Raw genomic sequence first — 71,546 nt, forward strand, 5'->3', positions numbered from 1 at the left:
ATACTATTAAATATCATTGACCATCTTCTCTATGCTGTATCTTTTATTCTTGTGACTTATTCATTCCATAACTGGAAACTTGTATCTCGCACTCCCCTTCACCCATTTGGCATAACCTTCCCCCCTCCCCTGGCAACCATCAGTTTGTCTTCTGTATTTATAAGTCTGATTCTGCTTTTCATTGTGTTTATTCATTTTTTAAAAATTCTACATATGAGTGAAATCACATGGTATTTGTCTTTCTCAGTCTGACTTATTTCTTTTCTTTTCTTTTTTAAAGATTTTTTTATTTATTTATTCAACAGAGATAGAGACAGCCAGCGAGAGAAGGACACAGCAGGGGGAGTGGGAGATGAAGAAGCAGGCTCACAGCGGAGGAGCCCGACGTGGGGCTCGAACCCATAACGCCGGGATCATGCCCCGAGCAGAAGGCAGACGCTTAACTGCTGTGCCACCCAGGCGCCCTAAGTCTGACTTATTTCACTCAGCGGAATACCCTTTAGGTCTATCCATGTTGCAAATGGCACTGTCTCATCCTTTTTGATGGCTGTGTAGCACTCCATTGCATATATATACCACTTCTTTCTTACCCATTCATCTACCAATGGATACTATGTTGCTTCCATGTCTTGGCTATTGTAAATTATGCTGCAATAAACATAGGGGCACATGTATCTTTTCAGATGTGTTATCTTTTCAGATTAGTGTTTTCCCATTCTTTGGAGAAATACTCAGTAGTAGAATTATTGGATCATATAGTATTTCTATTTTTTAATTTTTTGGGAAACCTCCATAGTGTTTTCCCACAGTGGCTATACCAATTTACACTCCCACCAACAGTGTACAAAGATTCCTTTTTCTCTACATCCTCTCCAACGCTTGTAATTGTATTCATTTTTTTATGATTTTATTTATTTAGAGCTTTTCAAATATCTTTCAACAACGTCTTGTAATATTCAGAGAATAAGTTTTGCACTTCTTTTATTAAATTTATTTAAATTTATTCCTAAGTATTTTATTTTTTAATGTTACTGTAAATGAGTTTTTTGAATTTTACTTCCAGATTGTTTTTATAAATGTACAGAAATTGATTTATGTATATTGATCTTGTATCCTGCCACTTTGCTGGATTCATTTATTAACTATAACAGTGGTGTGTGTGTGTGTGTGTGTGTGTTCTTTATAGAGTTTTTTGTATGTAAGATCATGTCATCTACAAATAGAGGTAGTTTTTTACCACTTTCCAATCTGAATGTCTTTTGTTTCTGTTTCTTACCTAATTGCCTTGGCCAGAACCTCCAGCACAATGTTCAATGGTCATAATAAGAGTGGACATCCTTGCCTTGTTCTGGATCCTATGGGGAAAGTATCAGTCTTTTACCACAAACATGATGGTAGCCATGGGTGATTTTTAGATACTCTTAATTGGGTTGAGGAAGATTCTCTTTTCTTCGTTTGTTGAGTGTTTTTATCATGAAAAGATGTTGGATTTTTTTCAAATGCTCTGTCTTTCTCCATTGAAATGATCATTTGGTTTCTGTTTTATATTTCTATTGATATGGTTTATTACATTAATTGATTTTCAGATATTAAACTAATCTTACAATCCTGGAGTAAATCCCACTTGGCCATAGCGCCTGATCCCTTTTACATTTCGCTGGATTCATTTTGCTAGTATTTTGTTACCTATTTTTGCATCCACATTCATACGAAATAGTGGTCTATAGTTTTCTTGTGTTGTCTTTGATTTTGGTATCAGTGTAATGCGGGCCTCATAGATGGAGCTGGGTAGCGCTCTCTCCTCTTCTCTTTTTGGAAGCTTGTGAAGAATTAGTGTTAATTCTCCTGTAAATATGGAATAGAATTCACCAGTGAAACCATCTCTTACCAGGCTTTCGTTTATGGGTGGTTTTTGAATGACTAAGTCAGTCTCTTAAATCTGCTCGCTTGTTATAGGTCTATTCAGATTAGCTCTTTTTTCTTGAATCAGTTGCAGTAGTTTGTGTTTTTCTACAAATTTGTCCATTTCACCTAAGTTATCTAATTTACTGGCATACAATTGTTCCTAGTATTCCTTATAATCCTTCCTGTTTCTCTCAGATCAATAGTAATGGACACCACACCTTGAGAACCACGGCTTTAGGTGCTGTGCTGAGTAGGCTTGAAGGTCAGGAGTCTCTGGTCCTGGGAGGACTTGTCCAGAGGCAGGGACTGCGCCACGTGACCTGCAGGAGTTTCTAGGTCAGTGCGCCCAGGCCTTGGGCAGGGCTCAGCAACCTACTCCTGGACACCCACCGTGGCTGAAGAGCATAAGTTATACCTGGGACATCCTGTCAAAGGCTCTGTCTCCGCTGAAGTCATCTAATCCCTGCTGTCATGCCTTTCTCTTCCTGGGCGGTGGAGGGAACTGAGGCGCCAACAAACCCCAGAGTATTTGGCCCATCATGAGCCCCGTGCTATCGAGCAGAGGTGGCTCTCAAACTGAGCGTGCGTCAGAGTCACGTGGTGCAGGGGGTGCTTGGTAAAATCTAGATGGCTGGCCAAGATCCCCAGAGCTTCTGATCAGTACGTCTGGGGGGGGTGGTGGCTGAGAATGTGCGTTTCCAGCAAGTTCCCAGGTGACGCTGACCGACACCTCTTGGCCAAAGGAACAAAAAGGCTTCTGTGAACTTCTTGTGACTGAGGCAGAGAGGCCTCGGCCACGGAGAGAGACGCAGACCAAGGAGCAGCCTGAGCAGACTGGAGACTTATTCGACAGCAGATTAGAAACTCTGAGTGACTTGAGTTTCTTGAGTTAGGAGTTAGTGAGAAGAGCACCTACTTATACACACTTATTCATTCTGAGCATATTTGCAGCTAATTATCGCATGATGTTTTTAGGTTCAGCTCTTTCCACAAAGGGAAGAGGGAAGAGAACTCACATTTGTATGTTAAGATTTGCACTAAGCCCTTTACGTGTGTTACCTCATTTGCTTCTCGTGACAACCAGGTGAAAAAAATAAATAAAAAAGACATCCCCACTTTTTTCACACGAGGAAACTGAGCCTCAGAGAGCTAAAGTGACCTGTCTAAGGTCTCACAACTGATGAGAATTGGTCCCAGGTCCCAGCTCTGGCTGCGTAGCCCTTTCAGTGGCTCTGCTCATGAACGCGTGAAGGACATGTCCTTACGCAAAGAGCAGAGGCTAGGAGGGGAGAGTGTTTTCTGGGAAAGCATGACAGAAACAAAACGTTCCCCCTGGAGGGTAAATAATGAGGAAGGAGACTGAGGGGATAGGTCGGGGCTAGATCGTGGAGGACCATGAAGTCACCCAAGGAATTTGTACTTTGCCATAGTCAATGAGGAGTAATTGGAAGAGGGGTGGGATGTTAAATTGGGTGTAGCTTCAGAGAAGGAGAGGTGGTGGGAGCAGAGGGGGTGGGCTGGTGGAATCAGAGAGCCCCGGAGCTGGAAAGGACCCTAGAGCTCATCCTCACCACCCATGTGACGGATGGGAAAACTGGGGTCGGGGAGGAAGGTGGGGCACTGAAGGATGCTGTGGGCACTGCCCAGCTGCACCCTACCCTTTAGATGCCGGCCCCATTTCCCACTGTAGGGAGTGTGGGTGCCCTCAGTGCACGGCTGAGCCCCATAGCAGCGGCCCTTCAAGAGGCCCAGCATGCCCAAAGTCGTGCACCACCCACCCCAGGTGACGGGTCAGTGCAGGAGCAGGAAGCACTGGCCCCTTTAGCACAAAGGACAACTCGCGGGGCCACGCCGCCTCCAGACGGAGGCTCCCGTGGATCGGCGGAGGCCTCTGCTGTCCGCATTGCCCATCGCTTTCCTCTGTTCAGTCCTGCTTGCTTCGTTCCCTGGTGTGGGCCCCGAGAGCGCCCAGGAAACCTCCTGCCCGCAAGGCCCCGCCTCACGCCTGATTTCGGGAACATGGCCTGGGACACTGCCCCGGTCACAGGCCCATTCACTGGACTCAGGACGAGGCAGCGTGCCTTCTGACTTGACCCTTCTACCCATCTCGCTGACCTCCCACACTGATGCCTCTTAGGCTCCCTCTCCGCCACATCCATCCAGGAACTTGGGACAAGTGACCTTAGCGACTGAGTCAAAAGAGGCCAGGAGAAGCCCTGTCCCTCAGCAGCACCCACGTGGTGACAAGTGCGCGTGTGTGTCATACAAGTCGAGCTACACGTTCCAGGTGAATCAGCCAGGAGGAAATGCAAGGCGCCTTTCTGGTGCTCCCAGGGCTCCTTCATTTGCCTGGAGCCATGGCCAGGGACGCAGGCTGGACCAGGCAGAAATAAAACGGATCAAGTGGGGGCGCCTGGATGGCTCAGTGAGTTAAGCATCTCTCTGCCTTTGGCTCAGGTCATGATCCCAGGGTCCTGGATTGAGTGGCTCCTTGCTCTCCCCTGCGGGAGGCTGCTTCTCCCTCTGCCTGCCGCTCCTACTGCTTGTGCTCTCTCTCTCTCTCTCTCTGACAAGTAAGTAGAATCTTAAAAAAAAAAAAAAAAAAAAAAAAAAACAAAAGATCAAGTAGAAGTCTCAGGGCTTCAGACCCTAGGCCCTGGATCAGGGCGAGGCTGGCCCTGGATTAGGGCTCAGGGTGAGACAGACGGGGGCAGGCTGGAGGTTGTCAGAGGGCCCCGCCACAAGCTGCTCGAGCATTTCCCTACTCCTCATTTTGAGGCAAGACCCAGGGTTTCACAACCGCCAGCCGTGCTCTGCCCGCGGACAGGATCTGTCCCCTGGACTGCTCCCTCAAGATGTGCCCGCTGCTGCCACAGCCCTGCTTGCTGGGGAAGTACGTGGAGCCTCGTGCTACGGCCTTTTTACGGAGCCGCTGTGCAGCCATAGGGACGGGGTGTGTGTGGATTCATCTGTGCTTTTGTGTCGTGCTGTGCGGTGGGAGCGAGGCCCCGAGGAGGCCAAATCCTGAACTCCCGAGGCCCCTGAGGATCGTCCCTCTGTCTTGGGGAGCTGGGGAGGGGCTGAGAGGCAGCCTCTGACCCCAGCTGCCGGTCAGGAGGCCAAATTCTTGGGAGGACACAGAGGTCTTGTTTAAACAGCAAATCCCCCAAGTAGTAAACACACCAGTACTTCCGCAGCACTCCCAATGCGCAAAGCAAACGACAGATGTGGACATCAGACCTTAGATAAAAGCAGTGAGGGGCGCCTGGGTGGCTCAGTCAGTTAAGCGTCTGCCTTTGGCTCAGGGTCTCAGGTCATGAGGGGGGGGGGGGGTCCTGGGATCAAGCTTCCAGTCTGCTTCTCCCTCTGCCCCTCCACCCGGGCTTGTGCTCTCTCTCTCAGTCTCACTCACTCTCTTTCTCTCAAACAAATAAATAAAATTTAAAAAGAAGAAAGCAGTAAATGGGCATTTTTAGTAGTTCCAAGTCTCAAGTCAAGTAAAAGTGAGGTCCAAACAGGGCTTTTATAATGTTTCTGCTGTGCTGAGAGGAAGACATGGCAGTGGGTCACTCCACAAGGAAAATTCTGAATGCTCATTCCAGATTTAAGGGGTCCGGTCCAAACCTCAGTGGAATGAACATTTATTATCCCTGCCCATCTGTTCTGCCCCCCGGGGATGCTGTATTCTATTTCCGTAACTGCACTTGGGGCTCTCGGGCCCCCCTTCAACCCTGCTGCTCATTATGGCAACTGCAGCCACCTGACTTCTGAGTGTCACAGGCAGCCAAGGCTCTGTTGCGTCGGAGCTCTACAATCCGCACTGTTATGGTGAGCCCGGATCCGCAGCGGACACTCCCACTGGCAGGCCTGACCCGCCGAAAGGAGCCGGTACCGAATTTCTTAGAGGAGCTGGTGGCCCTCTCACCAGCTCCTTCTTCATCTTTGCCCCATGGTGCATGCTGCCGCTTTCTGGTGAGTTTTCCAGTCCTGATGAGTATATCCACTCAAGGACGCTCACCTCTGAATCTTTTTATCTCTTCCATGATTGCCCCAGCAATGCCGGCATTCCAACCTCACTTAGCATGGATCCTCACTTTTTCTGTCCTTCTAGGAGATACCCCAGTAGTGAGTTTGAACCATCTCTTGTGCTCCTTACAGGGTATTAGATCCTATATTCCAAGAGATTGTTCCCACATTGAGAAACTCAACTTTTATCCAACGTTACAGACTAGCTCCCTTGATCAAGCACTCGCAGAATCCAGTTCCATGTGAATTTTTCCAGCTCCTGCCAACCCATGCTGGCTAGATTTTGCGGCTTCTTGGGGGCATAGTCACTTTCCTCCCTTATCAGGCCTAGCAAGTTCAGGCTGTGCCTTAACCCTCACCATACGCCTAGTGGCCAGGAGGGAAAGTGAGGGCACACATTGTCTTGTAGAGAAGAAATTCTGCATCATCTCCAAGCAAGAGGTGAGGAGATTATCAATAGGGAAGGCAGATCAGTTCTGCAGGCAAATCTGGGGATCCAAGATTTTGGTGGCCTCAATCTAGATAGCCCCAAACCATGTGTCAGGGTCCTATTCTTTCCCAGGAAGCATTCTGATTTTGGCATTAGCAAATCTGTCTCCATTGGGAGTTTAATCTTCTTGGGAGCTCAATAACCACCGCATTCTATTGGTCTTAGAGCTACTATTTCCCCCTATTGCTCAAACAGTTGATGTATCACACCAGATCGTATGTTCCCTTCTACCGGTATACCGGTCCACCATACCAGTTCACCACCTGGTGAAGATCTTAACAATAATAGGACTGCCACCTTGTGGCAGGGGGCTATCTGTGATGTGGTCCTAACTGCCAACCGGGCAGTGAGTGACCTAGCTCCCAAATCGCATCTATGCGCCAATTTCTTGGAGAAGTCTCCGTTTCAAGTGTCATAATTTGAGTTCCCCGGGAAAAGAAATGCAAGTTAGATTGTAGCATGCTTACTTACTAAGAGGTGTTTTTTGGGGAAAAAAAAGAAAGAAAAAGAGGTGTCTTTTGGATTAGCAGCTGTGGAAGGAAGCTGGTAAGGGCAGAGGGGCAGTGGAATTGCAAGGCAGGCCCACCAGCAGCCTTAGCCAACCCCACAGAGAGGTCTGGAGTCAGAATGACCCTTTGGAATGGTCCCAAGTCAGGCTGAGCTGGTCAAGCCTTTTATAACCCCTTCTTTGGTCCGCCACTGTGGGCTGCCTCAGAAAACTTGGTGACCTCGAGTGAGGCAACTCTGTGTACCTGGGCAATCCCTGAAGGGGCTAACAGCTCGAGTGGGCTTGCCAACAGTGTTCTCAGCAGCTCAGCCAAAAAGTCCTTTATCAAAATGGGAGATGGGCCGACAGATCACAGCAGCCAGCACAGACACCAGCTCTTTGCCCTAAAAATTGTCAATGAAAAGTAAAGAATTGAGCATTGATCCTGTCCTTCCTAGGTGAATTATGTTTCAGCCACGGTGGTTGATGAGGGTAAGCTCTATACAGAGGGACCTAGTTAATACATGACCAGAACTTATGGGATTAGACAATCATTGTTTTGCAACCACAATAAAAAAATTTTTTCAGACAACGAACATCGACTGATGAGACCGTAAAGTGAAAGGCTGACGGGGAACTTTATAGCAGAATATTCAGGCTGCCTCCACCTGGACCCACTGATCAATCTGAATATCATTAAGTGTTGGATCGTATGTACTTCCTGATGTGACGCAACAGGAAGTCTATAGCACCATCTATGAGCATTCCTGGTTTCCAAAAACCTCTGCTCTAGGATCTAGTGAAGGCTTTAGAGCCTACTCATGATTTATAGTTAAGTTACACTGACTCCTCTAACAAGAGGAGCAAGCTAAATGGCGATATGAAGAAGCAAACAGACAAATGAGAATGTAGGGCATTCAACAGTACAAGGGACTGGGTTTCTCCAGCAACTCAATAGCATGAAGTAAGAGAGGGGCGACTGTTTTAAATTAAAGTAGGTTCAAGACAAATACTCTGTGCAATGCGTGCATCTTGTTTGGATCTAGGCTTAAACAAACCAAACGTAAAAAGGCGTACTTTTGAGATAATTGAGGAGATCAGAATGTGGACTGGTACTACAAGACATCAAAGAGTTGTTATGAATTTTGTTTAGTATGAAAGTGGCATCGGGGTTATGTTTTTTAGAAGAGTGTCCATATTTTTAGAGGACAACAATGAAAAAAAGAAGAAAAGAATATACAAAGCAGTTCTGGCAAAGTCTTGATAATTTTTGAATCTGAGTAATAAGTATATGGGAGTTCGTGATATCATTCTCTGTACTTCTGTGTATTTAAAAAAAACTTTTTTTAGGATTCCAAAAAAAAAAAAGGACAAATGCAAAGAACCCAATGGGAGGAAAACGATGCTCTAAGGATATAAACAGGCACTTACAGAAGAGGAGATTCAAATGTACAACAAAAATTTCAGCTTCACTGGTAGTTGGGGAAATGCAAATTAAAACAATAAGGAGATCCTTTTATTCAAAAGATCTGCAAGAAGTTAAAAGAGCAGGACCAGATATCCAGCCCTATGAGCATGGCAAAATAGCTGACTCGCTGGGAGGTCAAATTGCTTCCATCTTACAATATTTATTAAGAGTAACCCATGCACATGCTATTAGACAGCAGTATTCTGTAGAAATTATAGTACCAGAAATTAATGATCTATACATGAGGATGTCTGAGGCAGCATTTTTTTGTGTTGTCAAAAAAAAAAAAGTTGAAAACAGCCTGTTATCTTAGAAGGATGGTCAAATAAATTATGGTTCATCCATACAAAGGAATGTTATGTTTTTAAAAAATAAAAATCTTTTTTTTTCTATAATCAAACAGTGTGGGTGTAATAGCACAAAAATTAGAAAATACAAATAAAAATAAGAATCGAATTTATAGTTCCAGACCTGGAGATATCTTGGAATACATCATTTTAAGCGTTTTTCATTGTGTGTGTGTATATGCATGCATATGTATTATGTATGTGTGGATATATATGCATATATATAGATATATACACTTGTTTTTCCAATAAAAAAAGATATCACGTTACACATGTTGTAACTTCTTGGTTCTTTAATTCCTTCATGAATATTTTCCACATCAATAAATATTCATCTATGAACATGGCCTTTAAGATCTGCATAGTATTCCATTTCAAGGGTATTCCATAACTTAACCAATCCCGTATTAGGGGGCATGTAAGTGCATTCCAATGTTTTCTTTTATAAACAGCCTCCCCGTAGACTAGCAAAGCTTTGAAGATGATTTCCCAATTGCCTTCCAGAAAGTTCTGGGTGCTTCTGGAGACACTGGAGCCAGCACAGTCAGAATGCTTTCCCATCACGCGAGCCTGCTATCTTCGCAGATAGCAAAACTGTAGTCTTTCGAACTTGTAAGACTTGTCTTATCCTGCCCGTTAGTCATGCAGCCTAACTGGGACTCCGTTCCAGAAATCCCTACACCCTCTCCCTCCTCTTGCCTCATTCCCGCCCCTCCCCACGCACCCGCCCCCTCCCCCCCGCGCTTTCCCGCTCGGCGGCCTGGCCTATGGCAAGCGCCAAGAATTAATTAGGGGCGGGGATCAAGGAGCGGCTGTCAGGAGGTCGCCATATTTCTGTACGGCCCTGAGGCCGCCCCGGCAGGCAGTCGGTGGGTCGGGAGAGGTGCTGACAGGGCGGGGCTGCCGCTCGGCTCTGCCGGCCTCACCCCTCCCGCCCGGGACAGGTGGCTGGAGCGCGCCCCGCCCCCGCCAGCTGCGGGTGGGAGCGAGGGAGGGCCAGCCCCGGACGGCCGCCGCCAGCTGCGAGGGAGAGTGAGCGAGGGCCAGTCCGGGACGGCCGGGCGAGGAGTCCGGCGGCAGCAAGCGAGTATCGTGGCGGCCAAAAAAATGCTCCTGTACCGAGGGGCCCCCGCGGGCCCTGGCGCGCCTGGCAGCGGGCTGGCCCGGCCGGGCGGCGGCCCACAGGCCTTTGGGATCCGCCTGAGCACTGTAGGTCGGGGGCCCGAGGGGGCGGACGCGCGCGCGCGGGCCCCGGGGCTGCGGGGGGCGCGCGGGGAGGGCCCGGCGGGCCGAGGCCTCACGCGGGACGGGACCTTCTCTCGCCCCCAGATGAGTCCCCGCTACCTACAGAGCAACTCCAGCAGCCACACGCGACCCTTCAGTGCCATCGCGGAGCTGCTAGGTGAGTGGCGAGGGCGGGCTTGGCCGCGATCGCCCGAGGCAGTGGTGCCAACGTGGTGCCGCGGACGCGAGAGGAATGCGCGGAGCCGCGCCGGGCGGGCCGGGGCTGGGGTGGGGGCGTCGGGACCGGCCCCGGCTCCGCAGGCGGAGGAGGGGGACGGCTCTCCGGCCAGGGGGACGAGGTCCCGCGGATAAAGCTGAGGAAACAAGGTGTGTCCGAAGAGTTAGGACGCCCGTACGGTTTTTCTCTCTGGATCGTGATGTTCTGGCCACTTTAGGATAGCTTAGTTAATAATCAAAAGGAGATGCATAAAAATATCGGGCCCCGAGGCAACTGTGCTCCGCAGGGACTGGCGACCGACGGAGGGTGCCAAGCTAGCAGAGGGGCATTGTGGAGGACCCGGCGGGGTCCTGAGGAAAGGTCTGGAAAACGGACTTCTTTAACTTTTGGGACCAGAGAGTCTGGGAATGATGGGACATCTTTTAAGAGATGACACGAGTGCATTTGGCTCCCTGCGACTGCGGAGGGCTGGGTCCGTGGTCCACGAGCGCCCTCACACCGCTGGAATGAATACTGAGCACTTAACCTCTCGCTCCACCGATGTTTGCTTTTAAAGCGTTTTCAGTTGATCCCTTGAAGCCAAGTACACCAGCTTTTGCAGTAGTGTGCTAAATACTGTGTGGAAAGCAAAGAAGAAAGGCATTCCCGAACAAAATGCAGCACACAGAGCACATTGTAAATGTTTCAGGCATGGAGAGAAGGGAGAAATGGTTATGGGACGGGGTAGCACCAAACAAAATCTTGAAAACTGGTTTCCAAGCTCACCAGATGAGCCCCAAGCAATTGCTGGGGCCATGCGGTGTGAGTTGTCTTGAGCAAGAAGTCAGCGGGCAGCAGGAGGGTCAGGAGAGTTATTGGGAAGGGTGACAGAGAACTTTGATGATTAGTTCAACCATCACAAGAATGCTTACATTGTGTATGAGTGTTCTTCTGAAGGTGCAGGAAAAAAAAAGGGACTTCGACACACTTTGAATCCTAGAGAACAAGGACTGTATCTTTAAGGGTTTGCACCATGCTTTGAGCAAAACTCTGCCTGGTGGAACCAGATCTCTGTGCGTGTAACTCACAAAAAAGAAAAAAGAGAGAAAAGTAACAATTTATTTAGGGGGAAATGAGAGACCAAGGTGTGTTACTCCCTCACAGCTGCGCTGTATAGCGATGCTGTGCTGTGTACTGAACTTTAGAGGTGACTTGAGGAATGTGTTCTGTTTGCAGTTTTCAATATACTATATTATTTTTGTGCCGAGCATTAAATTAAGGAACCTAAGCCTGGCCCAAGATGTCTTCAATGAGTGCAAGTGTGTATGTGTATTATTTACATAGACACACATGCATAGGGAAACACAGATTTTAAAACCAAATCACAGCTATTTGTGGTAATATTAACAGTAGGAAGAAAAGGAGAGCAAAGGGTTAACCGGTAACCCAAAGCTTTAGGTTTTCCCTTGATTTTTTTTTTCTACTCCACTTATGCATTAATTTTCTAGTGAATCATTCATTCAGTGAATATTTATGGAGCATTCACTGTGGGCGAGGCCACCATGGTAGGAACATAAATGAATACAACATAGACTCACTTTTCTAGTAGGGGGGAGATAAAACTTGTACAGAAGGTTTGTATAACAGCAAAATGGAAAGTGATATATCAGCAAAGATCTACATATCGAGTGCTATGGGAGTTCAGAGGAAGGAGGGATGACTTCCAGCTTACCAGGAAGAGGAGGGTTAGGAAAGGCTTTGTAGAGGAGGTGACATTTGAGCTGAGATTTGAAGGATTGGGACATGTGGATACGGGTGTGGGGAGGGGAGGGCATTCCAGGCAAAAGAAACAACTGCATGAACAAAGGCATGAAGAGTACTGAGTTGCTGAGTTTCATTAGAGCATGGAGTTTACAAATAGTTACAACTGTAGGTCTTTGGAGAGTGTATAAAGCATCATCACAAGGACATTTTTAACTTTACCCTTTGAGGTATTATTATACGGCATTATTATAATTAATATTATTATTGTCATTATTATCATTATTATTTTTATCCTGCAGATCAAGATATGGAGGCTCAAAGAATTTAACTGACTTTTCCAAGGTTACATGTCTAGTAAGTGGCAGGTCCAGAACTCAAGCGCGGGGCTTTTTACTCCCAAGTACCAAGTAGGTCATGAGGTTGGAAAGGTGACCTGGGACCAGGATGTGACTGGGAGGCCCAGGTATTTGGCCTTTTAGTCTGAAGTTTTCTGAGCAGGGGAAAGTCCTGATCAGAACTGGGCTTCAGGAGAGGTATTCTTACAGCTGCATAAAAGGTGGATTGGAAAAGAGAGAGAGCCATGATTTCAGAAGGCAAGTTAGGAGGTTAACTTGTAACATGTATTAACATAATCCAGATGAGTGGGAATAAACTCTGTAAACTAAGAAAGTGGCGGGAATAGAAAAAGCTAGATGTGAGAGAGCTTAGGGATGCATAGGGTAAGAGAGTGAGGGATAAAAAATGATTTTCAAATTTCAAACTTGTGGTCATTTGAATGCTGGCCGTTTGTGTGTGTGTGTGTGTGTGTGTGTGTGTGTGTGTGTGTGTGGAACAGGGGAAGAATAGGCTTGTGTGGGAAGGTGATGACCTTAATTTTAGACAAGAATGCTTTTAGGTACATGCAGGCTGTCTGTAGGGCAGCAGCTTAGCCCTGGCGGCCTTGCAAAAATCCACACAGGCCGTCCTCCTGGAACAGGAGAAGATGGGAGGCTTGTAAGGTGCTACCTCCAAGCTACCTCCTGCTTGCATCCTGTCTGTCTGCGGAGGCTGTCACGGGACAGTTTCTCATTGCGGCCCAGGTTCTGATGAGCTCTGAGGCTTCATTCAGTTAGAATGCTTTTTTAGAAGACCAGGTCAAGGGATAAGATAGTTCCCTGGAATCTGGTTTCTCATGTTCTTGCCTAAGTGGGGAGTAAGGGGAGGCAGAGATAGGGTCCTCCTGCTCCAGGTAGCATGGGCCAAGTTAGGAGAGAGAAGACTCCTTGGGATCTGGTAGCACATGAGATTGTATGGGCCAGGTTAGGGGGATAAAGACATCCCAGGATCTGGTAGTACAACTCGGGCCTAAGTGGTGGGCAGGGGTAGAGGAGCTGGGGTTCTCAAGGGTTCTCTCGCTGTCTTACCTCTTTGTAGGCTGGGAGGGCTGGGATAGCATGTGTCACGCGTTGATTATGTTTTCAGAAAGTTAAGCAGCAAGAGAGAGGATCGAAACCAGCCACCAGATTGGGGTCTTATTATTATATGTTCATTTGTTGAGGCTGACCTTGTTATTATTATAATTTCATTTGTTGAGGCCAAGGGGAAGGCTACTTCAAACCAAAAAGACGTGTGAATCTGGGCGTGCTGCTGCCCACTGCTGTCTCGTTCCATGCTGCTCGAGCTGACCCTGGCCGCTAGGGCGCCCCCTCCCTGCTGGACTTCAGCAGCCTCTAGCCAAGGAGATAAGATGCCTAGCTGCTCCTGGCAGCTACCTTGTAACTCCTGAAGTGCCTGTGTTAAAACTCTCTGGTATGTTTCCGTAAAAAAAAAAAAAAAAGCATCTAATAACGTTTGGACAAAGTTTGCAGTAAACAAGAAAGAAAGAAAAGTGATTTTGCGAGAAGCGCACGCTGATTCATTGACTGCGCTGTTACATACACTCAGAATTGGATGGATATGTGTTACGTGCTTGAGTTGCGAATGTTCATAAAGTATTAGAAAGACTTCCTCCCATGTTCAAAGTTTTCAAAACGGAAATGATGCCCTGGCCGTTGACAAGGTAAAGGTATCAGTCTCAATGGCCCTGGTTTTCTGCGAGCGAGAGTGACTGATAGATAAGTCCTAAAACGATTCAGGGCCTGCTTGCCAAGTGGTTTCTTGAAACAACGTAGGCAGTTTCACAGTGCTGAGTCCTTCTGTCAGTTTGAGGAAAAAAAAACTGCTGCCTCTCACACAAAGTAAAACACTGTATTTCTGATAAAGCCTCTATTTGCATGTCAAGCTTATAATTCCTGCCAAAAGTTGGCCCACTTGATTTCCCACATGACACAAGGCTTTGGCCCCACCTAGTCCTTAAAGATCAACCCTCTGGAACCTCTTAACTTCCTTCTGGGGCTCTTGGAGATGGCCTACTGCAGTTAAGACTTGTTCAGCTTACAGTCAGTGATGATGATTTTATCAATGGACACGGCAACACCACTCTGGCCCTTGAAATCAGTCCGTGTCTTGTTTTCGTTGCTGGACATTCCACACTTCTAAGTGGTTGTAACTGAAACTGCTGATTATATTTTGAATATGAGTAATATTTCTCTTGCTTGTAAGGGATGTTCCCAGCGGAGAAATGCCATGATTTGAACAGCGGCCGCGGGACAAGTACACGGCCAGAACCCTCCCTGGTGCTCTCTCAGCCCAGCCCTGTGGTATCAGTAAGGTAGTCTAGGATGCCAGCGAGAGGAAAACGGGGTGGACGGGAAGGTCTCTGTCTTGATGAAAGAGCTAGTAGGGACAAGAGTGCCTAGGGAACCATCGGACACATGGTTCAAACTGCCATCCCACTCGGGCCAGCGAGTCCTGATGACACTGTTGCAGTACGTGTGTCTGTGACTGACAGTTGTGTGACCTGGAGTCTGGGGCACAAAGATGTGGCTACTAGACACTGGCACCCCCGGGGTGCCATCTGTGAACTTTGCCCAGATGTTAGAATGTGGTTCTGTCTGGTGCCTTTGGAGTCTTAAATGATGAGCCCATTATGAAGATGGGACTCAGGAATCGTGAAACTTTTTTTTTTCTGCTTTAATTCTGCCCTCTCTATTTGATGAGGTTGGGACAGCTTCACGTTTAAGACTATGCCAGAGTACTTAAGCAGAATCCCTCCCTCTCTCTAAGCACGCTTGTTAGCATTCACGGGGATCCGGGCTGGCGGGCAATTCAACGTTTCAGTTTGAACTGCTAACTCTTTCAGTGCCTCTTAGGCCGCAAACAGAGATGGTGATAATGTCCGTGGTCTTTAACAGAGGAGGTGATGTTAAAAAAAAAAATAGAAAATAAAATGTTCACGGATGCAGTGTAATGTGTGCAGTATCCACCGAAACTGCAGATTCAACTGTTCTCCACAGCCACCCTCTACTGTGTGTGTTCATGAGCAGTGAAGTGGCTGAAAGACAAGAAAGAAGTAAGAAGATGAAAACGGAGCAACGTGCTTTGTGTAGAGGAGTTATTTTTCCCACAGACCCTGAAATGTGAAGGGAGACAGTCAGATTGCAGTTCAGTCATTACATGAAATCTAGAAATCAGCTTCATAACCCCACCGGCCATCGATACCTGTTGTTCCCGATATCCCAGTAAGCTCACTACCATCAGGGCTCCCTGCCCACCTTTGGGGACATCCACCTGAAGGGAATAAAGGCTAGTTTCGTTGTCTGGGGGCACTGAACTAGAGATTTTACTGCAATACGAGAAAAAGGGGTTTAATATTACAGATTTCTACCTTTTGCAGATAATGCTGTAGATCCAGATGTATCCGCCAGGACGGTCTTTATAGATGTTGAGGAGGTCAAGAATAAACCTTGTTTGACCTTTACTGATGATGGATGTGGGATGACACCTCATAAACTACACCGAATGCTCAGGTAAAAATGTCTTCATTCTTTTTCTCTTGTCTTGAGTTCCTGAACTCTACTTAGGGCTTCCTGATTTTCTTTAATATTTCCCTTTCCGTTTACTCGTTCAGCAAATATTTACTGAGCATACATTATGTGCCAGGGCACTGGTGATGCAATAGACACTATTCTTGCCCTCATAGAACTTACAGTTTAGCTGGCAATTCAGACAACGCAGCAGTAATCATGATACAAAATGGTAAGCGTGCTAGAAAAGCATAGGATGCAGGGGGATAGGCCAGCAGGGGAAGCAAATCTGATCCAGGAAGTCAGACCAAGCGTCTTATCGGAAGTGAAGTTTAAACCGAGCTCTGAGGGTGAGTAGTAGAATTGGATGAGGTAAAGGAGTAAGGGGTAAGGGTTGAGCGTTCAAGCAGAGAATAGCAAGCGTAAAGACCTGGAGGCCTTCACTGGCCTGAGACCTCCTCCAAATTATATTAGGCTGAACGCACTCCTAGATCAGAAGTATTGCAGTTGGGATGGTTTGTGGGTTAGAACTGTGAATATGCCCGGGTATAATCAAGCCCCACGAAAGATAAATAGAAGACATTCATACACATAATCTTTGAAAGGTTTTGCAGTAGAATGGCAAAATTAGGGAATTTTCTCTTCTATCTGTTGGAGCCGGTGATTAGAGATTTCTGTTGCCACTCTCGGTTCATTTCATTACTTTCAAAGGTTTGTAGTTGAGAATGTAAGTTTGTACTTGGTTATCTTCACGTATCACTCAGGAAAAGATGAGTGTTTCCTCAACTCCTTCCTTCTCTCTTCTTTTTTTAGAGATGAGGTTAATTACTCTCCACGTGGCTTCCTGAACTAGTGTGTGAAGCCTGAGTAACAATGTAAGAGGGGTTCTGTGGAGGAGGGAAAGGGCTCTGAACTATAAAAAATGGAAAACGTTCATTTGGTTGTAGTTCTCTTTAAAGGTATCCTAATTCTATAACCCTGTTTAGAGGGAAATCCCTTTGATCCATCAAAGAAAAGAAATGACATTTGGGCATTAACCAATTAAAATGTTATGTTTTACCACTCAGCAGTCTGTGTACCTTGTGTCTCAGACCATCATAATTAGAAGAATATTCGAGGAAAACTTCTAGAAAGTAAGATAAAGATGTGGCCAGTATGTTGGTGAAGGTATGGAGTTGGCCCTATCTTTTAATTTATAGCATTACTTTTAGCTCCTCAAGTTAGTATTTTATTTTAAAAATACAATTTTAGATGGGATGGAACCAAAACATTGATATGTCCAATTATGTGTGTATTCATTTTTCCCCTAAAATCACTTATTTCTTTAGTAATTCATGGGTGTCGGATAGTGGGCCCAGCAAATCTTAGTGCCTTCCATTTTGTCTGTGGAACTACATCCATGAAAGTTGGTGCTTATAGCTAAAATGCAAGAGAAAGGAGGAGGAAGAGGATTTCAAAATAATCACAGCAAGTTTTGTTCCAGATTCATTCAACCAATTTTTACTGAGCACCTATGTGAAAGTCACTGAAGATAAAGTGGTAAACCAGATAGACATCCTTGCTCCCTAGGGGCTGCCAGTTTAGTGAGAAGGATAGCAAAGAATTGACTAGTAATACAACTAAATAGGTTATCTCATCTCGTGGTAAGTGCTATGAAGAAAGACCACAGTTTCTATGAGAGTATATGGTGGAGGGATCTAACCTAGTCTAGGGAGTCAAAAAAAGATCCCCTGAAGACGTGGGATTTGAATTGAAATATGAAGGATGAGTATCATCTGTTCCTAATTTTGTTCCCTCCCCAAGGAACAAAACAAGCAGAACAGGCAGAAACTTATTTAGCCATAGTATCTTCTGGCATTATCATACCAAATATCTTTCCCACTAATTTGAGCTGGGCAATTCTTCATACTGAAAAATTAATTTTAGAGAATTTTTAATGAGTCCTGGATTAATGTATAGTATATGTACCAGATTTTATTTGTGGTCATAGCTTAAAACAGACTTGAATGAGCTAGAAGTTCCCATTCATTTAAAAGTTCATTTAGTCCAATCCTAACTCCTGGCCATGGATCCCACTTACCACAATTTCGTTATAAATAATTGAACTTTAACGGTAGCTTTGAAAACTATTAAGTATGTTCATTTTTCTGGATTTGGTTAGGGACATACTACTTTTATATAGTAATAGAGGTAATTATGCAAAATGATTAAGCCCACTGAAATACTATTTCACAATAACATTTGTAATAATCCTATCCACATTTTCCAGCTCTTCATGTTACTCTTCCTATTTCCAGGCTAATAAAATAGTTGTCTAACTGTAGCAAGTTTCTCCCATAAACACAGAATCCCAATGAAAATCAAATTAAGAAGGAAAAGCCTATCATTAAATTCCTTTAAAGTCCACAGTGAATGCTCTTTAGCTTCTGGCGATAGGGTGAGGCATCTAGTCTAGCTGCCGAGCTGCCTTTCTCCACGAGGTAGAAAACCTCTTTCAAAGGTCAAGGATTAAAAAGAGCCACAGATCCGTGGATTAAAGGTATTTGCCACCTCTGCTCAGAAGTGCATTTCCTAGTAGGTCTGTTCTTCTAAAACAACAGCCAGAGAATAACTGTGCTTAGCAGTGTTCCATTGTTTCGCATTCCATATTACATCACCAGTATATCTAGGAAACAGCACTGCCCGCCCTCGTGTGTCCACGGATTTGCTGACGTTTGTTTCATTGGTCAGAGTCCCAGTTTAAATTGATCTCCTTAGATTCTAGAATCTTGACATTTTAAGGAACTCGGGAGCAAGCTGCTATCTCCCTGGATTCTACTCAAAAAGCTGGTATTCGGCCCCCTTCCCCCCGGTCTGTAAACACTGCTGTCTCTTACACGAAAGGCTAGAACAGGACTTAACGTAGGGAAGCCACCTGTCTAAGCCAAGAGATCTCCGGAAAATTAGTGAACTATACCAAACTATATAAAATACATCCCTACAATTCTGTTCTTCGTTGTGAGGGCTTTGATACTTGGTAGTTATTTGATCGGGATCTGACATCCGTTCCATAATTTTCAGTTAAATAGAATACCTAACACGGGAATGTAGATGGAATAAAAGAACACATGGGATGGGTTAAGTGGAACATAACAACAAAATTCAGAGCTTCCGGCTCCTCTCCTCTCGTTTTTCTTATCCTTTTCCATTTCTGGCTCTGGCCCTGAGCTATTACTTACCTTTTCAACCTAATATAGTCATCAGGGCTCTCCAAACTAAGTAACACAATGAGGATTTATACTTACAAAGGGAAAAATGGGTGTTAGATGGCAGAAGAGTCAGGAATGGTTGGGAAATTAAGGGAATTGTATAGATTCTCCCTATTTTCACCACTTTCCCTTAACCACCGAACTGAAGCTTGTGAGGCACTAGAGATGGTTTAAGTCCAAATAACCATATAGATTCATTTTGTGTGGTAGGTAAGATTACTGTGTATGAAGAGTCCTGAGTTTTAGATAGGACATTCGATCTGAAGTAGAGGTAGAGGAGAGCCCAGGACAGTTCTCAGAATGACTTCTAGAGTTAGTTTAAAATTGAGGTTTAAATATTACTTTATAATTTAAAATGTACTGTACAGACAGTATATAACTTAATCGTCCTAACCACTCCCATCTTTTCTAAGCACTTCTTACACAGGAGGATTAGGAATGCCTGAATTTCACCAGCTTTCATAAGTTTATTTCCTGGATTACTGAGGCCCATAGATGGCAGAAACTCAATGATCGTTTGGTATTTTCCAAGGAACTGCTGCCCTAGAAATTACCTTTTACTTGGTTAGATTTATCTGTAGGATATACAAAGCTCTTAGGAAGTGTCTAGAAGGACATAATGGTTTTATTGTGTAACACTTTGAAATAGAAAATTAAAAGGTGGTCCCTCTTTCTTAGGGAGTAAGCGCAAGCCACAGCCTTCAGGAAGTAGAAACCAGGCACCTCAGCCCTGCTCCGAAGAGTAAGAGCCAAGGCCAAGCCACTCAGCCGTGGCAGATAGAGTGTCTCTTTTGTCGATATTGGAGAAGCATCTAATCTGTAATATATGAAATCCTTCCTTAGACTGTAAACCATGAAGGCAAGAATCATGTCTTTTATTATTAACAGTTGTGTCTCCAGTGCTTAGTACAATGCATAGCACGTGGTAGGGACTCAGTAAACATTGATCGAATGAATGATAGCGTACAACATTGTACACTTTGGAGAGAAGCAGTCCTTAAAATTAGTTTTATTTGTGGTGAGAGAAAGACATATGAGGAAGCCAATCATCATTTTCTGGATTTCGTATCTTTCTTTCTCTTTTTCTTTTTTCTTTTCTTTTCTTTCTTTCTTTTTTTTTTTTTTTTTTTTTTTTTTTGGTTTTGAATGGGGAATCTAAGCACGGGAAAGGATCTGGCTCCAGAGATTGTTGAGGTGACACAGTGAAAGGTCCCTAATAAAACCAGAGAGCCCTCATACCGCAGCTGCCTGCTGATATTCAGCAGCAGACCTACCTATTTTTATCCCTTGGCCACATTCCAATGAACTGTCCCAGCAGATGGTGCAGAGGTTGAGAATTGGAAGGATTATCCTTTGGATAGATGGTGGAAATTGTTAAGATATATAACCTCTGGCTTTTCTGATTTCTAGAAGGGTGATCTAGATCTCGTACTTCTTTTTTTTTTTAAGATTTTATTTATTTATTCGACAGAGACAGCCAGCGAGAGAGGGAACACAGGCAAGGGGGAGTGGGAGAGGAAGAAGCAGGCTCATAGCAGAGGAGCCTGACATGGGGCTCGATCCCATAACGCCGGGATCACGCCCTGAGCCGAAGGCAGACGCTTAACCGCTGCGCCACCCAGGTGCCCCTAGATCTCGTACTTCTGACCAGTGCTGCTATCGCTTCCTTTTGTGACCCGTGCTTGGGCGCACTCTGAGATAACCACCACTTTCACCCTACCCTAACTTCGCTATTAGCAGTCAGAACCATTGTGTCTAGACAAGAAAGGCAGCTGCCCACGGCCGCCTCCAGTTCTCCCTGTTAGTCAGCGAGAAGAGGCCATCTTGACATTCGTCAAGTGCGACTCTCCTGTGGCGGAGGTGTCTGTGTACACACACCGGCCACACAGGAGAATCCGGGCCGTTACCTCATAGTAATTTCCTGTGGTTTTCACTTAATAGTTTTGCCCAGAGGTACCTAAAGGAAGAAAGAAGGAGTGACTTTTTATAAGTGTGTTTTATTCATAAGCCATTCTGCCTGTCAGCCTGTCTTATGATGCTTTTTACCTTTCTGGTTTCTTTTTTTTTTCTGATTTCTTTTTTTCTTGTGTAATTACAGCTTTGGCTTTACAGATAAAGTAATAAAGAAGAGCCAGTGTCCCATCGGGGTCTTTGGTAACGGTTTCAAGTCAGGTTCCATGCGGCTAGGAAAGGACGCTCTTGTCTTCACCAAGAATGGGGGTACTCTCACTGTTGGACTCCTGTCACAGACCTATCTGGAATGTGTCCAGGCCCAGGCAGTTATTGTACCAATTGTTCCATTCAACCAGCAAAACAATATCCTTTCTGGAAATGGTGAATGTTGGTTAAAAATGAGTCTGATCTAATTATGATAGAAAGCTCTTGTCTTAGCTCAAATCCAGCTTTCAAAAGTTGTCATATTTAAAGAGGTATTCGAGTGTCTTTAGTTTACCTGGAATTTCACTGTATGAAATACTTTTAAAAATAAATGTACCGTTGATAGAAGCTTAGAAATGTTTTTTATTGTATTGAAATATCCATTGTTTTCAGATACATACTATTTGGCAGCTTATCTGATAGCAGAATGGCTCGTTTCCCTGTACCTAAGACAGGCTGTTATTTCTGTTAGATGACAGGTTGTCTTGACCGAAGCAGCACAGCAGTAAAGTTTGAACGCATTGCTTCTAAAGAGGCTAAAAATTCAGCCTTTGACCTGTTTCTTAAATAGCCTTTGTTTACACTGTATCTTTGAAGCTGTAGTCTGCAGGGGTAACTGATTTTGGTGTTTTGTCTCTGCGACCTTTCTCCATTTTCCCCTTTTCCTTTCTTCTGTAGCAATAATGCCCATGCTTCTGACTGTATGTCTATATTTTGTCTAAACATGCAACCCAAAAGACAGATCTTCCTAATTGATAGCATCCTTTTAAGATATTAATTTTTCTTTGACTGTATTTGGTTTTACAAAAAATGATTATTACTGAGGATTCCTTGCCCAGCCTAGAAGCCATCTTGAACTATTCAGTTTTCAACAGTGAAAATGACCTGCTGTCCCAGTTTGATGCCATCCCAGGCAAAAAAGGCACTCGTGTTCTCATTTGGAACATCCGCAGGTATAGTATCTCAAGGGTGATAGATTCGAGTAAGCAAAGGTTAGTATGATGAAGGACATTTTCAGAAATCTCTTTAGAAAAGCAGAGTAGGCAAATTTTGATACATATTTATGTCTCATTGCATAGCTTTCCTTAACTTTCTTGGAATGACCGCTCCCGTTTGAGAAAGTGGTCTGTACTGGTCAAATGTGGAGCTTGATAAAGTGGAGACATGTGTATCCCGAGGCTGTTGCCACAAATAATCAAGACAGTTCAACATTATTCTAAGATCTTCAGAATCCATTATGAACATCTTATATTCGTGGACATTGTTTTGAGATAGGATAATGATAGTTATTTTATATATTTGACAATGAAAATGAAGTATGAGAAAGACAAATTAGAATAACAAAGCACAATATGATCTTTAAATGTAAGGACCTCTTAGTTGTGCTTTCAGAGTAGCTGGATTAGAAGTATGAAAATCTTGGAAGCACATAAATCTGAACAGTAACAAGGCTGGCTTCACATCATGCGTTTGGAGCTAATAAAACCATCTAGAAAAACTTTAGTATATGTCATCATTTGTTTAATCTTGTCGTGTCAAGGGCAATGCATTTAACAGTGTCCACAAAAATCTAGAGACCTTTTATATAAAATAGAGGGGATACTGGTATATTTAGTAGAACAGGGTACCAGATGTATTCACTCTTCCTTTTCTCCTTAGGTAAAGTATTTTGCCTCATTTCTTAGCTGGGTAAAACTATATAAAAACTATGCTGGTTTATACAGAGTACTTTCAATTAAAAAGAAGAATGTAAGGAGGGTTTTTTTTACACACTGGTAATTTAGATTCTCCCGTCTCCTCCTGGGAAAAATCTCAAGTAATGTAATTTTTATAATAAAGGATCATTTTCCTATGTTGTTTCCAGTGATTTAAACATATTAGGCAGACTTTTTTCTTTGTACATTGTTTCACAGTTATATGGTATTAGGCATTACGTAAATAAAAGATTCCATGGTCAAATAACTGTGGGGAAAGCTGGCTTAAACAAAATTTACCATGTTGTCTTATTGCAGGACTTCTCAGAGGCTTTCATATGCTAATGTTATTTCAGTCTGCATTGAAAATGTCTAAGAGAGCAAAATAATAGTATGTGGTATTTCCCAATTTAAAAAAAACCAGTTTCTCCAGACCCCTTTTCCTTGAATGGTGAATGGTGGAGGGGCAGGGCGGACGGGGAGTCTCCTCAGAGTATGCTTGAGAGTAGGGTGAGGTAGCAAGAATCAGGAATACCCTGGATAATTCAGAATATGCTATTATAGTGAGGTGGGCTTCATACAGACCATAATGGCTCTGGGCCAGCCCTGAAGAAGGAGCTACATTTGCAACACAGCGGCTCTGAGCTTGTGGAACCTGAGGTGGCCTTGAGGGCCAGGAATTGTTTCCCAGTTTTATTCAGTCAAACAACCCATATTAGTTATTTCTTATTTGAGTATTTGGGGGGACTATGATTCCACAGAACAAACTTTGGGAACTGTTGTTCTGATATATGTTTTCTCTATAGCCCGTCATTTGTTTTGAGTTTTTCTAGGAACAAAGATGGGTCTTGCCCTTTTACCCTGGCAGTTGTTAGTGATCTTGGAATGGATCAAAGCTAAGTGGCCCAAAAGGATTATGAGAAGAAGAAAGATCCTTATGGAAGGAATAGGAGTACTATTAGAGCTAAATGATAATTCCATAAATGATATTCCAGAGGACTCGCAGATATATGCTGTTTCTATAGCAACCTTTTTTCCCCCTTGAAGAAATAGGATTAGATCTGGGGAATCTTGGTATTTCATTAGTCCTTATACCATTGCTGAAATCAGAAGTAGGTTTTGATTCATTCCTCTATTTATTCGGTTGGAGAAGATGATGCTGAATGACCTACCCAGCAATACCCAGAAAGCTGGGATCTATTTTAAGATTGCACTGTGAGGGCAGCTGACATCCATTTGATTTATCAGATCAGACATTTCCACCTTCCCCTTTTTTTCCCTTTTCTTCTGTACCTGGCATCACCACTTCTATGAAACATAGTTGATTTGTTTAGACTGGGAATACCTCTAAATATTGTGTGATCTTCAAACCAAGTAATTTATAGAGAATTTATAGAACTATAAATTCCTTTGCACTGATAGGGAAAGAAATAGGTGTCTGAGTTTTGGCTCATGTTGTTTCTTTTCTCTTGGGTTCCTAGTGCATTTTTGTCCTTTGGAGCCAGTATTTGTTAGATTGGTACTTGTCTCTTTTACCCAGAAATAAAGATGGAAAGTCTGAGTTGGACTTTGATACAGATCAGTATGACATCCTGGTATCAGACTTTGGCACAGAAGAAAAAGAGCCTGGTGGTGTTACCTGTGAGCTGCCAGAAACCGAGTATTCTTTACGGGTGAGTAAGAGTGGTTTTCCTTTCACAATGAGAGGTAAGGTTTCTTGTAACTTGAAAATATTATAGAACAAGATCTCACTTTAGTTAGGTAAAGATGACAAACTCTTAGCCCTGTGCTAGGATTCCTTTTCACTGTCTCCACTATAGCTAATAGAATCAATAGCACTTTCATAACAAGGTGTAGAAACTAAGCCAAATCTTTGCCCAGAATAGATCTCAGTCACTAGCAGTGTTTTACGAGGATGTCAGTAGAATTGACAATGTCCTATAATAATTTTCCCTTCACTGTTCCATAGGCATTTTGTGGTATTCTGTATATGAAGCCACGAATGAAAATTTTTCTGCGTCAAAAGAAGGTGACTACCCAGATGATTGCCAAGAGCCTGGCCAATGTAGGATATGATTTATATAAACCTACCTTCACAGTATCCTTACAGCTACATGAAGTTGACCTCTTCATTTCAGGATTAGATTTCCAAGTTGGCATAGGAAAACAAAAACCTTTCTTTTTCCAATTGAAAAATGTTGTGTTATAATACAAATCCTGTTAAAGTATATATATGTGTGTGTGTGTGTGTGTGTGTGTGTGTGTGTGTGTGTATTTGTAGAGAGAGAGAAAAAGAGAGAGCAGGGAGGGGTGGAGGGGCAGAGGGAGAGGGGAAGAGAGAATCTCAAGCAGGCTCCACATGGAGCCCAACACTGGGCTCGATCTCAGGACCCCGCTGAGATCATGACCTGAGCCGAAATCAAGAGTCGGGTGCTTAACTGACTAACCCACCCAGGCATCCCTACAGTATATTCTTTGGGAAGGTATTTCTTTTCTTTCTTTTTTAAAGGTATTTCTTAAATGCTAATCGATGTATCAGTTTTTATCAGAAATCGCCTGGAAATTATTAAAATCACACAGCATCCTGAGATTTTGGAGATTCTGGTTCAATAGATTCTGAATTCTCTTTTTTAAATAGGAAATATTTATTTATTTTTAAATTGTTGGCTAATTCTAATGAGTAGCCAGGTTTGAGAATCTCTGCAATGAGGAATGATCCATGCCGTTTGGTTTGTACTGGAATTTTGTTACAGTTACATTGATTGAAATAAGCAAATATTGACTAAAACTTGTTAATCTTTTGGGCATAGTGTGATTTTTGTTGTAATAAGTCCAGACTTAAATTGATGGAAGTTAGGAGAGTGGAAATTAAAGGTTGGTTTTCTAAGGTGAGGTAAATCTTCGACAAGTTTGACATGGATTTCCTGGTACTTGTCATAATGGCAGCCACTCAAAGGAGTAATTACTGATTTTCACTTCTACCCCCCATTGCACTGGGAATGGATTTAAGATGCTTGAAAAAAATCTTAAGATGAACTATGGAAATGAGGTCCATCTCTGTTGATGGCTTTTGGGGTAGAAACAAAGTCTTCAAAAGGGTGTGAACTCCTAAGCGGTTGGGAAGAATTGCTCTTATAATTTATTTTCTAGTAATTAAACACAGCTCTTGGCCCAAGAAACATGTTCACACTTGATTTGCTTTATCAGAGGCATTATCTAGTTTGCTTTGCCTTTCTTCCCTGACCAAAAATTAGAAATCATTGTTCCCTTTTTTAAAAGCAGTGTAAGTCCTTACTCGTAAGTCAATCGATTTTCTCCTTTTTTGGGAACACATACCTTCTCTATTACAAAAGCTTTAAAAAATTTCTCCTGAGTAAATTTGAAGATCTAATTGGCTTTGTTAAGTGATTCGTGATTGGGGCAGCATCCCACTTAGCAATTAAGAGATGTTCCCAGAAGCTATACAAAATGGAAGGTATTTAGAGGGTGGGGCAAAAAGTCGTTAGCAAAAGAAAAGAAAGGATTCTTTTAGGCCGGGTCACCTTTTTTTTTTGTGGGAGGAGGGAACAGCAGGGTTTTTATCCTGTACATAGTGCTGATCAGGAAATTTCAGATTGACTGTTGAAAGGTCATACTACTAATTGGTTGAAACCATTAACTAAGTCTTGGTTTGTTGTCTTGCGGGGGCAAATGATTCCAATTTGGGCTTGGTTTTTTTTTTCTTTTTTTCTTTTAAAGATTTATTCATTTGTTAGAGAGAGAGAGAGTGAGGAAGCCTGTGGGGGGGGGTAGAGGGAGAGAGAGAGAATCTCGAGCAGAGTCCCTGCTGAGCGGGAAGCCCCATGCAGGCTCAGTCTCATGACCCCTGAGAGCATGACCTAGGCCGAAATCACAAGTCGGAGGCTTAACAGACTGAGCCACAGAAGCGCCCCATTTTTTTCTTTTTTTAACAGCAGTGCATTTGATATGTACTTCAGTCCTCCTTCCCATTAAACTACTTACCTTCCCCTATTAAAATTTGGGCTAAACAAATTCACTATAGGCATGAATGAAATGAAACTCCTGATAAAATTTCACCCAAGGTCACTGAGGGACAAGAACACTGAGGTTGACTTATTTATTCCTCAGTTATCAAAGGCCTCTTTTCTCTTCTTGTCCTTTCTCCTTATACTAATTTGGGGAACCTCCTACCCCAGTGTACTCCCACCCCATGATTTAGAATTTTAAAAACGTGCAACAGAAGAATTTGACATGTTAATTTTATGGTATAGAGTTTTGGTTGGTTTGTTTTGGGGAGTTTGTCCTGTTTTACTTTTTCACTGGAATAGGGTCTTACCTGACGTTTGATTGGAACTTCTGGAGCCCAGAACATATTTTCTGAGCCAAACATTATTGTGTTATGTACCCACTTGTATGATGCCTTTGTATCATACCTGACCCATTAGTTACATGGATTTGATGCGAGTAGCTTATTACGTAGAGGGGGCAATGGAGATCATTTTTTGAATCAGTAACAAATTTTAACTCCTTTGGACGTGAAGATTTCTTAGTATTTGTTCGAATGAAAATTTCAGTTTCTATGTCTCCCCCTTTGTCTTTCTCCCTCTCCTACCGTGGTTTTTATTTTTATTTATTTTTTTTAAAGATTTTATGTATTTATTCGACAGAGATAGAGACAGCCAGCGAGAGAGGGAACACAAGCAGGGGGAGTGGGAGAGGAAGAAGCAGGCTCATAGCAGAGGAGCCAGATGTGGGGCTCGATCCCATAACGCCGGGATCACGCCCTGAGCGGAAGGCAGACGCTTAATGACTGAGCCACCCAGGCACCCCCTACCTTGGTTTTTAAATCAAATAGAACTTGCTAAAAGCACATCATGTTCATTTTTTATGTATCATAATTCACTTTCTTTCATCTGTCCAAGCTTGTTCACTTCTTCCCATGAAACATATTGCAACAGGACTATTCATTGTCATTTTAACTTTAAAAGTGATTTTGTTCTTGGTGCTTTTGCTTTCATTGGGATTTGTATGATTAGCAGGACTTATTGCTTACACAGCTGACTCTTGAACAGTGCAGGTTAGGGGCACCTGCCCCCTGTACAGTCAAAATCTGAGTATAACTTTTGACACCCCGAAAACTTAACTACCTTTGGCGGGAGGGCCTTACTGATAACATAAACAGTTAACATACATTTTGTATGATATTATATACTGTGTTCTTAGAATAATATCTAACTTTTTCTTATTGTCTTTTGGTATTTCTGGGCTGCACAGTTTGTCTGTGAGTCTTTAAAAATTGTCACAAATCTCCAAAAATGGTTCCAGTGTATTTATGAAAAACCTCCACACACGAGTATGTCTGTGCAGTTCAAACCCATGTTCTTCAAGCATCAACTGGAGTTGTGTGGATTTGTGTTGTACTAGTTACGACTCCTGTCTTACCCAGCAGCAAACTACGCAACTTAGCAAGGGTTAAGAAATGTTTTGGGATTGTTGATGAATTTTTAAACCACTGATGGTATTTTGGTATATTTTCCTACTCTCTTTTCTATGCATGTGTTTATATATACATATTTTTAGATAATGCTTGTTGTTATATTCTGAACATTTCCTGATGTTCCCAAGTATTCTTCAAGGACATCATTTTAAGAGGTACATAATAGACCATGTGAATAGACCAACGTTTATTTAGTCATTCCCTCATTGTCAAACTTTTGAATTATTTGTTTTCCTGTCATTATAACTAATTGATAAATCTCTGTAACTCATTAACCTTTATGGGCTTTCCTGGCTGTTTCTCTAGGATAAATTCCTGGAAAGAGAATTACTTGGTCACAGATTAAGAATATTTTTAAAGCTATTGCTACAGATTTTTTAAATGTCCCCTGGAAAGGTCATACCAATTTCTATCCAATGGTATTTGATGTTTTTTGCTATAACATAGTGCAAAATGTTGTCTGCTAAATCCCCTGGCGTTTGTCTCCTTAATGATTTTCTTCTCAGAATAAGCAGGTGAAAATAACTTTTGGGTTCTCTTGCAAGAATAATAACCAGTTTGGAGTAATGATGTATCATAACAACCGACTCATAAAGTCTTTTGAGAAGGTGGGATGCCAGGTGAAGGTGAGTGGCTAATGTTTCTTTGTCATAGAAGGCTGAAAAGAGGAGGACGAGGATTTAAACTTTGCAACGAGGATAGACTCATTAATGGCTTTTACTCCCATCTTGTGATGGTTGTTAAATCCGATCCTGGAACTCCATGTTACCAGTGAGCTGTCTTTTGTTGAAAAGCTCTTTCTACTTCTCATTCTTCACAGAGGTTGGTCAATCCAAGAGCTTTACTCAAGGCATTTTCTAGGTCGCCGTTGAGAAGAGATAGTATTAGACCACCGGCAACTTTGCCATGTGTATCAGTTTATTGATGTTTGAGGGAGCTCTTTCTACTTTCTTGGGGAGACAATAAGGCACAGTGGAAGCAGCGTAAAATTTAGTGGTTGATGACCAGGATTTGAGTTCTGGCTTTTCCACGTAAAGCTGTGTAACTTCCACTAAATTGTTTAATTTCTCTGAGGCTCATTTTCCTTCCCTGTAAAATAGAAAAAAAAAACAACAACGAATAATTACACCTGCTCTGCTTACTCTACAGCTTACAAGGTTGAGAGACTTAAATGGGATAAAGTATGTGAAAATACTTTATAAACTGAACTGGACAAATATTACCATCATTTTTTAATGTTTTAATGGCAATTTAAAGTAGTAATATCCACAAGTATCCTATTCATTCCTGTTTTACAGATAAAATTGCTAAAGCACGGATAATGATAAACCACTTTGTATTACACAGTAGGACAAAGTTATATAAGATCCAGGACAGCTAGTTTATAGCCTGTGTTGCTTTTCCTTGTTATATAATCTTTATATGTACAACTCATATTTGTATGCCAGTCTGATTATACCTTGACTTTTTAAATCCAAAAATCTCTTGTATCATCTTGCCATTAATAACCACTGCAAGTCGGACTCCCTTTAGTAATTGTTTGGTAGCCTACCTATGTACAAATTACTTAATGAAATAGTGTCATGTTCCCACAGCATCCTTAAAATCGATTTTCAGATGAAGTTTGGTTTCCATTCCCTAGAACGGTAGTACGTAGCCTTGACTTTTTTTTTTTAGTATTGTTATTCTTTGTTCAAAGGAAATCTTATGGCCATCCCATAATATAAAACGGATGAAAGTGGAAGTAGTGTGTGTGAAGTAGAGATGGCAGTTAATCCCTGGAAAATCCTAGAGAACCTGTGGATCGTAGTTTGAAAATCTCTGCCTTAGAACTGGTTGGAGGCTCCAGTTCAGTTTAATACTTACAGTCTGTTCAAGTACATTCTGAGTATTTCTCTAGATATTCCTGTGCTTTCCTTGCCTTTGAATGTTATGTAACCTTTCTATTACTGCTTAAAATCAAAAGGAAATGCCTCCAGACAGTCAACAGTAATGCAAATGTTGAAATTAATGTGTTTTTTTTCAAAGCCAACTCATGGAGAAGGTGTGGGAGTAATTGGAGTCATCGAGTGCAATTTCTTAAAACCTGCCTACAACAAACAAGACTTTGAGTACACCAAAGAGTACCGGTGAGTCACACCCAACCTGGCATGTTTCTGATAGTTTCTTCAGATACAATTCTGTTCTATTCTCTGAAGCCTCTAAAATCATCGCTAAAAGCCAGCCAGATGAGTTAACTGAGAATTCCTTCAAATCACTCTTCCAAGATTAGAGATAAAACGATTTAATTTTTCCATTAAAACTTACTGATGCATGATAGAGAGAGCCCAGTTGAGATAAACCTTTAAAAAGTATGGAAAGAGCATGGGAGTCATTTCATAAAATACTTCTGGTGAAACAAAGAGTTGGGATCTTAATGAAAAGGGATGAAAGGATCTGCAGGTATCGATTATGTGGGGGGAAAAAAGCCACAGTTTGAAGTTTGTTCCAAAAGAGTTTCTTGAAGCCAGTGAACAGATTGAGAGGAAAGCAGCAGGAAAGACATGTGTGTTTTCATAGAAGCATCTAGATTTCATAGGTGAGATGAGAAAAGAATCAAAAAGGAACTTGACATTGAGGCTGAAGCAGCAAGGATATTTTTAGAAGACAAAAGAGTCAGTAAAGCCAGGATAAAATAGTTTGTTGTAAAACTTTTCGGGAGGAATGAATCATTCATTCCTCCTTCACCAAGTATGAGATATCTCCTATGTGCTAGGTACTAGGGACAGAAGAGAATGAAAGGTAAGAATCCTTGATGCCTATGAACAAATGGGATGAGATATGTGCACATAAGAAACTCACATACCTATAAAATAATTGCTTCAGTGGGGGATATATGCAAAATGGGAAGAGCCTTTAAATATGCCTGAAGGAGTCCTGCAAGGCTTCACAAAGCAGATTCTATTTGAACTTAAGCTTGAAGGAGAAATTGGAGGTCAAGGACATTCTAAACACAGGGAGGTATAGGCGCGAAGGGGCAAGCGGTGTTCGGGGAGTAGGGAGAGAGAAGGTATGAGGATATTTGGTGTCACTCTCCTTGAAGCCTCAGTAGCAAATTTTAGAGAGGGGGAAACGTATTTCGCCAAATCTCTTTTGGTATGTACACCAAAAATGTAATAAAATTAACTCTTCTACGTCAGTTTATCAGAAACCATAGGAATTTTAGGTTTCCTGCTTGAAAAAGAGACAGCTGTTTGGATGGCAACCCTAAATGAATTTCAAGGCAGTTGGTTCTTGATCACTAGGGCTACTCAGTGGGTATAGTTACTACCTGCCCTCCATTTAAGTAAAATGGCCTTTTAAATGTGAGTCTGGTCCAGAATGGAGATCTTTGATGAGGACTTGACTCTTCGGAGTGGAAGTTTAGAAACGACATCAGTTTGATAAGTCTCAGAGCCAGTCATTCTATTTCTCTTGAGTGAAAAGAACAGTGAATTTCTGGTGATTAACCAAATAGTTAAGATTTGTGAAATCCAAATATTAGATATTAAACATCACCTAACATCTTTCTTATATCATCTCTGTCACACACTCCCCCCCATCTACCTTTTAAATTTTAGAGGTATTAGACCCTGGTTTGTGATGTTTTGTTTCAGTATCATGAGTTTGAGGTGGTTGCAGGGGATTCAAATAGAGATATTCCATAGACAGTAGGTTTATTTAGTTATAAACTTCTAGGATTTTTGCCTTAAGTAGCTTAATATCTGCTACACATTTTATTAAAAACAGGAAACTAGTATACTATCCTACATACAGTGTTTTGAGGATAATAAATTTGCATTACTCTTATCCCAGTTCTGGCATCATTATCCTTTTTTACTCTATTCTATATAAATGAAAAGGTGTTTAGTTAAAAAAAAAAATAGGGGACTTTGAGACGGGGATTAGAGAAAGCTGTCTGCTATCAGAAACTCATCCTAAGAGTATTATGGACATCAAAACTACCAATGCTAAAAGAGATGCCAGCCGTCACAGTGCTGGAATGTCTACAAATAAATCATCTGTAATATCACTCTTTAATAGTTGTGGATATCGGATTTCAGCTGCAACTACCAGGGCTCAAACTGACAACATTTTTAGAATGAATTTCAGCTTAAGAAATACAATGAACATGTACCCACTGAGCACATCACTGGTGCGTGGCACAGTGGCTGGGCTTTGTGGAATTTTCCAGAGAAATTCAAGACACGGTTACTGTTTTTGAGGAGCTTACAGTCTATTTGTAATAATGAATTGTCGCATCCATGAAACAATTTGGAGAGCAATAAAATGGCTGTGTGATCAGTCAAAACCTAAGTGATACGGTACAGGAAAAAATGGCCTGATAGAGCAGATAGGGAAGGTTTTAGGTGGAAGGTATGATTTGAGATTTGTCTGAAACGATGCAGGACTTAGAAACAGGAGGGAAGGGAATTCCAGGCTGGAGCTATAGCATGATCTAAAGTATAAAGTAGTACAGGAACTCAGAATGGGGGCGAATATAGGGAGTGGAGATAAGAGGCTACGGCTAGAGTGAAGGGAAATGGAGTTGACTGGATAGAGTAGGGCCGTGTCCTAGAGCAGGAGTTAACACCCTTTTCCTGTGAAGGGCCAGAAAGTAAATGTTTTAGGTTTTGTGGGCCATGTGGTCTCTGTCACAGCCGCTCAGTTCTGCTGTCCTATAAAAGCATCCCTAGACAGGAAGTAAAGGAATGAGCTGTGTCCAGTACAGTTTTTTTTTTTTTACAAAAACAGGGAGTGGCCTGAATTTGGCCCACAGGGTGTAGTTTGCCGACCCCTGTCCTAGAGCCACAGTTCCCAAACGACGTGCCAAGCTGCACCTAACGAACTCACAGGGGAGCCATAGGGTATTTTAAATTTTCGAGGGAAACACAGTGATACTTGACTTCTGTCTGTAAATCATAGAAATTGTTTTGTCTTCCTGTTGGAACAAATTACCACAAACTTCGCGGCTTAAGACAATGCTCACTTACTGTCTTCAAGTTCTGTAGATTAGAAGTCCGATGTAAATCTCACTAGGCTAAACTTCAGGTGTTAGCAGGGCTACATTCCTTTCTGGGGGCTCGAGGGAGGAATCCATTTCCTTGCCATTTCCAACTCCTAGAGACTGCTGGCATTCCTTGGACTGTGCGTGGCCCTCTTCCTCCATCTTCAGAGCCATCAATGGTGGGTCAAGTCCTTCTCACATCGCATCACTCTGATGACCTTGCTGCTTTCTGTCATCACATCTACTTCTCTGCTTCTGACTCTTCTGCTGTCACTCTTCTCCTTTTAAGGACCCTTGTGATTACATTGGATAATTCAGGATAATCTCCTTCTCTTAAGGTCAGCTGGTAAGTAAGTAACCTTAATTCCATCCGCCACCTTAATTCTCCTTTGCCATGTAACCTGATATATTCACAGGTTCCAGGGATTAGGACACGGTCTTTGGAGGACCATTACTCCACCTACCACAACCTGCCCCCAGCCTTCGGAGATCTGTTTGTGTCTCACCTACAGAATACGTTCGCCCCATCCCAACATCCCCAAACTCTCAACTGTTGAAGCAACTCTTAAGTCTAAACTCTCATCTTAATGTCAGCAGCTCACAATCCCCAAATCTCATCATCTAAGTCAGGTGTGGGTCTGATGGGTCCTAGGGTAAAATTCCTCTCCATCTGCAGCTGTGTCTTTTTTTTTTTTTGTATTTTACTCCCAAAATATAATGGTGAGACAGGCATAGGATACCAGTTAGAGATATTCCAGTTCAAATAGGGAGAAGAATGGAAGGAAGACGGAGTCACAGGTCTCAAGCAATTTCAAAATCCGGCCCAACGAATTCTGTTAAATTTCCAGACCTGCGACTAATCTGGGGCTTGCAGCTTCAGCCTGTGAACGTAAGGCTCTGCCCTCCGGGCTCGTGGCTGCCCCCTCAGAGTCCTCTTTCCTTTTGCAGGAAAGGGAGGGGCGTGTGCAGCTCAGGAGCTTCATCAGCCTGTTTCCTGACTAGAGTGTTGGAGGTCCACCAGCCTTCTTTCAGTTTTCTACTTGCCATCCCTTCAGTCCCGTGGGGCCACCCGTGTGCTAGTATGCCGCCCTCAAGAACCTTGTGGGTCTCACATGTATGTCACGGAAATTCATTCAGTCAGACAAGAAGCTCTTGACAGGTCTTTCCTACATAATCCTATTTCTATTCTTGGCTTCTGCTGAGATGGCTCTGGAGATCTGAGTCACATGTTTAATCTTTTCAAAGAGCTTTTTGTGTGACTGAATGCTCTGACCTTTTGATCTGAGATATGAGCAAAAGGTTTGCTAGCCACAGCCTTGGGTTTTTCCCTAGAGCATGCTTTCCTGACAAGTGAATGTCTCAATTTTTGCATCTTTTGCAGTCTGGATAGGCTGACGATTTCCAAAATCATTAAGTCCTGGTTCCTTTTCATCCAATAGTTCTTTCTCAATTTATTTGTTTCCTCCCACATTTTAATGTAAGCAGCAAGAAGACACTAGGCCACACTTTCAACACTTTGTGTGGAAATTTCCTCAGCTAAATGTCCAGTGTCATCATTTATAAGTTCTGCTTTCCACAGAACTGTAGGACACGATTCTGCTAAGCTTTCTGCCACGATGTAGCAAGGATCACCTTCCCTCAAATTTTCCAGTAGCGTGTTCCTCATTTCCTCCTGATCCTTCACCAGCAGCACCTAATTTATCATCGGTGACCCTATTAACAGTCTGTTCCCGGTGATGTAGGTATTCTCTGAGGAAATTTGTGTTTTCTCCACCATGCCCCTCACTTCCTTCTGAGCCCTCACCAGGGAGCTGTTTAGCATCCATATTTCTTCTGACCGTCTGTTCAATCTAGAATATAGGTTCCCATCTCAGCCATTTCGGTCACGGTCCTCAAGTTCTTCCGGCCTCTGCCCACCGCTCGAATCTAAAGCTGCTTCCACATTTGTGGGCATTTGTTACAGCAGCACCCCATTGCCAGGTACCAAACTCTGTTGCATTCCTTTTGATCACATCATATCTTTGCAAGTCTGGGTGATTAGTGGTTGCTGTGATAAAAGGTAACATGCGAAAGTCAGTGTTGAAGAAGAAATGAGGGAAGCGGTGTCCAGTTTCATTCCACAGTCTGAGTAGTGGTATACTGCCCAACAGGCATGCACACTCATCCATCCCATTAGTAATTGTGGCTATTTAAGAATGAAATAAATTTTTTTTCAATTCATATGTATTATTTTTTCAAATAGATACTAAATTTTAGTACATAAATACAGATTAAATTGTTAGGACCTAACTGCTTAGTAACTAGAACTGGTACATACTGCTTTTGACCTAAGGGTGCCATGAAAAACTTGAGACACAAAGGGTGCCATGAACCGAGAAGGTTTGAGAACTTCTATCTTAGAGGGATGTTGGGTAGAGTAGTTGATGCCTTAGACAGTGAGACGTCATTGTGTATTCTTGAATGGGGGAGTGACTTGAAACCATTCTTTCTTAAGGATATAGTATAACTTGGCTTTTAAGGTGCTTTACATGAGTTAGGTCAGCTGATAAATCGGGAAACGGGGTGCAGGATGGATTAAAGGAAGGATTAAAGGCTCTTGGAGGAACGTAGGTGTGAGAAGAGTGTCTGAAATAAGAGTAGCCGTGAAGAAGGAAGTTTAGGACAGATGCTGTGAAGAAAAGTTCAAATGACTTTGGTGACATATTAGATAAGGGATATAAAGGAGAGGGAAGAATCAAAGACCATTGCAAAGTCTCGAATTTAATACACTGAGATATTGGCAGGATCATTGATAGAGCAATGACTCTACTTGGGGAAAAGGAACAGTTTCGTGGAGTGGCGATGGTGAAAACTATGTGGTAGGGGGTTAAGACAGAAGAATGAAGAGGAGGTAGTGGGTGTAGACCACATATACCAGGATTGGGGAAGTTAAAGGAAGGAGATGAATAAATCAGTGGAGTCAAGCCAGGGTTTTTTGAGAAGAAGTGGGATTTCAGAACATGGTTAACAGTATCGTGGTTGAGGTGGTGGTTACATGACTGTAAACATTTGTCAAAACTGTTAGAACTATACACTTTAAAAGATTAATTTTACTTTGTGTAAATTTTACCTGGATACTTGAGAACAGAGCTTTAGTTTTCTTTTTAGTTAAGATATAATTCACAGACTATAAATGTCACCGTTATTAAGTGCACACTACGGTGGTTTTAGTATATTCACAAATTGTGCAAGCATCACCACTGTTGACCTCCAAAACATTTCCACCACTCCAAAAAGCGACCCCTTGTCCATTAGGAGTCACTCTAATCCATGGCAACCACATAACTTACTTCCCTTTATTCCCTCAGTATTTTTTATTGTGGTAAAATACATGTACCATAAAATTTACCATCCTAACCATTAACCAAGTGTATAGTTAAGTGGCATTAAGGACATTCACACTGTTACGCAGCCATCACCACCATCCATCTCCAGAACTCTTTTCATCTTGCAAAACTGAAACTCTATACCTATTCAACAATAAGTCCCCATTCCCACTTCCCCCAGCCCCTGGGAACCACCATTCTCCTTTCTGTCTCTCTGATTTTGACTATTCCAAGTACCTCATCTAAGTGAAATCACACAGTAATTTTGTGTGTGTGTGTGACTGGCTTATTTCACTTAGTACGGTGTCCTCAAGCTTCATTCATGTTGTAGCACATATCAGAATTTCCTTCCTTTTTTAGGGCTGTATAATATTCTGCTGTGTGTGTGTATATACCTATATGTATACAGACACACACACGTGCAATACATTTTGCTTATCCATTCATCCATCAGCAGACACTTGGGTTGCTTCCACCTTCTAGCTCTCGTGACTTACAGTCTATTTTGTCTGATATTAGTATAGCCACCATTTCTCTCTTTTGGTTACTATTTACATGGAATATCCTTTCCCATCCTTTCGCTTTCCATCTATCCATGTCTTTTTTTTTATCTAAAGTTCATCTCCTGGGGGCAGCATATATTTACATCATGGTTTGGGTTTTGTTTTGTTTTGTTTTACCTATTCCAGCAATCTCTGTTTTTTGATTGGAGAGTTTAAACCATTTACATTTAAAGCACTTACGGATAAGGAGGGACTTCTGTCATTTTGCTCTGTTTTCTGTGTGGCTTCGAAGATTTTTTTGTCCCTCATTTCCTGTATTACTGTCATCTTTTGTGTTCAGTTGATTTTTTTGTAGTGAAAACTTATTTCTCATTTCTTTTTGTGTAGCTTTTATAGCTGTTTTCTTTGTGGCTACCCAGTATTACGTGATCCTGTGGTCAGGAGCCGCAAACAGCAATCAGAGGGCAGATCCCCAGGAGTACAGGCTCTTTTTGCCCACCTCCTGCAGGCTGCTCCGAAAATGTATGCACAGCTGCCTGCCATGGGGCTGTGGATGGAAGATGGTAGCTACTCCCATTCTAAGAGCTAAAATTTGCCGATTTACCATTCGAGCCTTCTGAAAGTTGCAAAGCATCAGTAGACTCTGGAGTTCCAAATAGTTCAGACGGTTCTGCTGGTGCAGTGGCTATCTAGGTGGGGGGATAGATTCCTGGTGCTTCCAACTCCGTCATCTTTCCAGAATCCCATCTAATCTACTTCTTTTAAAAATAGTTTTAAGGGACGCCTGGGTGGCTCAGTCAGTGAAGCGGCTGCCTTCAGCTCAGGTCATGATCCCAGGGTCCTGGGATCCAGTGCCGCATCCGGCTCCTTGCTCAGCGGGGAGCCTGCTTCTCCCTCTGCCTGCCGCTCCCCCTGCTTGTGCTCTCCCTCCCTCTCTGACAGATGAATCAATAAAATCGTTTAAAAGATAGCTTTAAAATAGAATTGTAAGAGAAAACAAGGAATAGTTCTTCATCTGTGACTTGAAGGAAAGATACAAACGTAGAAGTGTGAACGTTAGTAGCTTGGAGGGGAATAAGTGTTTGTAGGGGAGCTCACATATAATCACTCTTCTCTGTGTAGTCAGAATCTAACTTCATATTAGTAAGGTGGAGGGAGGTAAGGAAGAATTCCTCTTAAGGAGAGAAGAGGTCTACCAGACCCTTGGGAGTGGTCCAAGGAGTCCAGAGATGTTTTTTAAATGCTGAATCTGTAGTATTTCAGGTGTGTACAGCTCTACAGTAAGGTATAACCCTAGGTCGTAAAATTAAGGTAGGGATCAGTCATTCGAAATTGGCAGTTTTTAAAAGTAAAATTCAAAAAAAAAGTAAAATTCAGGTTTTGACTGACACACATTACATCGTTTGGCCCTAGGTTTGCTGTTGTTCATTTGGGAAGAGAGAGAAAGGGGTGGAGCAAGAGCCAGAACTGGGGTCCAGCCTCCAGGAACAGATGCGCAGTGGAGGGCTGTCCGTTGAGGCCCCAACTGCTGTGATCAACATTTGAATGAAGAGCTACGTAGACATTTTTAAGTTAACGTTGGATTGATTTGTAATAGAGTGCAGTATTTGATATGTGATCCTCTGACTTTCAACTTGGTCCTGAATTGTTTACCTGTTGTCATCTGACAGTTGGAGCAGCTCCCCATCAGCTTCTCAGTGTGGCTCTGTCCTCGCTCTGCAATTGAGTCTTTTGCCATTGTCCATAATGTCAGCTCTCCCACCACATGATTCTAAAAGCCCTGAAAATTTGAAGAACACAGTACTTTTTTTATATTTTAATGTTTTTTTATTATATTATGTTAGTCACCATACAGTACATCCCTGGTTTCTGATGTAAAGTTCGATGATTCATTAGTTGCGTATAACACCCAGTGCACCATGCAATACGTGCCCTCCTTACTACCCATCACTTTTTACAACTTGTGACCATTTTGCCTTTGCAGCCAAAGTGACCACTCAACGTTATGACTTCGTCATTTTGACATGTAATTTGCAAAGGCAGTGGATTCCCATCCTAGTTTCTGAAAGTGTAGATGTTCAGACTTAGGCCAAATCGTCCATATTGTCGGCTTCTGTTAAATGGGAGCATCTGAAAGATTGTAAAATAGTTCAACAGATCCTCAGCATTGACGTGCTTCTGCTTGCTTTTTCTTTCAGGTTGACAATAAATGCCCTTGCCCAGAAGCTCAATGCTTATTGGAAGGAAAAGACATCGCAAGAAAATTTTGAGACCTCAGCCATAGCCAGGCCAATACCGTGAGTAGTAAATACAGAATATAAAAAGTATTAGGGGTGATATCTATAGAGCAAATGGAAGGGACAAGGGTAAGATGGTGCTTTCGCATAAGGAAGTTTAATTAAAAATAGGAAATCACAGGTACTAATTTCATCATTCTCTAGACCTCTTCATTCTGGTTTAACACTTACGTGGTTTGGCTCGTAAATAGGAAGGGTTTAGGACTGTGAGTTTACCCTACAGGCAGTGTGATATAGCGGAAGATGATGGCCATTTAAATGAGACACTCCTGGGTTGAAAATCTGGATCTGCTTCTTAATAGTTGGGTGAGCTTCGGTAAGTAAGTTACTTCACCTCCGTGAGAATATGAAATTGGATAGCATGACATTTTTAGCTAACATTTTAGCATAACATAATACCTGGCATATAGTAGGTGTTCAGAAATGTTAGCAAACCTCCCTTCTCTTTATTCTTAGTGAACATTGTTGGACCTGTACCAAGGAATTTGAGGGTAGAAGTAGAGAACCCAGCATATCAGGAAAAAGGTAGAATTTATTGAATCTAAGGTGGGGAATTACGTACAGAACTGTGGATCCGGACGACATGCCTCAGTGAGCCAGGGAAGGAGCATAAAACAGAGGCTAGAATGTGTAACAACACATACATGATCAGTTACACCACCATCATGACAGAGTGTTAAAAGTTCATTTTGGGGTTGTCATCTGTGAGGCTTTTTTTTTAATGGAAGTTATCAGGCTAACGTACGATACAAAATTTTGTTTCAAATGCAACAAGATCAGTTGTTGTGCGAATCACTGTCTTAGTCGAAGGATCTCTGGGCATGTCCAGTCTCTGTGGTTTTCAAAGAAATGCCAACTTAGACGAGATGCCTTTTTTTTTTTTTTTTTGCCTTTCAGATACGCAGTGATTAATGCAATGAAGCGAATGTTCATATATTGCTAGAGTGTGTGTGTATGTGTTATAGAATCTCTCTGGAGGCAGAATTGTAATAATTATTATTGTTTATTGAGAACTTATATGCCAGGCCCTGGTCTAAGTTCTTGACATGTAGTGACATTTATTTGACCATTACAACAACCCTATGAGGTAGCAGAATCATATCGTTCCCTCTTTACTAATGTAGACGCTGATGCACGAAGAGCTTAAGTAACTTCCTTAAGATGAAACAGGTAGAAAGTGGTAGATACCAGGTTCAAATGTAGGCAGTCAGTCCCCCCAAATCCAAGTTCGTAGCCATGACACTCTTCTGGGAGGATACAGTGAGGGGAATATGGTGTAACCCCTTCAGCTACCTATGTGTTGCAAGCACAAGCTAAATCCCTCTCCTGGCTGCCTGGATGGAAGGATCTACCATAGTCTGAGGTGACCTGACACAAGGAGTTGCCGTCTCTAACTCTTGTCTCCAAGACAGTAATATTGGCATGCTTCTGCAAGCAGCTCTTCTGTGCATTTCCATGTAAAACCAAAGCCACTATGACCTTTCCTCTCCCTACCACCGCAGCTGAAAGTGCTTTTTGCTGTCTCCGGCTCTAAATAAAATAGTGGCTGTATGGAAGTATATGGACACCAGAGGTCAGGCCTGAGCTTAGAGCTTAGAGGTGACAAGACTGGAGCAGCCTGGAGCTAGGAGACAGGAAGCTGTATATCCAAAACCATGTATGAATTCTCTTTGTTAAAACAGAGTTTTAAACAAGAAGAGGACATTGTCTTTGAGTGGTAGAAATAGGAGTGTCTTTTCTTTTTTATATCTTTCTGTATTTTCCAGTTTTTCTATAAGAAGCTTATATTTTTATAGCTAGGAGAAAAGCCATCATTTAAAAAGATAAGGAAGGGACGCCTGCATGGCTCATTCGGTAAGCGTCTGACTCTTGATTTCAGCTCAGGTCATGATCTCCAGGTCATGAGATCAAGCCCCACATCGGGCTCCACTCTGGGCATGGAGCCTGTGTAAGATTCTCTCCCTCTGCCTCTGCCCCTTCTCCTCCCCACTCCACCCCCTGCTGACGCATGCGTGTGTGTGTGTGTGTGTGTGTGTGCGCGCGCGCGCGCGCACATGCGTGCTCTCTCTCTCTCTCTCAAAAAAAAAGATAAGACCAAAAAAAACAAGAACTAAGACATAACCATATCACTCTATTGAAATGGCTACTAGAAGAGCAGTCTAAATGTAACATAAACGCATCGTGCTCTAGGCTAAATGATATGTTTCTCTAATCGGCCCTCTTTCTGCTTCTTTTCTCCAGCCTTCTCCCTCTAGCCTGCTTTTCACACCTCAGATGCTGACTGCTTCTGTGAGATACACACTGCCTCTTTCCACAGAGAAACACATGCACTCTGAGGCATAGGTGACTGGGGTCCACTTCCTGGCAGGGATGGGAGTGGTTTGTGTCTCAAGAATAGAACTCTGGAAGGATTTTACCTCAATTTAACCAATTGTTGGACTGGAGCCACCATACCTAGTTAGGAAATTTAATCACATTTATAGGACATTTTTAAGATTAATGTTGGGAATATCAACCTAATAAAATTTTGATTGAAGTATAAACAAAGACTTGAACAGAAAAAAGAGAGGACTAGGGATTCCGCAGGGAAATGGGGGGAGAGTTTATGATGATGATGCTTCCGTGACTCCCACAAGTGCATTTTAAACCTGTCACACAGTTGGATAGAAGCAAATAAAATGATTCTATGGGTTTTATTTCTTGGTAATATTGTTACACATATATATTTATATGTATATAAATTTTTTCCTAGTTACTTAATTTTAGAGTCAAAATTATCCTCTTGCTTGCTTAGAACAAGAGATTCTGGATAAACATTATTTACTTCCATAAATAATGGTAGCTTACCATGTTAATACTTATAACTATTTTTCATATCCATATCTGTTGTAGTTCTATTATTTTATTTGTGAAGTTCAAGATACATATTTTAGATGCCTTGACCATAACATCACAGTTCTAACACATTTCATATATAAAATTTTGTTCTTTCACTTTTAGGGTGTGCCTTTCTGATGTAAGGGCACAGAGCTAGGATATACACAGTCATACTTCTGTTTTCCTTCATTCAGGAAGATTCCCGACCAGACGTGGGTACAGTGTGATGAGTGTCTTAAATGGAGGAAGCTTCCTGGCAAGGTTGATCCGTCTACATTACCTGCAAGATGGTTTTGTTACTATAATTCCCATCCAAAGTACAGGTAAGGTTGGGACTCGGTACTGTGTTAGAGAAAATTCCTGATTTGTCTCTATATCCTAAAACACTTCTAAAAAAAAGATTTTTGGGGGGTGCCTGGGTGGCTCAGTTGTTAAGCGTCTGCCTTTGGCTCAGGGCATGATCCCAGGGTCCTGGGATCGAGCCCCGCTCAGGCTCCCTGCTCCGCTGCGAGCCTGCTTCTTCCTCTCCCACTCCCCCTGCTTGTGTTCCCTCTCTCACTGGATGTCTCTCTCTCTGTCAAATAAATAAATAAAATCTTTAAAAAGAAAGATTTTTTTTGAGTATAGTTGACATATAACGTTACATTCGTTTCAGATGTCTGACATGAGCATAGGGATTTGACAAGTGTATGTGTTCCGCTGTGCTCCCCATAAGTGTGGCTCCCATCTGTCCCCATGCAACACTATTACAGTACCAATGATCGTATTCCCCTTGCTGTACCTTTTATTCCCAGGACTTAACTCATTCCATAACCAGAACCCTACTCCCTTGCACTCATTTGGCCCACTTAAAACCCTTTATCTCAAGTCGACACTCTGCACCCTGGCATCCGAGCCCCTTGCTAACCGATCCCACCCTCCCTGTCCGGCCCTAGTTTTCATTGTAACTTCATACAAATGGTACGCTTTAGGCAGGCCTGTGGCTCCAGTAGCCCCTGCCCGCGCCATGCTTGTTCCCTCCGCATTACTCAGTAGGGTCATTCTACTTGCTTGCGGTGAGTTTCTGCATTCCATCTGCCTATCCACATCCTATCCATCTGGGAAGCGGACGTATTCTTGTGTGAGGCTTCTCCTGGTGACAGTGGTTTATAGTGATTTTATGCTGGGTTCCTGTGGTGGTTAACTCTTGACATTTGTTCACATACTGTTTGGTATTCTTTAGATGGTTTTCGTATGTGTATACTTTGGCTCTTCAAGAGATTGTAAACTATTCGAGAACAAGGGCTTTACATTTCAGGTGGAGTTGATGATTTTCTTCATGTGCTTCCCTTCCTCTGCCTAAATCTATCATAGTACCTGTTGCACATTTAGTGCCGTCTGTTCACCTGTCCCTTGTGGCATCTAACATCCAGATACTGCCTGGCATATCGGTGAGCATGCATTTCAATTTAACAAATATTTTCGGTTTGACTCCGTAGTCAACACAGGTTCACAATAATGACTCCGTCTGCTTCACTTCAGCTGTGACTTTCTTAATATTTTTTTCTGTGGGATAAATGCTGATAGAAAAAAAAGGTACTGAAACAGGGTATATATGCATTTTAGGACAAACGTTTGAAATGGAGGAAATTAAGTAAATGAGGTCTAGGTCTGTGATGAGTAAGCATTCCCCCATCATCTCCAGATGTGCCTAAGCCCCTCTCCCTGGACAGTAACTGGGACTGCGGGACTAGAATGTGGGACTGAGTGCTTAGGAGTCTCATTTTTGAAGCCTGGATCTTCTCTCAGTTTACACTTTAATCCAGGAGACATAGCCTATAGCCTCCCAGGACATGCGTCTTTATAAAATGGGTACAACACAAGGTTTCCAGTTATTACTAATTTTCGTTTATTTGTTCTGGGATTGCTTTTGATCATTGAATACATTTTCTAGTACTCCTTTTAGTGTTTACTCCTAAGATTCTCTTCCTTGGGCTCTACATATAGCAGATGTATTTCCATTTATAGAATTTTCCTTTCTCTCCTCTTTGCCTAGTCTCCACTGTGTTGTTTTTACAACATAAGCTGCTAATCCCTTATTGCTTCCCTCTATCATAGCCTCTGATTTTCTTCTTCAGGCGTCATCACTTAGTTTAGGGATTCTCATGCTTCTAGATGGCACCTTGGGAATTACTTTCTTTGTAAACAAGAGGCAAAAGACCCAGGTTCTAGTCTCAGCAGTCATCTCTTTGTATGGAACCTCAGGCAGGTCTCTCTTGTGTTTGAAATCTACCGTGGAAAAATAGAGATTATGCTTCTTGCCATCCACCATCGTAGGAATTTTGTAGCTGTCAAGGACTTCGAATGTCTTGGGGGGAAAGGTGATATGTGCACCAAAAATAATTAAATGATGGTGTGCCTTGAAGTAAGAATTGCTACATGGAGGACGCCTGGGTGGCTCAGTTGTTAAGCGTCTGCCTTCGGCTCAGGTCATGATCCCAGGGTCCTGGGATTGAATCCCGCATCGGGCTCCCTGCTCAGCAGGGGAGTCTGCTTCTCCTTCTGCCTCTGCCCCTCCCACCTGCTCGTGCACATGCTCACACGCTCTCTCTCTCTCTCCCTCCCTCTCAAATAAATAAAATCTTTAAAAAAAAGAATCCTCACATGGCAACATGGCACACGGGTCTTATAATGTGGGTGGAGTCTGCACTCTGTAATGTCAGAGAGTTGTAACCTCTAGGACCTGCCTTGTCATAGTTGTAAGGAAAGTAAAGGGTAAACCCGAAGGGCATGTTTTGTTTCCAAAAGATGATTTCTTCTCTGTACTGCAGGAGATGCTCTGTTCCAGAGGAACAAGAACTCATCGATGAAGACCTGTACTTGAGCAAAGCTAAGAAACAGTTGAGTATACCTACAGTTCTAGATGGTACAGTAGAGGGGCCTGACCCTTCCTAACAGGACAGGGGGAGTTTTGAGAAGAGAGATGATTTTTTTTCTTTCTTGGCTTTGAATGATTTCCCTCTCGCTTCTCCGTTTTCCCATTTCTTTTTTCCTTCTCATCATCTCCTGAGTGTCTAACTCGTGATTGTCTTCTGTCTCTCACCTTCTCCCCCCACCTTTTGATGGGGCATTTGACCTCTCTCTTCAGTGGCAGAGTTTAGGAAGGCACCCTCAGTTACTCAGTGAGGCCCACACCATCTCTAATTCGGAAGGAACATCGTAACCTAAATCTACAGTTGGTAATGCATTTCAGATGGAGAAATTTCATGAGGGAACTAAATAGCACTTTTATCTTCTCCTAGAGATCAAGCCGTTGAGAAGAAGAAGCTGCCAGTGGACAATGAGAACCACCAGGTGAGAGACAGTCTGCCCTCTTTCTTTTCTCACACGAAATTTTCCCCAACAGAGGCCATAGGCTGAAGGAAGCAGCAGTCTTGAAAGCTGCATAGAAATAACAAACCATTTCTTCTGGTGGTCTTTTTTTCCATTGGATCTTTTGATTTTGCCTTGATCTGCTGTTACTGATGTTCAGATCACCAAAAGTAGTGGAGCCAAATCTTTTATTTCCCAGATTTGGATTGCGTACTGATTCTGGACAGTGTGAATGTCATGTTCAGTGTCACGGAATATTCAGGGTTGTGTTCCATCCTCATACAGGCTGCTCCTGTTGAGTGTCTGGTTTTTCCTCAGTCTCCTTTCTTCCAGGATTCAGGGGTAATCCCTTCCTCCTTCCTCTTGGGAAGAAGGGGTGGTTCTCTGTGCCCCTCCCCTATCCCTGCTTTCAGGCTGGCTGGCTTTATAAAGACTCTGCTGTTTTGAATTTTCAGGAGCACTGTCTCTCGGACATGGTTGCCCAGCTCCGGACGCTGAAGGGTGCAATAAGGTTGGCCGTCCTCTCAGGGACACTCCTTTCCTGACAGCCACCATAGCACCCACCCATGTATCTTCCCCACCCAACCTTGCCTTTCTGCATGATTTTCCTCTTGACCCTCTTTCCCAGAGATTTCTGCTAGTAGCATGTTAGATCCATCTCTCCCCCACTCGATCAAGGTAGGTCAGACTGGTGAGGATAGAGGCAATTGAACACTAATTCTTCTTCTGACATCCTGCCGAGACCCAGGCATATGAATACACAGGTTTCATACCCTCATGTCTTGGCTTAATCGTCTGATCTAGAGATTGGGAGATTTCCTGGGACCGCCCTGTCCTCATTCAGTTTACCTCCCCTTTATACTCCTCCACCTTCATCATTTCTACTCTCTTCCTAAGCTGGCTCTCCCATGAGATCCTAGATGCATGTCTCCGTGTGTGTGCACTGTGAATTTGCGTTAGTCTCTCGCATGCATGTCTCCAGAACCAGCCGTGACACTTGCTGCAAAGCTTATTTCCTCCACCCCTGCCCGCATCCCAGATCTCAGAGGAGTGAACACCCGCCTTAAACTGGGTCACAGGAGAGACTTAGACGGTGACTAGGGGGCCTGGGTGTGTGTTGTGGGTGGGATGACTCTAGGAGCCAATAAGTGAGTTGGGGAGGTCTGTTGGTGCCCAGCCGACAAGGTCATCACTGATCTGGGTTCAGTGGGCTAGTGTACATTACCGCGCACTGTTTGTTTTGTGTAGGAAACCAGTTTCTTTTTATTTGGCCAAGTGTTTTCTCCTAGCATCAGAAGGATTTGAGTCATCCTTTTGGTATTTTGTTTGAAGTTGGGATTTTTATGAACCACTTCTTTCTTCGCTAGGTATTTGCTAATCCGCTGAAGATCCCTGCTATTCAAGATATGGATGAATTGAACAATAAGACAATTGGATATGAGGGAATGGACAGTCCTAGCCGGCCTCCATCTGTTGGAGAAGAAAGCAGGACACCTTCTCTTCAGCTTAAGCCTCTGGATTCCAGTGTTTTTCAGTTTTCCAGGTGGGTGGAAAACATAGGCTGTCTTTAGTAGTAAGCCTCGGGGTCCGTTTTCCTGTAAAGTAAGTTGGGGTGGTTATCGTGTTCATGTTTCTCCTGAGGCCTGGCATGGACCTCAGATGGAGAAACACGATTTGGGGGTAATAGAATTGTGTGTTGCGTGTACTTGCAATTTTTCAGCATTACAAAAGTGCTATGTCAAGTCTGGCTGGCTGGCTGGCTGTCTCTCTTTTGAGGTAATCATCTGACAAGTACTCCTTTATGTATTATGTATTCACATTATGCTGGGAACTGTGTTAAGGGAAATAATGGACGTGAAAATTCTTTGGAAAGCATAATGTGCAATCCAAATGTAAGGTAATGTTACATAGACAAGCATTATTTCTTTCCTTAAATTTAGGAATATTGAGGTCCTGTGGGGCCCCATAGGCCTAGCACGTGTTGGCCACATATAAAAGATAACTATTAGGAGTTTGTGCCATTAGGCAAGCCTTCTAGTTCATTGTCTCCTAGAGTCAGTGGTGAGTATGAGTTTAGTTTTGGGCTTCACTTGTCCACCTTCTGGCACCTTGTCGGTATAATTTTGTTAGTCTTTCTAACAGGAAGGAGCGTACCTTTTCTTTTTCTTAAATAACAGGAGTATTTGAAGTGCTGAAAGATATGACTTCCCCTCTACTACCATGAGACTGGAACTCACGACTCCTAATTGTGACTTGCCTTCTCCTCTCTACTATGCTTCTCACTTCTGGCAGGGCCAAACCGTAAGGCAGGTACAGAGTTGCTCTTTAAAAGTAGAAACTTCTGCAGTCATCAATGATGTGACTATTATATCATGGGCTGTGAACTTTTCATTGACCCTCTTCATTTGGGGTATCTTAATATAGTTTAGGATAGAAACAATGGTATACCTAACAGGGGAAAAACAGACGACGACTCCTGGCTTTTCCTGGTGGTACTGATTCTTTGCCTTGGGTCTTGCTTCGTAGGTGGGTCTTTTCAGCTTCTCATGTAGACAAACATCTCCACATGTGTCCAAGTCCCCTATTCTGTGATTCTTCCACAGTTAAGCCCTGTAGACATTGGAAGAACCCCACGACCCCCCTGAACATGAACAAAAGGTCCCAAGAGGAAAAGTAAGCTATTTAGGAGCGACACTAATAACACTCCAAAGGAATAAATGAGACTCGGTATGAGATCACCTAGAACAGTGTCTTGGGAGCTAGGAGACACTCAGTAACTGGTGTGAAGTGGGAGTCCTGTGGCAGGAGCTGTTTCGAAGATTGTACTGTGCAGCAGAATATAGTCCAGTCAGTCTCAGGGCCTTGAGTCTAATTTGACTCTGTTCCCATCCACAGTTTTCCAACTTCCATTGTAGGTGGGGAGGGATGCTGTGTGTTTTTGAAGCACATTGTTGCCTCTCTACCCCGGATCTCCTTGAGGTGGCCACGCATCCAAATTGCCATTGGCATTTCAAAGTGTCGTAGCTCTTGAAGGCTATCCTTTCCCTGCTGTGGCCACTCTTTTGCTTTCTCTTCGGTGTTTCTTTTGTTACCCTAGCGTGGTTTCTGGTCCCCTGAAGGAGACTACAGATGCTGATATGTGTGTGTGTGTGTGTGTATTTGATGAGTGCAGTACGGCAGTTCAGCCATTGGGTGGCAGACTTTGTCAGGCTTTAATGGGATTTCTGCAGGAATTATTTACGGAACCGGCGATATCCAGATTTGGGTTTTGGCTATAGAGGACAGGTAAAGTGCGTCATTCATGTGTAATTGTAATTTGAGAATAATATTCTTCCAAGGGAAAGAGATGGCGTGCTCATTGATGTTGCTACTGTCATGTTTTATGGAGGGTCAGTAAGCTGAGGATGTCATTCTAAGCTACATGGATAAGGGGATTCAGATTGAGTGCAAAGAGTCTGCCTTTTTATAGGGAGAAATGAAGGTACACAAGAGTTTGGTAAAATATACAGGGTCTTCTTGGTAAAACAATGTTAATGAAATAATAGGTTTAGTCAGGAGTTACAAAGGTCTCCTTTGTTATAATCAAAACCTGAAGCGGATAAGGGTCCTTGGGTCATGTAGTACAGCTTTCCAACTCTAGATAAAATAAAGCCCACACTCCCCAAGAGAGTTTTCTAGAAGTTTAAGCAGGGTAAGTTATATGACCTAGCAGGGGCCCCCAAAGGGTCATTGGAGATAGCTTTGTGAGTTTCACAAACTAGCCAAGGGGATGGGAGGACTCGCAGTGAGGAATACGGTCAGCCAGGATGCAAGCAGGCGTAATCGTGTAGCTTATTTCTGTTAAAGGAAATAGTGTTTTTGTTCGTTCATTCTGCACATATTTGAGTACTTGCTGTATGAAAGGCAATGTTCTAAGGCAGTGATGGAACCAAAACCGAAGGAGCTTATGGCAATCAAAGTTCTATATGCAAGTGTCCCCAATACGTGCTAGCTTTCACATGTGTAGTTACAAACTAAAGGTCCAGAGCATCCAGTGGCATATGGACAAAGGAGAGAATCAGTATTTAGATGTTTAGAGAGCTCTTGAGTAAACTGTATGTCAAAGGCTAATGATATTTAAAAGGATAACAAAAAGGGACCATCCAAATTACACTGTAATAGTTGAAGGAGAGGAAGACAGACATTCTAATGTGTTTAAAGGAATATTTGAAAACAACAAACACAAGGTAGAAACAGAAGAACAATTTTATAAGTGAGTAAGATAGATTCAGCAGCCAGTATTAACATTTTAATGAGAGAGATTTCCAGAATGGAGAAATGAAGAATGTGATGGACTCTTTCACCAACAAATAACCATTTAACTGGAAAATATTATTAGACGAAACAAAACAAGCATTTGAAGTTCCTGAAAATTGTCCTAGATGCATACAGCAAATAAACATTCATTCAAGAAAATCTATGAAATTTCAGAGACAACCGCAAGAGTCTTCAGCGTTTAGCTTGCTCCCATCCCCCTCCAAGCTGTATTTTACAAAAACTTCTCAGGGAGTTCCAGTCCAGGTGGTTGTGGTCAAGAAGCTGCAGCCTCCCTCTTTCCCTAGCTCCCAGTCTAGAGCTGTGGTTTCACCTGGGTCGGACAGGCCTCTGACATTTCTCGTGTGCCCTAGTTCTGTCTTGCAAAAGCGCTGCTCCAGGCCCACCTGGAGGACTAGGCCTCTCTCCCCCACCCAACCCTCCACTCAGGGTGGAAGCACTCCCCGAAGGACAGAGTGCTGACCGTCCTGGACTCCCATTGCTCCAGCCACAGCTTGCTTACAGGCCAGAGGTTCATGCCTGAAGGAGCAAGCCCAGAAAAACACCCGGCAGCCACATTCATAAAAAAAATTTTCTTTCTTTTATGCCACGTTTGCACGGTGGCACCGAGGTCCTGCTCAGGGCAAGAGGCCTTAAAGATGAAGAACTCCTTCGCTCTACCGGAAGGAGCTGACTTTTACGTGGAACCAGATCGTGGAGAATTCCATTCCTAAAAGCATTGTCAAAAATAATGGAAATCTTGGTGCGCAGTAATTAAGAGGGCACTCATAGCTCCATGATACACGTTACAACAAGTGACATGGCTGAGCAGCCAGAAGTTTGGTAACAGAGAGAACCAAGGAAAAAGACGGTTGAAAAAAACTGTCTCCCGGGGGGGCGCCTGGGTGGCTCAGTTGTTAAGCGTCTGCCTTTGGCTCAGGGCGTGATCCCGGCGTTCTGGGATCGAGCCCCGCATCAGACTCCTCCGCTGGGAGCCTGCTTCTTCCTCTCCCACTCCCCCTGCTTGTGTTCCCTCTCTTGCTGGCTGTCTCTATCTCTGTCAAATAAATAAATAAAATCTTTATTAAAAAAAAATCTCTCTCCTGGGATCACAGTCAGCCCTGGGATTAGGAAGGCTGTGCGGAAGCACAAGGCTCCATTTACTGAGGAGCAGTCAGACTGGGATGTGGGGTGGACTTTAAAGCAGTCCTCAAGCCTCACACAGATCAAACAACAAAAGGACAGGGCCCTCACTGGTACTAGGGGCTTAAGCACAGCCTCTGACTAACCACTGGCTGATTAATAAGCTTTTCTGACCCAGGGGCAATTCCTAGGAAACCAGGCTTAAAAATAAATCACACATGTCCTGGTAGACTGGAAGGCTGCGTGTGTGCTCAAAGTTGTGCCCTCTCAGAGGTGATTAGAGAGGGAAAATCCCGGTCGCTACTACCTGGCCGAATGTGGGGCCGAAACAGAGTCCTCGAACTGTGGTAGCAGCCTCCAAGCCACACGTACATCCAATGGGAAAGGGTAAAAATCGAATTGGCTGAGGGGGCTTAAGTACAAAGTAGCCTTTGCTGACCCAGGGGTGACTCCTAGGTTGCCAGGTGTAAGAGAGAAAAACCAAGAAGAAATCTATTTCCTCTACAGTATACAGCCCCTGATAGTCCTGCTCAGATTTCTTCAGCCAAGTCACTAAGTAAACAACCAAGCAAAAGACGACATCAACCACTCAGGGAGACGGGAGCAGTATCCAGAGTTGCTGTACCGCGTCACCTAAAATATGCAACTGTCAGTTCGCCTGGCTGGCTCAGTTGGTGGAGCGTGCAACTCTTGATCTCGCGGCTGTCAGTTCGAGCCCTAAGTTGGCTATAGAGATTACTTTAAAATAAAAAAAAAACCTTAAAAAATGAAAATAGCCAGTTGTCGGCTGAAAATTATGAGACATGCAAAGAAACAGGAAAGCGTGACCTGTACATAGGGAAAAAAAGAAGTGGATAATAGAAACTTGCTCTTGAAGAGACCCAGATGTTGGATTAGCAGACAAAGACTTCAAGGCAGCCATTATAAGGAAGGGATAACTGGGTGATGGGCATTAAGGAGGACACTTGATGGAATGAGCACTGGGTGTTATTTGCAACTGATAAATCACTAAATTCTACCTCTGAAACTACAACCAACCAACCAACCAACCAACCAACCAAAACAGTGGAGACTAGTGGGCAGTTGGGTCACAGGTTCAAGGTAGTGGAAGAAGAAAGAGTGTCAAGCAAGAATCTTAAATCCAGTAAAACTATCTTAAGAAAATGAAGGTGAAATAATACATTTTCCAGATAAACAAAAGCAGATGGAATTTGTTTCTAGCTAAACTCCTTTCAAGAAATACTAAAGGGAGTCCTTTAGGCTGAAAGCAAGTGATACCAGATAAAATCAAATGCAAATTCACATGAAAAAACAAGAGTACTGGCAATGGTAACTAATTCATTATAAAAGACAATATAATGGCATTTTTTTCCTGTTTCTATTCGTTTTTTAAAAGATTTTATTTGAGAGAGAAAGAATGGGGGGAGGGGCAGAGGGAGGAGCAGACTTCCTGCTGAGCAGAGAGCCCCGATATGGGGCTCCATCCCAGGACCCCAGGATCGTGACCTGAGCCGAAGGCAGACGCTTAATTGACTGAGACACCCAGGCACCCCTCCTGTTTCTATTCTTAACTAAGTTAATTTAAATAATTTCATAAAACAGTATGTATATATTTGTATATAATTTTACATGTGTTTATAACTTCATTGTTGGGCTCATCCACAGATGTAAAATGTTTGACAGCAACAACACAAAGGAAGTGAGCGGAAGCAAAGCAGTACTGGAGTGAGGAGATAATACTGTAGTACGAAAGGAAGAAAATTTTAAATGGAAAAATAAGATTGATTTAGCAGACTCTATAAGCATTATAAATATGGAATTGCTCTGCTTCTCTGTTTTCTCAAAAGACATAACATTACATAGAGTAATAATTATAGCAGTGTGTTGTTAGATTTGTAAATGTTAAACCAGAAAATAGCCGTATAATATGAAAAGAGGAACAGTAGAAGAAGAAAGGCACAAAGAAGGCATGGCACGTATAGAACACAGCAAGCTAAATAGCAGGTGTAAATGCTGTCATCTCAATAATAACATTAAATACGACTAGTTCAAACTATCCAATCACAAAATACCAGATTGGATTTTTAAAAATATCCAAATATACAGGAGATAGGCTTTAGATTGAGAGATACAAGTAGGTTGAAAAGTGGAAGCAGATACACCATGCAAACAGCAGCCATAAGAGAGCTGGAGTGCTTAGCTAACATCAGACAAAACAGACTTTCAACAAAAAATGTTACTAGATATTACGAGGGATGTTTCATAATGACAGGGTTCATCAGGAAGATGTAATAATTATACCTATATGTGGACCTAACAACAGAACCCCCCAGATATATGAAGGAAAAGCAGACAGACTGGAAGGGAGAAATAGATACCAATAATACTTGAAGACTTCAATGGCCCACCTTCCATTATGGGTAGAAGATCAGCAAGGAAACAGAAGAGTTGAAGAATGCCATAAGCCAACTGGACCTGACAGAAATGTATAGAACACTTTATATTCTTCTCAAGGGCACGTGGAATATTCTCCAGGATAGACCATATGTTAGACCAGAAAACAAGCCTCAATAAAGTGAAAGGACTGATAGCATACAAAGGATGTAGTCCAATCCCAATGGACTTAAAGTAGAAGTCAACCACAGAAGGAAATTTGGGAAATTCACAAATATGTGGAAATTAACAAAATAAAAAGCTTTTGCATAGTGAAGGAGACCATCAACAGAAAGACAAAGCAGCCTACTGAAGGGGAGAAGATATTTGCAAATTATATATCTAATAAGGGGTTAATATCCAAAATAAAGAGAGAACTTAACACATCAAAAAAACCCACAAAAAATTTGGTTAAAAAATGGGCAAAGGGCCTGAACAGACATTTCTCAAGAAGACATACGAATGGCCAACAGACAGATGAAAAGATGGTCAACATCACTTATCATCTGGAAAAGGCAAATCAAAACCGTGGTGAGCTGTCACCGCATACGTGCCAGAATGGCCAAAATCAACAACACAAGAAACTGCAGGTGTTGGTGAGAATGTGGAGAAAGGGGAAGTCTCTTGCACTGTTGGTGGGAATGCAAACTGGTGCAGCCACTCTGGAAAACAGTAAGGAGCTTCCTTAAAAAATTAAAAATAGAGCTACCCTATGACCCAGTAATTCCACTGCTGGTATTTACCCAAAGAAAACGAAAACACTAATTTGAATAGGTCATATGCAGCCCTAGGTTTATTGTAGCATTATTTACAATAGCCAAGATATGGAAGCAGCCCAGGTGTCCATTGATAGATGAATAGATAAAGAAGATGTGTATACACACACACACACACACACACACACACACACACACACACACACACAGAGTGGAATATTACTCTGCCATAAAAAGAATGCGATCTTGCCGTTTGCAACACTAGAGGGTATAATGCTAAGTGAAATAAGTCAGATAAAAAAAAAAGACAAATACCGTGTTATTTCGCTCATGTGAAATTTAAGAAACAAAGAACAAACAAGAGGCAAGGGGGGAAAAAAAGAATCAAATGAAAAAACGGACTCTTAAATACAGAGAACAAACTGGGGGTTGCCGGAGGGGAGCGGGGGGATGGGTGAAATAGATAAAGGGGATTAAGAGTACACTTACCATGATGGGCGCTGAGTACTGTATGGAGTGTTGAATCGCTATATTGTACACCTGAAGCTAATATAACACTGTATGTTAACCATACTTCAAATAAATAGCCACCAAAAAATTTAAGAAAACAGTTAGTAAAATGATTCCATTTATAGTAGCTTCAAAAATAAAAGTCTTTAGGAATAAATTTAACAGAAGTGCAAGTAAGCCTTGTAAACTGAAAATTATAAAATATTGCTGAATGAGATTAAAGAAGACCTGAATAAATGGAAAGACATGTCGTGTTTATGGATCAGAAGATAAAATGTTAAGATGACAATATTCCCCAAATGGAGCTACAGATTCGATGTAGTCCCCTCTCAGAATACCAGCCGGCTCTGCTGCAGGCAGACAATTGAGGAGGATGACAAAAAGAAGAAAGAAAATGAGAAGGTGGGGTGCCTGGGTGGCTCATTTGTTGAAGCGACTGCCTTCGGCCCAGGTCATGATCCTGGGGTCCCAGGATCAAGCCCCGCATCAGGCTCCCTGCTCATAGGGGTGTCTGCCTCTCCCTCTGCAACTTCCCTTCCTTGTGCTCTCTCTCTTGTTCTCTCTCTCAAATAAATAAATAAAATCCTAAAAAAAAAAAAAAAAAGAAAATGAGAAGAAACTAGCTATGTAGTTGGAAAAGAATTCCTGGTGTATAAACCCGAAATTAGTCCTTTCTAAATGAGTGAATACAGGTCTGGAATAACAATCAATCCCTAAAGGGAAGAACCAGACCTTTACTTACAGAACTAGTAAGTACTTCTAGAATCACTAAGTAAAATCCACTTCTTTTTCTCTCAATCACGAAACAGTTTCTTTTGAATTTCCTCTTATGTGCAAAGTTTTGTCCCTTCCTTCCCATCCAGCACAGTTAGTTAAGCTCTCTTCTGTCAAGGAGCATGTCCTTCAGTACTTTAGTAGGGAACTTACAAGACACACGCGCGCGCGTGGACACACACACACACACAATACGTAAAGCGCGATACGTATAATAACTGCGTGCTAAGGTGCTATAGGAATTCAGAAGTAGCATTTGAGCCAGTCTTAGACATGTGAGAAGGGCATGCCAGTCAAAAGAAGCAGCGTGAGAAATCATGGGCATTTCCTTCAACTGGTGTTTTTGAAGGGAAGTAATGAGAGAGAAAGCTAGGGCCAAGTGATGTCCCAGCCCTGCCCCTGACTAGCTACATCACCTTGAGAAAGTTAACTTCTCTAGGGCTGAGCATCCTCTTTTACAAGTGCAGATAAACACACCACTTACGTCAGGGTTGTTGGGAAGGCGGAATGAGACCGTATACAGTAAGCACTTACCACACCGTCTGGCACAGAGTAAGTGCTCAATAAACATTTCTTACGTTTTGGGATGGAATGCCAACCTAAGACATTTGAGCTTTTATGTTGTGGAGAGCAATAAATAAAGATTTCAATTAAGGGTGTAACATAATCAGGGCAACACCTTAGGAAGATTGTTAACTTGGCAGCAGGTGGTCTGGAGGTGAGAGAAGGGGCAACTGGGGGCAGCCATTGCAAGAGCTCAGGAGAGGGAACGTGAGCTCGAACCTGAGTATTGATAGTAGTAGAACTATATAAAATTACAGGTTTGACCTTGACAACGGAAGGCCAGTTTTCTGCATCCTGAGACACCAGTGGGACAGGCAGGAAGGAACGCGTGCTGGGCAATGGGAAATTCAGTACTAGAGATCAGGACTGGGAGAATGACCAGAGGGTATAACCAAAAAGGCGTATGAGATTACCAAAGAAAAGAAATAAGGGAGAGAAATAAGGACAGAACCCTTGGAGGTGGGAAAACGAAGAGAAGGCAGATCATTTGACTGTAATTCCCTTTCATAAAACGTTGGTGTTGCTATGTGGTATCACATACCCTTCCTTCATACCTCCAAACTGTCTTCCTACGTACCACAGCTAAACGGACCCTCTGCACTGGCCCTTTACGCATGTTCTAGATGAATGCATTCGTTCTCACATTGCCCCTAAATACTTTTGCTTTCCCCCTAAGGTTGATACAGCAAGACCTATTAAGATGCAGACCATCTTTCTGGGTGAACACTAGTTTCAAAGAACTTTCAGGGTGCTGTGAGAAGCTAAGGTTTGAGATGTCTTACAGATGTTCTCAGAACTTGCAGAGAAAAGTGGGCGGCCTTGAAATACTGTGAGGTGGCTGAGAGATAACATGCCTGACTCTCATTGAAAATTTGAAATTTGGTTTTTACCTTGAGATTTCTGGGTTTTCTGCAGGGAGAACTAAATAGTGATAGGGGTAAAAATGAGTGGGGCAGGGGCAAGATTTTAAATTGCCTGTGGATTTCATGGGCACCAGTCATTTCATTAGTTCCTTCAACACTCAGTGTGTATAGCAGCCAGAAATGGAAGGCGATTTGTGATTACTCTCCTGCACTTTCCTGAAGAAATGAGGGAGTGCCTATTTGCCCTGACACAGGGGAGTTCTTCTGCCCTAAGAGGGAAGTGACTTGAATTGGCTGATTCCACTTTTGACTAGGGCCCTGTGTTTTAATTAACTTTTACAAGTGAATAATGGGCAATAGCCACAATCCAGTTGGCTGGCAAAGGAACTGCATAGTGTTCTGTTGCAATATAAAAAATGTGCCTAAGTCTTTGATACTGGGAGGTTTTTGTGACACTTTAAAATTAACAAGCTGGCTCAGCTTTCCTCCGCATACTCTACTAGGCTTTTTATGACCTTTTTTTCCATTCTCGTGTTAGGGGATTTTGCATATATGTGTGTGTGTGTGTGTGTGTGTGTGTGTGTGTGTGTTTTGCTGCCTTTCCTTGCATTTTGGAAACTTCCAAGTCAGGCTGGTTTCAATCCTATTTTCAGAATTCTTGCCAAGAACAACTGGGTCTTGTTATATCCAGACACTGACTCTCATATCTTTTGATTTCATCTCTCCATTCAGACTGGTTGCTGTCTCAGCAAGGTGCATGAGTGAAGGGTTTGGAGTTTGGGGTAGAGTTGTATTTTCCTGACCCGTGGATCTATGGATAAAATGATCTGTGGATAACAGCTAGAGTCAGTTTTAACGTGGGAAGTTTGGAGAGCGGCTCCATAGGATAAGAACATACCTAGCTTGTATTTTGACAGCTTAACATTTAATTCCCTCTTCTTCTTGCAGTAAATACAAATGGATCCTGGGAGAGGAGCCGGTGGAGAAACGAAGAAGGCTCCAGAATGAGATGACAACACCTCCTCTAGACTATTCCATGCCTGGCCCTTACAGAAGGGTTGAGGCAGCTGTCGCCTACCCAGAAGGGGAGAACAGCCACGATAAATCCAGTTCTGAGAGAAGCACACCACCGTACCTTTCTCCAGAATACCCAGACGCAAGCAAGAATACCAGTCAGAGTAGGGAGGTGTCAGTCCTGTATTCAGGGGCCCAAGACCAACACCAGGGGTCCCTGCTCCCTGAAGAATTAGAAGACCAGATGCCAAGATTGGTAGCAGAAGAATCGAACAGAGGCAGCACAAACGTAAACAAGGAGGAAGTAAACAAGGGACCTTTTGTAGCTGTTGTCGGTGTTGCGAAAGGCGTTAGAGATTCAGGGGCTCCCATTCAGCTGATCCCTTTTAACAGAGAGGAGCTGGCCGAGAGGAGGAAAATGGTGGAATCCTGGAGCCCGATGCCTTATCCCTCCATGGCCTCTGCTCCCAGCCCGGCCGCGGCCGCTGGGGAGAAGGGCCGAGGTTATGAGGAGAGCGGAGGTCGCAGTTCGCCAAAGACGAAGAACCAAAGAGAGCTGGAAGAACTGAAAAGAACCACAGAAAAACTGGAACGTGTTTTGGCTGAGCGGAACTTGTTCCAGCAAAAGGTTAGGGCAACACCTTCCCACTAGGAGTAAGAGATCCTTTTTAACCACGAGACCAGAGAGTCGCGGCTCTCGACGATTTCCTGTTCTGAGGCCTTTACACAACAGAAGCCATGGACTCATTCTGTGCGGTGTCTCAGATTGAATGAACCCGAGTGGGCTTCCCGCCCCGATCTGGGGCTCGAGAAGGCCCCTAAGTGGAACATGTATGGAGGAACCGCAGAGTGAATGTATTAGGGACACGCTTTGGCGCGCTCCTAGCATGTGGGGGTCACTGAATTTCTGTTTCTTGGACTGCAGGTGGAGGAGCTGGAACAGGAGAGGAATCACTGGCATTCTGAATTCAAGAAAGTCCAGAGCGAATTGGTGACCTACACCACCCAGGAGACGGAAGGCTTGTATTGGAGCAAGAAACACATGGGCTATCGCCAAGCCGAATTCCAGATTCTGAAAGCTGAGCTGGAGAGAACCAAGGAAGAAAAGCAGGAGCTCAAAGAGAAACTGAAGGAGACAGAGACGCACCTGGAAGTGCTGCAGAAGGCTCAGGTCTCCTACCGGACCCCAGAGGGAGATGACCTAGAAAGGTTAATTACTAGGGTTTAGTTATCAGCTTGTGAGTGCTAATGGGAAGCATCCCTTAGGACCCCCAGTTACTGGCCGTAGCTAAGGGAGGAAGCCTTAATTAATTTGTAGGCCACCAAGGAGCGAGGACTTGCTTAGAGAGCTGCAGTCAGTCTCCCTGTGCTCGGTGGCGCCGTGCTTGCTTCTTTCTGTCTAGCTAATGGACACACCAGTGTTGAGAGATGTAGGCCCGTTTTTAAGGAGCTTCGTTTTGTTCTGTTGGCTAATGACTTCGTGTCATCTCTTCTGCCCCCTCACTCCATCATACAGGGCTTTGGCAAAGCTTACGCGGCTACGTATCCACGTCAGCTATCTCCTTACTTCTGTCCTCCCTCACTTGGAGCTTCGTGAGATCGGGTTTGACTCAGAGCAAGTGGATGGGATCCTGTATACGGTGCTGGAGGCAAATCACATACTGGATTGAGCACCGGACTATATACTCTATATACCCTTCCGTACCCTGCCCTTCTCTTCTCTTCTCTTCTCTTCTCTTCTCTTCTCTTCTCTTCTCTTCTCTTCTCTTCTCTTCTCTTCTCTTCTTCTCTCCCCCTTCTTCTTACTCCCTCCCTCTCCCCCCTCCTTCCCCCTCTCCCCTTTTCTCCTCCCTCTCCTCCTTCTGTCTCTCTCTCTCTCTCTCTCTCTCTCTCACCTTCATGCCTTATATAGAGAATCTTTGAGTAAATCCTGGCTCTCACTCAGTCTGCTTCTTACTCAGTTTTGGTGTGGAGAAGGAGGCTAGTTAACAGGCTTTCAGGAGTTCCAGGAACAGAAAAGCAATAGTCACCAAGCCAGGTGACCTGAAAGCTTTAATTTCCATGATGTAGTCACTTGGCCTGTTTTATATCCTTTCTGAAATGGTTTGTATTCATTTAGGTTAAATCAGTTGGCAAGTACTGGGTCCAATGTAGTGGGTGTTGGGGATAAATTAAGGAGTCTAATTCATGGTTGCAGCCTTCGAGGATCTAACAACCTAGTTTGGGAAGCGCAGGATACACACACCAAGTTAACGAACTGGTACAAGTGAGTGGTACAAACATGATAGACAAGTTCTGGGGGAGGAAGTTGAAGGAAGGCATCACATCAGAAATGGGACCTAAATTAACATTTGTTTAAAGAACGAGCAGGACCACACTGTCAACAATGGCAACAATGGTGGTTCCTTAGGGGATAGGACTATGGTTGATATTTTTTTCTTCTCGCTATCTTCCTGCCTTTTTCAAATTTTCTATAATAAATCCGTTATTCTTCTTACATTGGAAAAAATAAATTGTTTTAAAAAAGAATGAGTAGGTTTGAATTTAGATATCAGATGAGAGACTCTGTTGAACATATAAGGTAATTTTATATTTACAGTTCATGTTATATTTAGCATCACCTCTGGAAGAATAGCTTGAACAAAAGCGTGGAAAAAGCTGGAATGTGAAAAAGATGTTTGGTAGAAGTGATGGGTTAATGTAAACAGAACTAAGGTTAAATCATGACCCGTCTGCTCACCCTCACGTGGTATTTGCACATCAGGAAGGAATTCTTGAAAAAAAGAAATCTGCAGGGCTCAACTTCAAAAAATATGTGCCACCAAACTGGGATTTCAGGAAGTGGGGGAGCTCGTTGAGAGCAGGGAGATCGATATATCGATTTGATATCCCTCGGAATTTACCACCTACCTACTCCTCAGGCTAGTGCTGAGTAAGGGGTTGGTCTCATATTATCAGAAATAGTAACACCTATACTCTTGTAAAAGTTGACATTTTGTTGATCCATTGCTTTATTGTATTTATATAGCACCTACTCTCCAAAGAGTTCAAGGTACTCTTCACAAGACACTGAACAATGAACACATAAAAATACGCCAGCAGTGACAAAGAATACAGGAGAAAAAATCACAGGGAATGGGGGAGGGATCAAGCAATCGCAATAGGATTAGGTAGTGCAGAGGAATGTTCTGGATGTTGTTCTGTTTTCCCCTGCAGAGGTACTTGGGAAGACTCTCCCAAGCTTAGTTTACCTCCTTGGAGAGGAGGCGGGGTGCAGGTGCTCCCTTGAGGCTGGGAGGACTGGGGGAGGCCTGAGCCAGGTTCAGCATCAGAGTGTGTGCTGACAGTTACCCCGGCCCCCCGGCCCTCACCGCACCGCGCCTCTAGCCTTCAGCCTGGTTAGTTTGTATGCCGGACATTTGGACTATGATATTGAAGATCCCCACTGTCTAAGTAAATATAAATATTACTGAGAAGCGGGGTGGGGGGAGCGTGTTTTCAGCTATCCTCTCAATGATACTTATTCTTCGGAGGCGGGGCCGTGAAAAGCTGGGACTTGGCACAGATGCGGACAGTATGGATGGAAGGTGGTGTCGGAAAAAAATTTGGAGCATTGAAGGTTCAGCCTGTGGGGGAGAGAGTGAGCATGTGTTGAGTGTGTGTGTGTGCGCATGCTCATGTTGGGTGAGTGAGGGGCAAAGTAGGAAAGAATAGGGGCAATTGGGCTTTAAGAAGAAAAAGGTCAGAAAAGAAAAAAGTTGGAAAACTGTAACTCCTCTTTGCTAGTGCTTACTCTCCGCCCATTCCTTAGGCCCAACCGCATAGTGCTGCTTCCAGCAACAGTTAGGTGTGTGAGTCCCTCTCCTGCGAAGCCAGAGCGACCTCTTTGTTACCTATTTGCAGTGAAACCACACCTGTTTGAGGCCCCTTTAGCCAATGTTAAAAGCCACGGTGGAGAGATTCAAAAGTGTCCCCCAGCCTCACCAGAGCTTATGTAGTGTGGAGGCAAAAGACACCGGGAAGAAAAAAGTGGGTGCTTCCTCCTGGCTGTCCTGTTAACAGAATCGTAACTGTCCTTTCAAATGTCCCTCCTATTTACCCTTGAGCTTTTCATTTCCGCAGTCAACATTTAGGCCCTTATTCTCTCATGCCTGGAAAATTGAAATCGGCTCTTAACAGGCCACCCCTCCCTCCCTTTCTCACTCCTTCCATCCACTCTAGTCACTGTCACGAAATTGCTTTGAATGGCCTCCTCAGGTTATGGCTCTGCTCAAAGACGCCCTAGTGCTCCCAATTGTCGAGCCAGCGCAGTACAGAGCCCCCCACCCCACCCCCGACCCCGCCATGGCTGTCCCTGTGCCCTCCAGTCTCCTAACATTCCAAACACAGTCCTCATTCCATTCACGCTGAACTGTGTCTCGGGTTCCGAACCTGCCTGGAGATTTTCTCCTCCACCTTTGCTATTCCGTTCCCTTTACCTGGAACGTTCTCCCTCATCATCTTTCTTTTGGCTCAAATGTCAACCTTTTCTTCCCCCCAAACTCCCCCAATTAACCCAGTCAGGCATAATGTTTTCTTTGAACATGTAAGTTTTGTGTCCCAAGGCTTTTTATCACAAACTTCCTTGTCCTGTCTTCCTATTAGAAAGCTCTAGATTCAAATATATAGCTGCCTACTTGGCATTTACATTTACATGTCTCACAGGCATTTCAAATAAAATGTGTTAAAAATAAACAGTGACACACACACCCTGGGACTGTTCCTTCCCCCAGTTTTCCTCATTTTAGAAAATGGCACCTCCACCCACCCAGTCACACAAGCTCAAAACCTGGAAGTCATCCTTAATTTTCCTCTTGTAGGCCCCCACATCCAGGCTGTCAGAAAGTCTGTCTGTCAGTTCTAGCGCCGAAGTGTATCTTGACCTCACTGACTTTTACCACAGCCACCTTATTCTAAACAACCATCAGCTCCCATAAGATGTTTTTGTGGCTCCTAACTTGTGTCCTTGCTTCCACTCTTGTTTCCACAACTGTCTTATCACACGACAGCCAGGTTAAAAAAAAAAATACAAATCAGATTACATAACTCCCCGCTTAAAGCCCTTCAGTGAATTCTCATTGCACTTGGAAGAAAATCCATCCTCCCTACTTCATCTGCTTTGTGTCTTATGATTTTTCATCGTATTTCACTTTCCCCCTCACTCACTGTGGTCTTCCCTTGGAAATACGTCAGGCTCTCACTTCCCTCCAGAGCCTTTACCCATACCGTTCCCTCTTCTAGAATGCTCACGCCTCCAGTTTGGGCACGGCTGCCTCGTCCTCATCCTTCAGGTCTCGGTGTAAGTGTCAACTTTCTCAGACAGGCCTTCATGCAGCCTTTTTTCTCTCTCTCTCCCCTATTCTGTCATTTCCTGTTTTCAATTCCTGACCCTTCTCACAACTGGCTGTTACATATTCGGCTGTTGACTTGCACTCGTTCAGCAAATGCTCACTGGCTACCTACTATGTGTTGCATGATAGTGGGGAACACAACCCGCATGATGCCAGTCTGCCTCTTTCCCTAGTAAGTTCCACGAGGGGAAGGGCCACACCCATTTTAGCCAATCCCTTTATCCCACAGCTTATCGTAGTACCTGGTAGATAGTAGGTAATCGATCAATAATTCTTACCGAGTGAGTTAATGAGGGGAGCGTGTCAGTATTTCCATCTCCCTCAAGAGCCCACAGCAGTGCCTCCTCTGTGGAGGGACTGGCTTAGTGAGCATGAGTGAGGCAGACCGCAGTGCTGGGCATTAAAGTCTGCGAATGCAAAACAGACCCTGAGTGCTTTGGGTCTGGGGGGGGAGGGGGGGCAGGGCAGGCAGTGTGAGCTGGAGTGACCTAGCGTTTCTCTTTAGCTGAGTTTTCACTTGAATTAATTGGAAAGTCTACCAAAGGAAAAAAAAAGAAATATAGGTGTTCTCTCCCACAGACTCCGAATGTTATCAAAAGCATGCAATTTTAAAATACTGAGATTACACAATACAATCAGGAGAAGCCTATAGAGACCAGATCTTGAGAGCGAGAACTAAAAGGAGGGGGAAAAAGCCATTTCTGAGGGGTCTTCTATTCCCTTTTGCCAAGAGCAGTGATAGCGTCAATCAGGAGAAGAAACGGGCACCTGGGTGGTGCAGTCAGTTGAGCATCTGATTCTTGGTTTCGGCTCAGGTCATGATCTCGGGGTCTTGGGATCAAGCCCCGAATCGGGCTCCACGCTTGGCGTGGAGTGTGCTTGAGATTATCTCTCCCTCTCCCTCTTCCCCTCCTGCTCGTGCTCTCTCGCTTGCTCTCTCTCTCTCTCAAATAAATAAACCTTTAACTATTAGTTTAAAAATTTTAAAAACAAAAGAAACAGGAGCTATTCATAAACAGAGTACACAGAGCATGCCTCAAGAAAATAAGTTCCTGGCACATGTTAGAGGGTCAGTACATGCTTGTGGGATGAACAAATGGGCTCCTAGCAGAAGACCAAGTCAGAGACTTGGTGGTCCCAGGGGGGCAGAAAGATACGGTGGTCCACATCCAGTGATTGCAGATGATCTGGGGCAATAATTTAGAAGCAGAGGCTTAATTGGCAAGCTCCTGACTCCCAAAGGGCAATCGCCAGATAGAACATGTTTCAGAGTTCTGTACTATGAATTAAAAGCTCTTTCTGTAGTAGGGCGTTAGGAGTGAAGCATCGGGATATGCTCAGGATAGCCAGGGGTGAGCTCAGGCCAAGTCAAGTGTAATTTCCCCAAAAGAACACCTTGTTCTTGGTGACAAGGACATCCTTAACTTATGACTTCTCTTAGGCAGAGAGGAAATTCAGGGACCCTACTTTCTGATTTCAAAGTCAGGACACATGGTTGAGTAATAAACTGGAGATTTGGAAAGAACTAAGGTAGATTGTCTTGGGTAGACTGAAACCTTAGTCACTGAGACGTATGAAGCGTTCATTTTCTGCAGAAGGAACATGTTTTGTTACTTGCCTCCATCCCCAAGTCCAAAGTTTTGATGTCAATCATCAGAAACACCAACCCCCTTTTAGATGAGATTAGTCCAGATGTTTTGGGTGCCTTCTACTCCCCAAACACATTTCATACATCTGACCATTGAGTCCTCAGGGCAGGCAAGATGACTTTAGGCAGAGGTTCAGGAAAGTGTTCCCCAAAGTCCTGATTTTCCAGAAGGCTATGGAAACCTGTAAGGATCGGAAAGGTGGTGAAGTGTGGGGAGGGTTTTCCAGGTTGTAGGGAAGAGTATAAGTAAAATCACAAGACTATGTGGGGGGACGGGTTGTGAATACAGGAACACCCAGTGCATTTGAGGAATATTGAATTATTTAATTTGAAGCATAAGGAACAGAACGAACCAAGGGCTGGGGAATACCAGCAAGGGGTGGGGGGCTATGCTAAATCTGCTTACCAATGGAGCCCTTGTAAGCTACGAAATAGGAAAGTGGTTGTTGTATCTCCCCAATTGTCCCAGCGTTGGGGGCATTAACCTCAGTCTGCAGTTCCCTTGGACTAAGATTTTCTCCAGAAGTAGGACCTGATCGATCATGGTTCTGTTCCACCTCAGATTTTCACAGATCTGGATGAAGGGCAAAGAGCCATCACCCCCCCCCTTTCTTCTCCAATTTCTTGAGTCTGCTTTTCCTCTGGCCTCTGTTAATGGAATCTGATGAGTAGAAGCCCATCCAAGGTCTTCAAGGTCTCTAGACTTTGGGGAAGAATCCGGAGAAGTTTTGACCTGGGAAAGAATATCCCCTGCTGATGTAGATTCGGATCTGTGGTGGGAAATAGACTTTGTCATCTGCCCCTGCTCCCCTCAGGCACACGTTTTAGTGTGACTTTGACACTACCCTTTGGGTCACCAATATGCGTAGAACACAGTTAACCCCTTGTTGAGGACCTGCCATATGCCATGACCACACTAAGAGGCAGGCATCATTTCCATTTGACGTATGTGGAAACTAAAGTGTAGAGAAGTGAAGTGCCTTTCTCGCGGCCACACAGCTAGAGAGCGTGCGGAGGCCAAAGCAAACCCAGGTTTGTCTGACTCCAAAGCCCAGGCTCTTTGCCCATGACACCGTAGGGCCTGTCTTGAAAACGATTAGTCTCGTCTTCTTCCTTTTGATAAGAAAAAGCTGAAGACAGCCCACGCTAATAGGAATTTCCAAGGAGGAAAGTTCCACAATCCCACACAATGTTTAACTGCCCTCATGATCAGGAAATCGTTCACTTATGTAACGAATATCCCTCCAAACAATGTGGAAATTCATTTCCTCTTGACTGGGTTTTTCACGCAGGGCTGTCACTTGGCAACTTTCCTGATATCAAAACAGCCACCAAGATCCTATTCTTACACTCCAGGAGGTCTTGGACTTGTTGGCCTCTGCCTGGGAGGGTTCTCACTGGCTCCTTGGTACCCCACCCCCACCCCAGACAGTGCTGAGGTGGGCAAGTTTCTCGGGGAGTGAGAAAGTGACACTTGAGAACATGCTGGTTTATTATTACACACAGAAGAGTAAAATTAACCACATGAGGTGCCTCTGGAATTGCCGAGAAAAAGATGGCACCACCTTTCTTGACTTGTCTGCCTTTTTCTCGATTTCTACTTCATCTCCATTGAAGGCTATTGAATCATTTAGTTGAAGAGTGCACGTGTTACTCAGAGAAGGCCCCTGCTGTCCCAGATTCCAGCGTGCACTGCCTCTGAATTGATGTCCTATTTTTTCTTAAGCCCACTGGACTCGTCTTCTCATTCTGGCTCTTTTTTTAACAAAGCGCTAAGCTGAGAAACTAGTGCAAATTCTGACGTCAGTGGATAATCTATGACTGAATGGGTTTCTCCTGCTAGAAAAATATATGTGCTTTTTTTTTTTTCATCAAGGCCCTCAGTGCCTTTAAACCAAGGGAGCGGAATCTTCACAATATCATCAGACAGCCTTTGTGGGGGTGCTGATCCACCTTCTTGCCTCCCGTTGGACGATTCCAGAAATGCAAATGAAGAGGCTGCTTGTGATTTTGGTGACTGGCCTTTCTCCTGAGCAAGCCACACGGAACTTGGTCAAATGTCACAGACTCGGAAAGTGCTGTTGGAGTAGAGGGGCTACCACTGAAACTCGGGGTTGCCTGCCACACTCCTCATACTCATTTGGCACCTTGGCTCACATCCCATTATACGTATCTGGCTGAAAGCATGTGAGTTTTCTCCGTGCTCCCTCCACAAGGCCATGTTTGCAAATAGAAAGTTCTTCGACGTTCTCCTCGGAGGTTACTTGTGAAGCAGCGAGGGTGCCATTCTGGAGGAATGGGACCTCAGGGATGACAGGAAAGCGGGACCTGATGGTCCGCCCTTGTGGAGTGACCTCCTACTTTCTTAAGCCCGAAGCCACTGCCACTTGTCTTGTGGAGAAATGAGGCCAAGCAAGAGTTAGCTAGGAATTCCTGAGCAGCAGCTCTCAAGCAGGTGGTAGCTTGTGGGAGGCAGAGGGGTGGTCACCTTACAGCTTCTGTATTGCCTGGCCTGATAACAACCTGTTAATATTTTATCAGTAATCACATCGCACCACTTAGGGCAGAAGAGAGAGATAACCTGCTGGACTTCCTGTTTGAGGTTTTCTCTCCCGTGGAGATAACAGGATTTCTCATCAAAGCCAGCAGCGGCTTGGGCAGGGAGACCAGGCTGGGCAAAGGCCAGGCTTCAGCCAGCTGAGGAGCACATGCGCTTCCCAGCCTGGGGCTTCCACGTCCCAGAGTGGGCAGCCCCGCGCACAGAAGAGTCTCCTGCCTGGGGACCCAGGGCTGAGTGGGAGGGGACAGTTGACCCTGCCCAGGCCCCATCTGCCTGCCTCCAGCACCGTGCCCTTCTCCTTCCTCTCTCGCTTCTCCCACATCTGTGTTTCTCCCCTGGTCCGGGGCCAGAAGGATGGGCACTGCCTTTGCTGCCGCCACCAATTTCCAGAGAGCTGCCCAAGAGAAGGAGATGAGGGAGAAGAGGCTGGGCCCCAGGGTCGCTCTTTCCACTGGAGCCGTTTAGGAGTCCTTCGAGGCAAATTGGGAGGGGTTCTGGGTGAGCTGTGTGGTATAACCCTGTTTCCTCCTCAGCGCTGCTGGCCACCCTTTTGCTCTGTTTCCCATGGTCCTTCAGCTGCAGGAGGCAGGTTCTTGGAATCATCCTTTCCCACCCCCCCAAGCTCAAGTGGTGCCCTACCCTCCCTTCATATGGATTGGGATGTGAGGGGCCTTACAAGCCTTTCTGAAGTAGTCCCTGACACCCCTACCTCTGGCACTTTCCTCCTATCTCTCACAGGACACACCGTATCATGCCTTGTACCACACTTCGGTGTGCATGTCTTATCTGGCCCTGGATCAGCCGTCAGCTCCTGCAAGGCGCAGACTTTACCTCGCTGTCCGCCCTCGTCGCCCTCAACGCCTAGCGCATGCCGTCCGACACGGAGTGAGGGTGCAGGCCGCGTGGGCTGCCTGGCAGCGGAGCCTGTTGAATGGCTGACCGGCTGGATGAAGGTCTCTCAGGAAGTCAGAGCTCGTCTTTCCCCCAAGAAGCCAGTTTCAGCCTCCCCCCTCCCCTATTAATGATCACGTAGCAGTAGGTCACTAGGGCCCCGAGGGGGAGAAAACATGAGTCACACGATTATCAAAGGAATGAGGGAGGGTAGAAACTTCTCTCCTTGTGCAAGGGTCAGAGCCATCCGTTTGGGGCATAAACACAATGGCCTTCACTATCCCCTCGGTTGTGGCTAATCTAAATTACTTTATGATGGAAGGCAATGGGGTGAGCTGAAAGCCATTCAACTTGGACTCAGACACGGGGAGATTTTGAGGAAATTATTTAGAGCAAGGCTTTCCTTGCTTACTCCGCTAAAGGGAACAGTTGCTCCTTATCGGCTCTGCCCTGGTTTTTCTAGTTCAGGATGAAATTCTAACTTCCTCTGTAGAATCTTCCCAGATTATAAGGAAGGAGGACGTCCCAGGGCAGCCTCTTCCTAAGACGAAGGCAGGCTCTGGGCCCTGGTGCCCTTGAAGGCCCCCCTATGCCAGCGGCAGACAGGGACAGGAGGGCTGCGAGAGTCTGAAGAGCACGTTGCTGTGGGAAGACTTTCCAAGCTTAGAGTCGACTCCGACACTCTGTGACTTTTGGGAGGCCTCCATTTTGTCTCCTATAAGAGACCTGCTTCTTTTCGGGGATTTGGGGAATGCGAGGAAACTGTGGATCTGAAAGCGCTTTGGCTGCCAGGTGGCGAGTTATCGGAGCCCAGACCAGAGGGCTGCTCCCTCAGCGCAACACAGTCAGCAAAGCGACCCCTTCTTCCAGCCTCTACTGCCCGCCCTCCCCGCCCAGTCAAGCGCTCTGAGGTTCCTGGTGCCAGGCCGGAGACAGGACCCCTTGTTCAACTTCTGTTCAGAGAGCCCCTTCTCTCTACACCTTACTCCTGCCCGCCTCCATTCCCTCTAAATGGGCTTGGGTGCCGGGGTCCTCGCCTCTGCACCAGGGAAGGCCTACGTGGGGAGTGCAAGGCAGCGCCTTTTGTAACAGGCTCCGGTGTGCTGTGGCCTCCTGGCTCCAGGGGCTGTGTAAACTGAGGCTTGCGGTGGGGGGGGTGAAGGGGCTGCTATTGTCAGCCTCACCACGGCCAACATCTTTATGAATTAGGCTTTGTTCACTCCCCCAGGAGGTCTGAACAGAACACAGCCAAATCATTAGCCTCCCAAACTCTCACACCTCCAGAGTTTGGGGAACAGAGGTGTCGTGTCTCATTCAAATGTGAGTTGATCCTGCTCCCCCAGATCGCCTCCATGGGAGACCTCCAGGAGAACTGTGGTGTCCGCAACATGTCTTTGCTGGCCATAAGTTGCTTTCCTCCGGCAGCTTGAGGGGACCCCTGGCAGACTCTCCCAATGAGTAGAGGGGAAGAGTCCTATCTGGGGAGTCTGGAGTCTGGGGCACCAACACCGGCAGTGTGGCCCTGGGAAAAACAATCTCTTTATTCTTGTGGGCCTTGGTTTCCCCATCTGCTGAATGGACATTGTCAGATCGACTTCCCCTTCCTCACAGTGCTGCTTCAGAGAACGAAAAGGCTAAACACACAGCCATTTAGTAAGTAACTTCGATGAAAGAATTGTGAAGAGGGAGGAGCCCTGGGCGAGATGAAAAGGTAAAGCTTCCCTGGGAAGGTGGGGGGTGGTGGTGTCTTGCTTTCATAATGTCTCTGGTAAAGTCTAGAATTTTTTTATCCACTCAGTGGGAAGAAAAGCCAATTTCCATCCTACCCTCCCTCTGGCCCAGTTCTTTCTCACACCTGCCCTGCCTGGGCCCCCTCTGAATTAATAAAACAGTAACGAAGTTACTCAATCAACAAGTGTTTATTGATCACTTACTATGTGCCCAGCACTCTTACAGATAGTCTGAGGGATACAGAGAGGTCTCGGGCATGGCCCCGACCCCCCGAGAGTTTACGGTGTACTTGTGAAATCAGATACACGTACACGAAAAGATAACTATCCGTCAAAAATGGTGAATGATAAGCATCAAAGAAGCAGTAGTTATACACTGAGGGGTGGAGGAGGGAGGGTAGGAGAGGGACGGAGTGGTCAGAGGAGACTCAGTGTAGGAGGTGGTGCTGAGCAAGTTCTCCAGACAGCAGGAGGACTCGGCTAAGGGGAGAGGGCCTTCCAGCTTGGGAGGGGAGCTTAATCACAAGCGAGAAGGTGGAGAGGCGAGAGGCGTGTTAGAGACCACGAGTGAGCCCCTTCAGCTGGTACTGAGGTTTGGGGAGGTGGACTGGAGTTGTCAGAAGCCGGGCGTGCTTGGGTGGGGAGGCGTGAGGGAAAATTCCTTGGGTCTATCTGTGACTCCCACCCCACCCCCACCCCCACCCCAGGGGAAATGGAGCATTTCCACAGCTTGGGGCTGGAACTGTCTGCCTGGGAGACATTCGCCACCATCCCACCCCAACCGAAGTCCCAGGCAGTGGCTCAGCTCTCACTCAGACCAGGGCCATAGCTCCTTGGGCGTTGTTGTTTCACGCCAAAGCCCTCAGATGCCTTCCAGCAACTCTGAGAGGTCTGGCGAAGGATGGTGGGCACATCTGAAGGTGACAGGGGGCCCACCGGGTGCTGTCGCCTTTCAGAGGCTCTGCAGAGCTCTGTGGGGAGACCCCGGGGGACTGATCGTAGACTTCGGGCAGATGTGTTTTCAGCCCTGAGACTCTGGGGAAGCCGCCTCTCTCTGCCTCGATAGAAACACCCACTGGGGCCACCTCACGTGCCCACCCAGCTTCTTAGACACCGGAGTTCTTGTTCTTTCTCGGGCAGCGTCAAGGAGTGGTCTCTTCCTCGGACCTCCAAGGCTCTCATGCTGTCTG

General features: G+C 44.0%; 1 protein-coding gene across 3 annotated transcripts; it reads left to right on the forward strand.

The window, feature by feature from the left end:
* The first annotated feature begins 9,815 nt into the window (after window positions 1-9,815).
* Window positions 9,816-59,925, forward strand: MORC4 (MORC family CW-type zinc finger 4). 3 transcript variants are annotated; one of them, XM_040629429.1, is made up of 17 exons: window positions 9,816-9,932; window positions 10,053-10,125; window positions 15,683-15,815; window positions 21,159-21,376; window positions 22,023-22,170; window positions 24,452-24,584; window positions 24,881-25,009; window positions 28,915-29,034; window positions 30,437-30,537; window positions 39,501-39,599; window positions 42,671-42,799; window positions 45,287-45,355; window positions 45,758-45,809; window positions 47,195-47,370; window positions 58,072-58,765; window positions 59,063-59,346; window positions 59,654-59,925. In XM_040629429.1, exons 1-17 carry the CDS (start codon window positions 9,831-9,833, stop codon window positions 59,805-59,807), a joined length of 2,814 nt encoding a protein of 937 aa, XP_040485363.1. In that variant the 5' UTR covers window positions 9,816-9,830; the 3' UTR covers window positions 59,808-59,925. The 3 variants fall into 3 exon arrangements, with proteins under 3 accessions (XP_040485363.1, XP_040485368.1, XP_040485375.1); XM_040629434.1 differs by having other exon boundaries at window positions 59,063-59,308; XM_040629441.1 differs by lacking the exons at window positions 21,159-21,376; window positions 22,023-22,170.
* The last annotated feature ends 11,621 nt before the right edge of the window (window positions 59,926-71,546 follow it).

This window comes from Ursus maritimus, assembly GCF_017311325.1.
Source record: "Ursus maritimus isolate PB19 chromosome X unlocalized genomic scaffold, ASM1731132v1 scaffold_X1, whole genome shotgun sequence".
Classification (NCBI taxonomy): domain Eukaryota; kingdom Metazoa; phylum Chordata; class Mammalia; order Carnivora; family Ursidae; genus Ursus; species Ursus maritimus.

Excerpts from the sequence above, each read along its gene's own strand:
- MORC4 (XM_040629429.1), top strand. The coding sequence starts at position 9,831 with ATGCTCCTGTACCGAGGGGCCCCCGCGGGCCCTGGCGCGCCTGGCAGC. Across the intron at positions 9,933-10,052 it reads TTGGGATCCGCCTGAGCACT|ATGAGTCCCCGCTACCTACA; the intron begins GTAGGTCGGGGG and ends TCTCGCCCCCAG. Across the intron at positions 59,347-59,653 it reads GAGGGAGATGACCTAGAAAG|GGCTTTGGCAAAGCTTACGC; the intron begins GTTAATTACTAG and ends TCCATCATACAG.